This window comes from Heptranchias perlo, chromosome 28 (genome assembly GCF_035084215.1).
Source record: "Heptranchias perlo isolate sHepPer1 chromosome 28, sHepPer1.hap1, whole genome shotgun sequence".
Lineage (NCBI taxonomy): Eukaryota > Metazoa > Chordata > Chondrichthyes > Hexanchiformes > Hexanchidae > Heptranchias > Heptranchias perlo.
In genome coordinates, this window is record NC_090352.1 from 12,353,659 (window position 1) to 12,425,747 (window position 72,089).

Below are 72,089 nucleotides of genomic sequence, written 5' to 3' on the forward strand. Positions count from 1 at the left end.
ATCTATACCATCACACTCGATCTGTTACACCACACTCGATCTATAACACCACACTCGATCTATAACACCACACTCGATCTATAACACCACACTCGATCTATACCATCACACTCGATCTATACCATCACACTCGATCTATAACACCACACTCGATCTGTAACACCACACTCGATCTATACCACCACACTCGATCTATAACACCACACTCGATCTATAACACCACACTCGATCTATACCATCACACTCGATCATTAACACCACACTCAATCTATAACACCACACTCGATCTATACCATCACACTCGATCTATAACACCACACTCGATCTGTTACACCACACTCGATCTATAACACCACACTCGATCTATAACACCACACTCGATCTATAACACCACACTCGATCTATAACACCACACTCGATCTGTTACACCGCACTCGATCTATACCATCACACTCGATCTATAACACCACACTCGATCTATAACACCACACTCGATCTATAACACCACACTCGATCTATAACACCACACTCGATCTGTTACACCACACTCGATCTATACCATCACACTCGATCTATAACACCACACTCGATCTATAACACCACACTCGATCTGTTACACCACACTCGATCTATAACACCACACTCGATCTATACCATCACACTCGATCATTAACACCACACTCGATCTATAACACCACACTCGATCTATACCATCACACTCGATCTATAACACCACACTCGATCATTAACACCACACTCGATCTATAACACCACACTCGATCTATACCATCACACTCGATCTATAACACCACACTCGATCATTAACATCACACTCGATCATTAACACCACACTCGATCTATAACACCACACTCGATCTATAACATCACACTCGATCTATACCACCACACTCGATCTATACCATCACACTCGATCTGTACCATCACACTCGATCTATAACATCACACTCGATCTATAACACCACACTCGATCTATAACACCACACTCAATCTATACCATCACATTCTATCTGTACCACAACACTCAGTGTATACCACCACACCCGATGTATTCCACACATCCGATGTATACCACCACACCCAATCTGCACCACCACACCCGGTCTGTACGTTTCCTCCACTTCATTTGACTACAGCGAACAGCACATTTTGTCTCAAAAGTGGAGCAAAATGGCCAGGAGTACATTAAGATATTGCGACAAACAAAGCTGCCTCCATTCAACCTGACGTATTGCAGTATCAACAGTGAACATGGAATAATCCACAATTTGGATCATCCTGCCTTTCCGTCATGAAGGTCAGAAGAAAACATAGATCAGATTGAAATGGAGGGTGTGAATTTAAACTTTAAAATCTTTTTTTCTGTTCATTTCTATTATGTTCTTGCATTTTTTCTTTGAATGGTGAATGCTGATGATATCATCAGGGGTTACTGAGAGTCTATCGAAGGTACTGAGGCAGTCTGTAAAGCAACTGTGCACTGTGTCTCTCCATAAATTTCCCATCCTTAACTAAGTTACCCCCTCCATCTCCTATCTTTCACTGTGATTCCCCCCCTATCTGTACTCTTTCACCGTCTTCATCCATCTCCTATCCTGTGATTCTCACTCCATCTCCCATCATTCACTGTGTCTCTTCATCCATCTCCCATCCATCACAGTGCCTCTTCCTTGCTCTCTGATCCTTCACCGTCTCTCTTCCAATCCTTCAGTGAGCAGAGGAAATTTTCCCCCATTGTGTCAAGCCATCGGATGGGTATTGGCATCATAAAGAATCTTCTCTCAGCCATCTTCTGTTAATTTACCATTGATTACATGACCACCATCACTGATTACAGTGTAAAATTAAAATAATTGCAGTCTTCAGGGAAGGGAGCTGTCACTTAAAGAAAATCTGACAATGTGATCAGTTTATTTGTGTAATGAATAACGAGCAGTGCTCATGCTGAGCCCTAGAAGGCACTGTGCTGTTGTGCACTTCTGACCTCAAGTTCAAAGGTTATGGTGTTTTAATAGTTTTTAAATCTAAGTGGTTTCTCCCTACATAAAACATTATGTTGCAGATTCTAGGGTTTTTTTGGTACTCAGACTAAACTGTTCTATTTTTCATTTAAGAAAAAACTTCCCAAATAGACTGCCCAATAGAAATGCAGCAGATGGTCACATGTAGGAGGTGGAGAGTCATGAGAGAGATTGAAGGTGAGATATGTGTTTTTGCAGGAAAAACATCTGTTCAAATATGATATTTTACCTTTGCCAGTTTCAATTAATATTTAAACATTTTTATTGCAGTTTATGCTGTGAAGTAAGCTCTCAATTATGGTTCTGTGATTTATTAGAATGTTAATAGAAGTTTGCAGTATGGGAGGAGGTCACTTGGCCATTGTGTTTGCATTGGCCCTTTAGAGCAACTCATGAATGTGTGATAAGTGAGCTGTGGTCAGTTCCCCTGTGTGTTGAGAAGGTGCTCTTGATACAGGACTGGCCAATTCTTGGGGGAGAGAAACCAGTGCATGCTGGGAATGTTCCAGAAGTCTCTTTTGAAACTGAAATCACTTTAAAGCTATGCAGACCTTGGTGTAGTTTTGTGACTGGAGCTCTTGCTCATTAATTGCGGACAAAAAACTTGTAGTGCTCTTCCTCTCATTGAGCACATGACTTTCATCACACAATCATGTCATGGCATGAAGACTTTGGGGGCAGGTGGGTGGAGGGGTAGGGTGAGGTAGGGAGGTGGGGGAATGTAGTTTGTTTGCTTGATGATTCCTGCTCTACAGCATTGCCTCAAACTGGATAAAATTATTCACCAAAATGCTAAGAGATCAAGAGTAATGACACAGTTAGGTTCAGAGATGGTTGGAGCTATACTGTCATTGAGTCATACTGACTAAAGGTCTGGCTTGTAGGATTCTGGCATCATTTATAATCATAAGAAATAAGAGCAGGAGTAGGCCGTATGGCCCCTTGAGCCTGCTCTTCCATTCAATAGGATCAAGGCTGATCTTTGACCTCAACTCCACTTTCCTGCCCAATCCCCATGTCCCTTGATTCCTTTAGAGTCCAAAAATCTATCTATCTATCTTAGCCTTGAACATACTCACCGGCTGAGTATCCACAGCCCCCTGGGATAGAGAATTCCAAATATTCACCACCCTCTAAGTGAAGAGATTTCTCCCCATCTCAGTCTTGAATGACTGACCCCTTACCTTGCAATTATGCCCCCTAGTTCTAGACTCTCCTGCCAGGGAAAACATCCTCTCAGCATCTATCCTGTCAAGCCCTCTTAGAATCTTACATGTTTCCATGAGATTACCTCTCATTCTTCTAAACTCCAGAAAGTATCGGCCCATTTTACTCGATCTCTCCTCATAAGACAACTCTCTCATCCCAGGAATCAATCCAGTGAATCTTTGTTGCACCTCCTCCTAAGGCAAGTATATCTTTCCTTTGATAAGGAGACCAAAACTGTACGCAGTATTCCAGGTGTGGTCTCACCAAAGTCCTATATAATTGTACTCCAACCCCCTTGCAATAAAGGCCAACATGCCATTTGCCTTCCTAATTGCTTGCTGTACCTGCATGTTAACTTTGTGTTTCATGTACAAGGGCACCCACATTCCTCTGAACACCAACATTTAATAGTTTCTCACCATTTTAAAAAGTATTCAATTTTTCTATTCTTCCTACCAAAGTGAATAACCTCACATTTCCCCACATTATACTCCATCTGCCACCTTCTTGTCCACTCACGTAACCTGTCTATATCCCTTTGCAGACTCTGTGTCCTCCTCATAGCTTACTTTTCCACTTTGTGTCGTCAACAAACTTGGATACGTTACACTTGGTCCCTTCATCTAAGTCATTAATATAGATTGTAAATAGCTGAGGCCCAAGCACTGATCCCTGCGGCACCCCACTAGTTACAACCTGCCAAACTGAAAATGTCCCGTTTATTCCTACTCTCTGTTTTCTGTCTGTTAACTAATCCTCAATCCATGCCAATATATTACCCCCCAACCCCATGAGCCTTAATCTTGTGTAACAATCTCTCATGTGGCACCTTATCGAATGCCTTTTGAAAATCCAAATATATTACATCCACTGTTTCTCCCTTATTTACCCTGCTAGTTGCACCCTCAAAAAACTCTAATAAATTTGTCAAACATAGTTTCCTTTCATAAAACCACGTTGACTCTGTCTAATCATATTATGATTTTCTATGTGCCCTGTTACTACGTCCTTAATAATAGATTCCAGCATTTTCCCTAGTACCAATGTCAGGCTAACTGACCTATAGTTCCCTGTTTTCTCTCTCCCTCCTTTCTTGAATAGAGGTGTTATATTTGCTACCTTCCAATCCACTGGGACAGTTCTAGAATCTAGGGAATTTTGGAAGATCAAAGCCAATGCATCCACTATTTCTTCAGCTACCTCTTTTAGAACCCTAGGATGTAGGCCATCAGGTCCAGGGGATTTGTTGGCTTTTAGTCCCATTAAATTTTCTAATACTCTTTTCTTTAATCTTAATCACTTTAAGTTCCTCTCTTTCGTGAGACCCTTGGTTCCCCACTATTTTGTATGCTTTTTGTGTCTTCTACTGTGAAGACAGATATAAAATATTTGTTTAACGTCTCTGCCATTTCCTTATCACCCATTGTAATTTCTCCTGTCTCTGCTTCTAAGGGACCCATGTTTACTTTCGCTAATCTCTTCCTTTTTATTTACTTGTAGAAGCTCTCACAATCTGTTTTTATATTTCTTGCTAGTTTAATCTCATATTCAATTTTCTCCCTCTTTATCAATTTTTTGGTTATCCTTCACTGATTTCTAAAACCCTCTCAACCCTCAGGCTTATTATTTTTGGCAACATTGTAAGTCCTTTTTAATCTAATACTATCCTTAACTTCTCTTGAAGTGAAAGCAATGAGGTCAAAACAGCACTTTAGTGTGATCAATAAATAGGAACCCACCTCAGTGGTATGTTTTCAAATACCTTCCAGAATCAGACAGGCATATCTGTTGAGATTCAGGAGGAACTGGGTGATACAGGGATTAACACTGTCTTTCCGTACTCGAGCCTGGACTGACTGGCCACAGCTCCTCTCTCTGCTGGTTAAGATTTGAAGTGAAATATATCTGACTCCGTCTCCCCTAGTTCCTACTAGGCCGAGACCCACATCAGAAAACTGCTCACAGTTCAGTGCAAATTATCAGTCTGACTCGGTGTGAGAGACAAGAATGGCAGACCGCATCAGCAGGGCATGCTCTTCTGTGCTGGGGTTAAGGTACTTTGGTAGTGGCACGATAGGGGGAGCTTTAACTGATGTCTAACCTATGTTGTGCCTGACCTGGGCGTGCTTGATGCTGACAGTGGGTGCAAAAAGTGGGAAAATATACATTTAATATAAATCTGCTGAATTTTGTTTTTAAGGTGAGAGATTTTAATCTTTCCTTTAGTGGACACGAGCATTCAAACTGTTTATGAACATTACTTGCCAAACTGAAAGCACATTAATGTCAGCTTGGCTTTTAGTGACAGCACTCTCTCTAATGAATCACAAGGTTGTGAGTTCAAGCCTCACTCCATGATTTGAGCACATAGTCTAAGTGTAGTACAGTGGGAGGTGCCATCTTTTGGCTGAGATGTTAAACCAAGGCCCTCTCTCTGTCTGTCTGTGTACAGGTGGATGTAAAAAATCCCACCCCACTATCTGAAGAAGAGTAGGGAGTTCTGGTCATTTATCACATTTGCCTGTGCGTTTGTTTACATAACACTTCAAAAATACTTTACTGATCATGAAATGCTTTTGGATGTTTTGTGGATATGAAAGGCAGTATATAAATTCTCTTTCCTCCAAAATATATGTGGAGAACCTAAGTTCATGAGCTGAATATGTAGTTTGGAGTTAGAAGGTGCAGACCCAAAATACAACTCCATCTGACTTCTCAACCCCCTCACCCCCCACCCCCAGGGCTATGATCATATAGGTGAAATCCCTGTGGGACAGGGGCCAATCTGAAAAGGTAATACAAAACTCGCTTTGGAGTTTGGAAAACACCAAACCATGTGGAGCCCTTCCTGTAGGCCCAGTCCAGTGTGCACACTAATTGCCTCAGTAAGGAAAGAAATAACTTGTATTTCTAAAGTACCTTTCATGACCTCAGGACGTCTGTAATATAAGAAACGTGGCAGCCAATTTGCGCACAGCAAGGTCCCACAAACAGCATGAGAAAGTGACTAGATAATCTACTTTCTTTTAGTGTTTAGATGTTAGTTGAGGGATAAATATTGGCCAGGGCCCTGCTCTTCAAATAGTGCCATGGGATCTTTTACACACACCTGAGAGGGCCGACGGGACCTCGATTTTAATGTCTTATCTGAAAGACAGCACCTCTGACAGTGCAGCACTACCTCAATACTGCACTGAAATGCCAGCCTAGATTATGTGCTGAAGTCTCTGGAGTGAGACTTGAACCACAACCTTCTGACTCAACCTATGCTGGAAGATGCATGTATGTGGACATTCGGTGAGGAGAGGATCAGACTTGACTGTGGTGATCTCTAGAGCTGAATAGTCTGCCATTGCTAATTGTCTAGGCTTGGGTGATGTACCAAAGGGCCTCCAGTGCCCATGATATTGTCCCCTGACAAGAATCAGCAGTGTAGGGGGGGAAAGTACAGATTTGAAGATTGCAAACCCTCAATCTATCTTCTATAAAAGGGATAAAGATATTGAATTTTTGGTCTCTGGCTGAAAGCTGAGCAGTGTGGAGAATATCAGAGGCCAAGAGGAATCATTTATATCTTTCCCCACTGGCTCTCAGCTAACATCATATGATATAAATAGTGTAAGAATTTCAGTGCACTGTAACTGTGGGCTGCCTGATGTGTACACAGTCTGTGTTTGTGGTCTGAGATCAGGAGCTGTGATCGAGCCACTTTAAACCTCTTCGATCCAACATGGGAAACTGCCACTGATAAGATAATTGTGAGTGAGTCCTCCATAGGGATGGGAATATTCCATCCTCAAATGGTTGATATCTATGTCAATCCCCAATAATCGGTGCGAGGAATGAACCAGGAAGGGGGGGGGGAGAAGGAAGTGTGCGAGGTTAAACTGGGGGGCGGGGGGGTCAGAGATGTACCTGAACATCTTGGGGAATTGAAGGAACGACAGTGCCTCTATGAACTGAACAATTAAGAAATTAGCATTTAGAGATGAGAGTCAGGAGTAGTAAATTCGAAACCTACACACAACAGGAGATGGTTCTAATCGTTATTGTACTTAATTACACCGACTTTGTATGAAAACCGTACAGGAGATAATTTAGGGTCTTGATGAAAGGCCACGTTCGTGAGGTAATGTATATAATAGGTTGCATTATACCATTAGCAGTAATTGGGGTGATTTTGCCCAGTTGGATCCCACCCACGAGTTAACCTGTTTTCTGGGAGAGCAACGTGAGAGAGGATGAGGCAATTCTGAAAGGAGAGCAAGCCATGTAGTGGCATTTCTAAAAACACTGTGTCCAGTACAAATAACGAAGGCTCTACGTTACCATCCCCTAGTTATGCTATTGTTTAACTAGGTATTGGGCAGTAAAAGCACACTCGGTAATAGGAAGGGCGAGGTCAGCTTACAGGAGTGATCGGAGAAAATCTAAGGGATTATCTAGTGTAGGTCAGTGAAATTTGTTACATGATGTTTAGCAGCCAACATGACGTTGTGCGTAACCTAATCTACTGTTCAGCTGCTGCTTATAGGGAAGTGGTCCAAATAAGCTTATTCTGGGGTCAATTGCTGAGGGAGGTTTCTGTAGATTGGCAACTGTTTGTAAAACCCCTGCTCCTGTCCTTGCAGAGAGGCCAGTCAGATAACCCAGCAGGACTTGGCTGGCTTCTTTCTCTTTGTGATCCTTAAAGTGGGAAGTCTGAAGCGTCATAGATGCAGGGCCATATAGTGACTAAAGCCTTGTTCTATAGGCTTCTGTTACATACAAATGAGTCAGTGCAATCATCCACCTCTGCTAAACCTTCTACTGCATACACAATTGCATTTTCACTTGGAAAACATGACACCCAAATGACAGTAATATTACGTGATCAAATATCATACAGTCAGTGCTGCAATATGTCAGAGCACAGACTGGGTCACATGGAGACGGCTCTTCAGCCCACTTGATCTTATCCATTCAGAATACTAACCCTACCAATTTCCCAATGCAGCATCTAGCATCGCAAGATGGCACCAGTGGTAGCACCATGGGGTGTTACGATAGCCCCTTGATCCTGCCCCCCATCGACAGTGGGGGGGGGGGGCAATCAGAGGGCAGGATCTACCGCACAAGAATGGAGGGAAATCAGGGCAATCCTTGCTCACATTTTTCAGTGGCCAATTAGAAAGCAGGATCGGTTGAGGCTGAGGAGCGGCTCATCTGCTCTGTTGATCTGTGGAATGATGCATGACCAAGAGGAGGGGGGTGGGGTCCTCATGTACCTGGTTTTAGTTCGCCACGACCAAGAGGAGGGGGGTGGGGTCCTCATGTACCTGGTTTTAGTTCGCCACGACCAAGAGGAGGGGAGCGGGGATTTAGAGATTCCTTAAGACACAAACTGATTTTTAAGATTTCTTTTTAATCCGCTCATAGTCCTGTGTCCTGGAAGGTGTTCACTATTGAGGTTAAGTGTTTCAAAAACAGAATAGAAAACGATAAAAGTGCAACTGCTGGAAATCTGAAATAAAACAGAAAATGCTGAAAATAGACAGGTTCCAAAAGAGGTTAATGTTTCTTGTGTTCTGATTAGAGTTGCCAACTTTGGTTAGACGTATTCCTAGAGATTTCATCACCTGACGCCCCGTCTCCAACTGCCCCGCCCAAACGGCCTTGTTTCCCACCTCCAATATTTTTATAACTTTCAATTTTCTTCGAACGCTTTATTAAAATTGTACTTTTTTAAAAGTCCCTATGATTTTATTTCCTGGGTTGCCTGCCATAGTGTCCAGGAGATTAATCTTCAATTCCTGAAGGGTTGGCAATCCTAGTTCCGATGATGTGTCCCCATGTGAAATGCTGACCTGTTGTGTCTCTCCAGATACTGATAAACCTGCTGTGTATTGACAGTATTTTCTGGGGTTTTTTGCATCAGAATCACTCCTAACCCAGCTCCTTTCTGGGTCGGACTTGGGGCTGATCGCATTAACTAACACAGCAAAAAATACCTAATGGGAAGAATATTCAGGGTTCATGGAAGGTGAGCAAAACAGTCACCAACAGTACTTTCTGTGAACATTAAAATGGTTCCATTCCCGCTCGCTGGGCTGGTGACTAATATCACCTAATTAGGAGAAACAGTTGCTAATGTGCATTTCAAAAGGAGATTGGAGCTAATCAAATTTTCTTGGTTGATGAGAAAGAATATCGTAATCCTACAGGAAATAAATGCTGATCCGTTCATTGTTCAGCACAAGCAAATGATGCCAAGTAATATCACTTAATTAGGAGGCATTGTCAATCTAGAAGCTTCTTTACTGCACTTCAATGAGAGGTTTCCAGCTAATCTCCCATATTGATTGAAATGCAAATACAGGTTATTGGAAAAGGTCATTTTTGGAAGGATTCCCTGAGAAAGTCTTCACTGCAGAATTCTGCCATTGTCTGTTTCATGAAGAGCAATTGGCTGTTACAAGTCAGAGCAGAGGTAATCAAGATTGTCTCTGGGGTTAGTATAATAGTGCTCGTTTATAAATACTGCACTCCTAGAATTTGCTGTCTATTGACACGGGAGCAACTTGGGTTCTGATGGTTTCAAAAATCATAGCTGTAATGAAATTAAGTGTGTGTGTGATGACCGTCTTAGAAAATGTAACATTATTCCACTCTCCTGCCAGCCACAATACCATACATAATCTCAGGTCATGTACAGGACAGAATCGTAATGAGCTCAGTGACAATCTCAAAAGCAAAACACTGTGGATGCTAGAAATCTGAAATAAAAACATGAAATGCTGGAAAAGATCAGCAAGTGAGGCAGCATCGGTGGAGGGAGAAACAGTTAACGTTCCAGTTCTAACTCAAGGTCTTCGACCTGAAACGTTAACTCTGTTTCTTTCTCCACAGATGCTGCCTCACTTGCTGAGCTTTTCCAGCATTTTCTGAGTTTATTTCAGTGACAATCTCCCTCTGCATTACCTGATAATGTATCTCTAACACTAGTGAAAACCTGTCTCTTGCATTACCTGGTTATGTATCTAGCCCCAGTATAGACCAGCCCCTTGCATCACCTGATAATGTGCATCTAGCCCGGTGACTATCTGTCTCCTATATTGCCTCACAACAAACCTTTCTCCACCTGAGTGACATCCAATCCCACAGGCTCTTTAAATGAGGTGAAGTTGGTAGCAGGAGCAGGGATTTTTTTTTTCACGGCCAAGTTCCAATACTGGGTCTGGGGTGTGGCACTGCCCTGTAGCAATAGTCCCTCTATTTTGTAGAAGTGGCCTGTGATTATATTTCTTCTAAACTGAGAATCTCGCCCACAGAATCGATTTTAAAGAGACACTCACACCATCTTGTCCCCATTAAAGAGGAAGTCACACCACACCACAAAATAACTGATAAACTTGTAGATCCTTTGTTTTCTTGTGACTTTTGTGTTCCTTGAGTAAGGGATATCAGTGCTGGGCATGAAACCCTTTCCAATTTGGGTGCCAAGTGTCAGCATCAAGTACTCCCAGGTCAAGTGGAGCATGATTAGATGCCACACCCCAGACCAAGTATTGGAACTTGGCCGTGAAAAAAAAAATCCCTGCTCCTGAGTAAAATTCTTCTACACCACCTTAGAAGAGTGCTGCTAACTGCACCACTAATATTTTTCCATTTCCCGTTGCCTTGAATGGGATTGTCTATGGATAGAGACTGCCCGGTTTCACATGGGACCTTTACAGGCAGCAGCCAGAAGAGATTTTAACCCTTCACTCTGGGCTGGATTTAAACTGAGGCCCCACAGGTGAACCCATATTCAAAATAGACCATTACAGACTGTGTGTACAGATGACATCACTGGGATACTGGTGTAGAACAGTTACTCAATGTGACTGGGAAGTGAAGCTGAATTAACACTTGCAATTCTTGCTGCAGATCCATTAGTCTCACAGACAAGATAATTATGGATGAGAGAGGCCATTCCACCCATCTTTGTTCATCCTTCCAAAATGACGCTTAAGCCCCCCTCACCCGCATTGCAGCATCCAGTTGCTTCTTAAATGATTCCAGGGTTTTTCATCTCCACCACTCTGTCCTGGAGTCTATTCCATGTGTGAAGATAAACTTCTTTCTTTTATCAGTTTAAATTTACCTTTTACCAGTTTGAACCTGTGTTCCCCTAGTTCTACTCCTTCAGTTTAAAGTAATATTCTGAGTTAACTTTTTCTATGCCCATAGCAATCTTTTATACCTCTGTACGATCACCTCTCAGGCACCTCCTTTTCAAGCCCAAGTTTCTCAAGTCTTTCTTCATAACTCAGACCCTGACACCAGGGCTCAGTCTCGTGGCTCTTCTCTGCACTGCCTCCAGTCGTTGAATGTCTCCCTTGTGTCTGACTGACCAGAACTGGATTCAGTACTCAAGGTGTGGTCTGACCACATCACTATACAATTTGCTCGTAATTTCCACAGCCTTCCTAGTTTAGCATCATCTACAAATTTGACCGGTTTGCGTTGAATTTCTGAATCCAAGTCACTGATATAAATTAGAAACAGTAGTGGTCCCGACATCAATCCCAGGGCATCGTGTTCAGTACTCTTCCCCTCCCCCACCCGACATAACTCCTCTAACAGGGGCCTGTTGCTTTCTACCTTTCAGCCAATTTCTTATCCATACTTGTTTTACCTTGAATCCTCTTAACTAATAGTCTTTTGTGTGGAACTTTGTCAAATGCCTTCCAGAAGTCTATTTACAATACATCATGGAGCTCACCACAGTTTACTTGGGATGTCAGTTGAAGGAGGCTGGTCAAGCAGGATATTCCTTCTTCTGAATCCATGTTGATTGTAGTTTAGTAATTTATTATTGTACCAATGTTTTACTATTCATTTTGGTGAAGCTGATCCTCCCTGCAGGATTTGTAGAGGTCATTTTCTTTATTTGACTTATGATTTGTTTAGGGCCTTGCTTGTTTGGACTGAGCTATCTGGTTTTATGTATGTATTTGTATTTATCCTGCATGCCCCATTATGCCTTAATGGTGTTTCATTTGTTCTGCACTAAAGTTGAACAACTTCCTCAATCAATTTGCTTGAGTTCCTTGGTTTTATTGAAAGTGGCCCTTTTTAAGTTAGATATCCAGCTCCTGGTCTTCGGTGTTTTTGAATCCCATCGCATGTAGATCTTAATTGTTATGTGGTTGCTGTCCTGCCAAAGGTGCCACAACTCCCATCTTCTGTATGCTGTCCAGCAGTATTAATACCAGGTCGAGATGGACACTGCATCTTGTAGCTTCTCTGATGCACTGTTGGGATCACTAGTATCCCAGCTTTGACACCACATCACTTGGCTTTTCCCAGTTTATATTAGGTTGATTGAAGTTGCCCATTAAAATAACTTTCCTGTCCTCACATACCTTTCCTATCTCTTCATAGATTGGACACTCCTCCTTGTAATGAATTGCATACCATGATGTTGGCTTGGATTTTTTTCGTACTAGAGATATTTAACCAGAATAGTTCATTGTGTAGCTTTTATCTCACATAGAGAACAACTTCATTTGCCTCTCAGATGTCCCTGATATATATGGCTGCTCTACCTCCTTTTCATCCACTCTTTTCTGAACACTATACCACTGCAGTTATATTCAATCCTTTTCTCTGGAGTTAGGAACATGCGAACATAAGAACAGGAGTAGGCCATTCAGCCCTCGAGCTTTCTCCGCCATTCAATTAGATCATTGCTGATCTGTACCTCAACTCCATTTACCTGCCTTTGACCTATATGCCTTGATACCCGTACCTAACAAAATATATCGACCTCAGTCTTGAGAGCTCCAATTGTCCTAGCATCCATGGTCTTTTGGGGGAGGAGTTCCAGATTTCTGCTACCCTTTGTGTGAGTTAGCCATGTTTCTGATATCTATTGCTGATTATTTAACTTCTTGGCACAATAAGCCTGGTTACCTTGTTTTAGCCAGTGCCCCAATTTTATATCACCAGCACTTATTGTTCAAGTATCAAAAAAAGAATATTTCCAAACCTAATATTAGGCTTTTAATTTGTAAAATGATACAGATAGAGAAACCCCTTTTTCAAAGGCTAATGTCCAATTCCATGCTGGTTCAGTAGGCAGTTGCACGTACTGTGGTACTGAGCCACATGACCAGGCAGGTCTCCAGTTCAACCCCTAGTCTATGCTGAATTAGTTGGGGTGTTATAATTAGCCTCTGTGCCCCTGGGTCAGGAAGGGGAAACTGCTCCTCATCACAATCGGAACTGCTGCTGGAAAGTGTGTGTGGACATTGGGAAAGGACAGGATCAGGTCCAGCTGTGAAAAAGCCTCTCCCCTTCCCCCCCCCCCCCCCCCCGGGCCCAATCCTCAGTCAAACTCACTGACTGGTGACACTAGGGTGGCAAAGAATGGCCGGTTGGCTGGGGTGCCAGAGGGTGACTGTCACCTGTAGCGCCATAGACCAGGAGAACAGAGACAATTATAGTGGAAGCAGAGATAAAAATTCCTTTGTCTGGTATTGTATCTGCATACCTATATCGATCAAACGTCTGGGTGAGAATTGATCACACTGCAACCTGTTTAATCTGACATATCTCCTCAGTCTCACCTTTTGGGAACAGATTATTAATACATTCAGAAACTTAGATTCTGTGACTCCGAGTCATTAACGAGTGATCAATGAGGCTGGGTCTGGAACACAAGGTCTCTGTGGACTACTGGCAGAGACTGGCGATGAATAACTAAGCTGTTTTGAAGCGAGGCTTTTTTGAACGGAAATTGATTGCCATTGAAAATGAATGGGGCGAAAATTCATAGCCGCTACCTTTATTGTTGTTCAGTGAGTTGCCGATATTAAATGTTATTGCCAGTCTCTTGACGTCTCCTGCAGTGCTGCTCTGACACTGTTTGCTGGGAGTTGCACAAGAGTGGCCAGTCGATAACTTTCCCTTAAGCTGTTTGATATTGGCAGGATGCCAGGAGACTGGCAGTGGTGACCCATGATCTATGCCAACCAGTCTCCCAATTTTTGTTTGTAGTGTGTCACTGTTCCTATTGGGCCAGTTGAAGAGCCAATACGACATGTTTTGTGATGCCAAAGGGCAGCTCTGAGGACTTGTGAAAAGTCGAGGACCAGTCATTCTCAGGTGTGTAGTCCACTCCTGTACATTGATAGTCTACAGTCGGCAGCAGGTGCACTGCTTTCTTGCCCTCGTTGGCGCACTTAACAGTGTGCAAACACGCTTAGGGTTCCCCTCTTTTCTCGAGTCCTAAGCTGGACCAAGATGGGGAGCAGCTGTGACATCCACCTTTCAAAACCTTAACCCGTAAGGCCACATCGCAAGGCACAAATCCTCTGCGATAGTCGTCGTGAAGTTAACTCTTTCCTAGGCTTACTGTTTCATTACACATAGGACAAGTGGAAATCCTACGCCAATATCTGCTCATTGCCTGGTCAGATATCTCTCCAACCTGCTTAAGTTGATGCTAGTCGCTGTTCCTGGTCTTAAGGTCCCTGAATACTGCTGGTGAATAGTGCAGTACAGCAGTGGCAGTGATTGCATACTCACCTGTCCTCCCACTCCTTGGCTAACTCAGTGCAGTGAAGGAACTCTTCCCTCCCTGTTGCTTTTCCTCCCTGCCACAGACAACCAGGAGCCCCGAACAACTCTTAAAACTGAGATTCAGTGATGGATCTTCTAGTCCAGTGCTTTTCAATTGGCTAGAATCCCCAGTACTCTCATGCTTAAAGTCAGGAATGCTCCAACACCCTGCACCTTGGAGTGAAAGGAAGTGGGTCTGGGCACATGATTTCTCACATGGTGAGCTTGCAGTTTGCCACCCTAGGCAGATGCCGTGTAGGCCCACGTTACAGCCCTTTCACCTCCGCTATGGTTACTGGGAAGCTGTACCTCCTAATAGTATTCTATTGCTTTCATTGGACAGTGAGGAGGAAAGGGGACAGCACTGAATTACAGCTGGCCATGGAGGTACAGAAACACACTAACAACAGTGCTGCAGGTGACTATGCGATGGGCTGTACATGGCCTCGAGGTTGTGTAATGAGGAGTGCTGTGCTGGAAGACGGGGAATTCAGTGCAGCAACTACAAGGCTGCTCAGTAGAAATAGATTTTGTCCAAAGAACCAGAAAAGTAACAATTTACCTCTGGGACAAACTGAAGTCATCTCTTAAAAGCTCACTGTGCCCCCTTGGGAAGAGTTTTGGCCAATAACCTCTCATATTCATTTACTTTCCAATGAAAGTTTAATGCACAAAAAGCAATAAGATGAAGAACACATCCAGTGTCATTACCTGACAGATCAGAAAGTGCTTTGTAATTTAGCTTTTAGATGAAGATTACTGCTACAAAAATGCCCTAAAGTAAAACATTAAAAGGTCGCTTTCAGTAAGAAATGAACCACTAAGCATCAGTAATGTAGGAACCTATATCAACAGACCCTGGGCCAGATTAGATTTTGATATTGAAATGCATTTAAATGCAGTGTATTACCATCTGTACCGTTTTACACTTGGATATGTTGGAGCAAGAGTGAGATAGGAATTCATAAATGGAAAGCAACTGCAGGCAGAAATTACATCAGGGCTTAAGAGTAGAGGTAATGCTATCAAAATGGCAGGCTTTGTGGTACTGAGCTTTTGTTAGTAGAGATGGGAATTTGATTTGAAGAGGATATAAGCTTTGTTTTACTGTATTTTATCCAAACTCGGGCAATTTTTTACTTCTGTTTTGTATATTCCTGGTTTCCCTGTAATCAAATATTTCACAGCTCAGAGATTCAGGCCTAGTGCTGTCAGGCAAAGCCTCGTAGCAGTTTGATAGATGCTGATACCACATACCCGAGATCCAGACTGGAGCAAGGGTAATGATATGCTCCAGCTGTCTTTTTTAATTTAGTTTGGTGCCAAATATTAATTGAAAGAAATAAAAATGACTGAGAAATACAGAATGGGGAAACAATAAAAAACAAAGTGGAGATTTTCTAAGCCGGGAGATCAGAGATATGTACGGTAATACAGGCCCTGAAAGGAGCAGTTTGAGCAGTGAGCCCACTTCTCCTGTTGTGACCATATATAAATTGCATTGTCCTGACCCGAAGATTGGACCTTGAGGTGATCTGATTGAAGTTTTCAGGATTATGAAGAGAATCGCCACAGTTGATTAAGGCAAACTGTTCACTGTGGTGAAGGGTTCGAATACTAGAGGATCCAAGTTAGAAATTAAAAGTAAGAAATGGAAGTGTTATCTTCTCACCCAAAAGATAATTGAGTTGTGGAATGAGTTACCAGGAAGGCTATATGGCCTTAAATGGGCTTGAGGCAATTGGATGTGTTTCTGGAGAGAGAAGGGATTGAGGGAAATAGTGAGAAGGGCAGTAGTTGGGATTGATCTATGAATGCTGGGCAGGCTTGTTACATCTAATTTTCTGTTCCAGAAGTTCGAGTTTTCTCAACTTATTTAATTTCCTGTGAGCAGTGAATAATTAAAGGGACAGTGTCCAAGAACTTGAAACACTGACTGTTGTCTCTGATCCCCTCATTCCAAATCCAAGAGTGAAATGAACCACAGTTTACCTTACTGTACCTGACTAGTCATACTCCAGAGATACCATTGACATCGTTCCACGAGGACTAGGGCCAAACATAAGTGAATTTAGATTCAGGTATGAATTCCAACATACATGTCAAATGCAACACTGCCAATTTAGTGGCAATTAATGTTCGAATTCTGCGCAATTTCTCCAGCAGACTTTCATCCACTGGAAGCTTCATACCGAGTGCCCAAACCCTTTCCATATAGGACTTATACAGCAGCAGGAGAAAGACCTTCGTCGTTCTGTCTGGGTTTTCGGAATGTACGGACCACCTCAAGATCCAATGGACCACCTGGTAATTTAATTGTTTCAAAAGGTCCGGCTAGCCAGCCAGCTACTTAACTTATAAATGTAGCTGGCATTTGGTCCCTGACCAGAGTTCTGTGAAGTCAGCAGTATAATTTGGGTCTGCTGTAAGCAGGTACCAATCTCAGACCATTGCCTGTAAGATCGCTGCACCCTGCTTTCCAGATTGAGCTTTGAATGGGGCTTGAAATAATGATTTTTTTCTCCTTTTGAAATGGTGTTTGGAGCTTTGCAGCGGGTAACTGCACCGTATGGTGTGTTTCTGGCCTGTTCCCGGTCTCTGCTCAGCTAACTGATTGCTCTGGGGCACTAGTATTGATTTCAATGCTAGTGTCAGCTGTGGCTTAGTGGGTAGCACTCTCGCCTTTGAGTCAGAAGGTTGTGGGTTCAATTCCCACTCCAGCGACTTGAGCACAAAATCTAGAGTGACACTCCAGTGCACTACTGAGGGAGTGCTGCACTGTCGGAGGTGCCGTCTTCCTGATGAGATGTTAACCAAGGCCCTGTCTGCCTTCCCATAAAAGATCCCAGGGCACTATTTCAAAAAGAGCAGGGGAGTTCTCCCTGGTGTCCTGGTCAATATTTATCCCTCAACTTTTTTTGAAAAAAATGCAGATTATCTGATCATTATCACATTACTGTTTGTGGGACCTCGCTGTGCACAAATTGGCTGCTGCGTTTCCTACATTACAACAGTGACTGCATTTCAAAAGTAATTCATTGGCTGTAAAGTGCTTTGGAACATCCTGAAGGCACTATACAAATGCAAGTCTGTCTTTCTTTCAATACCCCAGGGCTAAAGAAGGAAAAAATTGGTAAGTGTTCCTGATCCTTATCATCCAGTGACTCCTGTTCAGAGGGTGCACATGTATGGATGTTGGGTGAGAACAGGCTTGGGCTGCACTGTGATGCCTCCGTGGTTAAATACCCAACCCACACTGTATGATGCACATGGAGCATGGCCACTGTGGCAACATACCACATGGTAGCCAGTATGCCAGCGTGAGTCAGCACTTTCCGGAGAGGTGGGTGATTATTGAGGGATGAGGGTAGTGGAGGAGTGTTTTATTACAGGAGAGCCTTAGATGTGTTTTGGTCGAATGCTGACCGTAAATCTGACTCTGAATATTGTAGGTATACGGCACTTTTAAGCGATGTTTAATGTCTTTTTGATTTCAGAGTCCCTTCTACTACATGTCCCAGAGAATGAAAGATGTGACTGGAGATGGCGGTGTGTTAAAGGAGGTTCTCAGGCCTGGGTCGGGCTGTGTTATCCCTCCTACTGCATCGGTATCAGGTACGGTCAGCCAACGGGTGTCCAGAACAGATGCCAGTTTCAAGAAAGGGGCGGTCACATCATAGAATCAAGCAGCACAGAAGGAGGCCATTTGGCCCATTGTGCCTGTGCCGGCTCTTTGAAAGAGCTATCCAATTAGACCCACTCCCCTGCTCTTTCCCCATAGCCCTGTAAATTTTCCCTCTTCAAGTATTTATCCAATTCCCTTTTGAAAGTTATTATTGAATCTGCTTCCACCTCCTTTTTCAGGCAGTGCATTTCAGATCACAACTCACTGCGTTTTAAAAAAAAATTCTCAGCTCCCCCCTGGTTCTTTTGCCAATTACCTTAAATCTGTGACCTCTCGTTACTAATCCTCCTGCCAGTGGATACAGTTTCTTCGTATTTACTCTATCAAAACCCCTCATTGTAATGCCCCATACCTCTCCAGCACGTGGAGAGTTTCTACACAGAAACCAGGGCAAGGTCTAAAACACTTGCGGCCGTTGCCTTTTAATCCATTTCATCTACAAATTCCTAGTTCGGTCTCCCAATTCCCAGAGGAAACCCTGAGGTCAGTCAGTCTGGGGGAGTCGGAGGCTGGGAGGTACTTGCACAGCACTTGGGTTAGAGCGAGCCAGTGACGAGGAATGGTGCAGGGAGCCGCTGACCAGGGGCGGAAATTCGGATAAGGGGATCTTTATCATTACAAGTACAAATATGTTAGGTAAACTCTACCCTCACTGCAAGGGTCTCCCATTGGCGTTCTTCACACAGTTGCATTGTTTCCTTTTTTTTTCTGCCCAGTGATTGTCTTGTTACAGCTCCCATACTTACACACATGAGTGTTCTTCTTTTATCTTTTTAGCTGTCATCCTTCCCCCACCTCCGCCCTGCCATTTGGAAACTATAACTAAACTGCGTGGGCTGACCCAGGCAATTTTTTTCTCCAACAGGAGGCAGTCTCTAAGGTCGGCCCTATCAGGCCAGTCTAGACTGTAATGGGACTGTTTGAAGTAGCAGCTCCTTGGTAATGCAGGCAAGAAAACTGGAATCCTGCAAGAGGCAGTTGGAAGCTGAGATGGGGGATTGTAGGTGTCTACGGTGGAATGAGCTGGATGGGTCAAATGGCCTCTCTGAACCCGTGCTTCGTCAGCCTTGAGCTAAAGTGTGATGCATGTCTGCAGCTTTGGAGGAGCAGTAGCTTAGCATTGGGCGGATTTCTCATGAGCTGTGCAGACTTGCACAAGTTCAACTCTCTGTAGGTCAGGTTTCACACTAGCCAGAGACCATGTGGTTCAGTTGATAACAGCAATGAGCTGTGCAGACCAGAAAGTCCCAGATTCGAGTCCAGCAGGTGCTGCACTGGCTGATCTCCATGGGGTCTGTAGTTGCCCTCAGTGCCTCTTAGGAGAGGAAGGAAGAAAAAGATGTCCCATTGCTGCGATGGGTGCGTGTAGCAGGATCTGGGCTGTCTGGTATGAACGCGTGAAGTGGGAAATAGCAGGGTTACGTCTCATTTCATACAGTTAGGTTGTGCTGAGGGGGGATGGGACTGGAGGATGTCAATGAGACCAGGAAAGTCCCGGTTCGATCCTTGGGTTGAATTAGTTGATCTCTGCTGGGGCAGCACTCCAGTTTGCCTCAGTGTCCCAAAGGTAAGGAGGAAAAAAATTTGTCAACGTTCTGTCCTGATCATTATCCATCAGTTCTCCCTGAAGTTGCAGGGATCTGGGTGCCTGTACTATCGCTGCTTCACGTCCCTCTGGAGTGACTTTCATGGGCTTTGCCTGGCGGGAGATTTCCCTTCACAGTCCTGCCCGGGGAGAGGGCAGGGTGGCGGGGGCTCGCAGTGGCTCTCTGTTCATTGCTTTGTCTGGAGCGGGGTGGGGGGGGGGTCTCCATCCACGGCCCTGCCGAGTGGTCGATCTCCTGTCTGCAACGGAATCTTTCTCCCATCTCATCCCCTTACGGTACGTTGTGCTGGGAATCACCGGCCCACGACCCATCTCCCCTGATGGTGTTTTCAGCAGAATGCTGCTTCAGACTAGCCCTGGGCAGTGTGTTACCGACACTGGGTTAATGTAATGTGTGGCTCAACCCTTAGAATCCTCGGGCTCCTTTCTGAAGTCAGGTTTGTAGTTAAGCTTTGTTTTTCTGATTTTCTTTCTTGCAGTTCATTACAGTGCCTATAGCGAATATACAGACAAACCTTTTGACGCCAACGTGCAGAGAGGTGTGCCAAAGTTCCTGAAACTCGGTCGAGGTGAGTATGGACTGCTCTGGTAGCTGTGTAAACGTGCGGATTGAGGACCCTTGCTAAGCCCACTGGGAGTGGCTGGACACAGCCTTGCACATGATGGTTCAGTACACTTCTTTCCCCTGAAGCTTTAGTACATGTACTACATGGGATGGGGGTGGGGGGAGGGGGAAAGAGAGAAGGGAGAGAGAGAGAGAGAGAGAGAGAGAGAGAGATGCTGCCCCTACTCCCCTTCACCTGGGACTCCTGGCAGACTTGCTGCCACACCTGTCTCTGCACCTTGCCTTGCCTGAGTTGGATTCCGTGTTACTGCATCGCCTCCTCTTGCTGTCCAGTGAGCGGAAGCAACAGAATACTGTTAGGAGGCAGGGCTATCCAAGAATTCGTACAGCAAGTGAAAGGACCCGATTAAAACTATAAAATGCTGCACTGCATGGACTAGTGAAGGTGACATGGTGCAGTCTCACATCCCGTAGTTGTGTGAGGGGGGGGGACTTGCAGGCACAGACTCGCGCGTGGGGTATCGCAGCCGCAGACCTGCACCCTGTTGTTCAGTGGTGCAGGCTGTTAGAACATTCCTGTACGTGGACCTCGAGTAAAGATGCTGCTGAGAATTGTGGTCCTGGACAAAAAGTTAGCGATGAATGGGATTTAAGGACTCTGCATCCTCTGACAGGTGCAGGCCTCACACACTCAACAAATAGTGCATTCTGTCAGTGATTGGAACGGTTATGGCTTGTGTCTCAATAGTGTAAACGGTGCCTTGTGATTCCAGTTACCTGAGTTAACCTGGGAGACCAGTTATAGGAAGCTGCCTCCATTTCTCTAGCTTCGTGTAGCTGCACTGTAATTGTAACCCATGTGAAGTGTGATTTTTCTAAAGGTCTGTTAGATGGTCCCACCTGCTCTTCACTCTCACTAAAATCAAAGCAGAAGCTGGACTCTGCTCCATAGAGTTCTGAGCAAGGACACATGCAGGGCTTTCATTCCCCTGGCCAGAGAGCAACTCAAAACCGCTTGGGGTCGTTGTGAGGAGCATTGATTTCAATTTGGACTCTCTGCCACTCTACTTATAACTGCAAAAATCTGTTGCCTTTCCTGTCCTGTTTTTCCCCCCCATATCCCCTCACGGAATGACCCGACCACACAGCCTCTGTTAATAGGTAGTGAGCTTGTATTGAAAAGCCTGGTGTTTTGTGATGGGGAGCCCAGTTCCACACTGCTGTTTGTCACCAAGTCTGTTCACTGCCGCTAACCCACAGCACACAGGTGCCATCTAGAGTCAGAGCCCGAGTATTTCAGCACTTGTTGGGATTTCATAATTTGAGTACATAACGATGCTGCCTTCAAGAAGAAGTGTTTTGTGTGCCTGACACTGCAGGTTCCTGGGAGAAAAGATTGGAGAAAATGTCTGGGATGATGAGGCAAGCCCGGCTATCCATAGCCTAATGATGGTCCAGAAATGAAAGAGATCTTCTTTATGCAAATGACCAGTAGTGCAATGGGTTAGACACTGGCCTAGATTGGTGAAATGAAGGAGAATTCTATTTGAACTTTATACAGAGGACCAGTACACTGGTCTAGACTGGTGAAATGAAAGAGCTCTGTGCTGGTCATTGTGTGAAATGAAGTTACGGAGCCTATTCCCAAGATAGCACTAAATTGGCAGCCCCCTCTAGAGAAATGTTACACTGGTATAGTACTCTGTGCTGTACCTGACCTGGGCCTGTTTGATAGGGCAGTGTTGAGGGAACTTTACTCTGTATCTAACCTCTGCTGTATCTGACCTGGGAGTGTTTGAAGGGACAGTGTAGAGGGAGCTTTAGTCAGTATCTGACCTGGGAGCATTTGATTTTGGTACCTGAAATGAATAGCGTTCCACTTTCCATCAATAATATCCCTGACCCTAATTAACACAAAAAAAACAGGGCTCCTTCACACAGAAGGAAGCTTGACGGAAGCTTCACCAATCTGGCACACTTTGACACCCAATCTCCACTCCTGCTGTGAGTGCTGGAAATGTGAGATTTGAGGTGGTGTTTCGGTTGTTGTCATGGCAACAGATTAGAGCTATAGTAACTGGTGCTGAGTGGAAAGATGACGTGTCATTACGGGCAAGTTACGGGCAAGTTATAGGTGCTGACTTCTGTCTGCAAAATGGGTGAGCAGTGCGGGCAAAGATGCCACCTGGAGAAAGTTTGGGATATTGCTGAATCTCCTGGCGATAGCAGAGGGGTGCTTGCACTTGGCCATTATCTATATGGAAAGTGGTGTCCCACATGGACTAGTGAATATGATGTGGCTGAAAAGGCCTTGCAGCTCACCTCTTGCACCCACTCTCTCTCTGCAAGGTTTCTCTGTACGATGGAGTTGTGTTCTGCTAAGTCCTTGTGCCCTGCTGTGTTTCAGATATTACACTGCTCGGTATGGAATTTGCAATGCTGACGATGAGAAAGGGCGAGTTCTCCCGGTTTCTTTTCAAGCCGCAGTATGCGTACGGACAAATGGGCTGTCCCCCTCGGATCCCAGCAAACGCCACAGTAATGTTTGAAATAGAGATTCTGCATTTTCTGGACACCTTGGAGTCTGATGAATACTTCAGTCGGTCGCAGGTAGGCAGGCCTCAGTTGGCCGATCACAGAATAGGTACTACTCAAGCCGTTTTACTTTGTACGGGTCTTGTTAATAGAATGGACACCTTGTTGCTGGGTCAGGGGTATTTGAATTGCAGCCCATGGGCTGTATGTGGCACTGTAGAGCTAGCAATCTGGCTTTTGGAGCCCAGGCAACTCAGTCCTATTTGTGCTTAAATTTCTTGTTCACTGGTTTGTCCTGTTTGAATTATTTGGGCCTGGAGATTTGGGAAGGGCTGATCTTAGCACTGCTGCCTCATTGGTGGATAAAGCCTAAATCAGAACATCATGAGGCCTGACCAGCCTGATAATTGCTCTTTAATTCCAGGGTCAGTGGGAAGATGAAAAGATTCGGGAATGAGAAAAGAACATACATCCTATTGAAGCACGTCCCTCTACAATGTGATGGCAGTTCACTGTATTTTGAATAATCCCAATATTTCTGTGTTTATTACCTTGGTTGGTACACAATTCCAAGAAGTTTTTCTTGATCTCTTTTTAAATTTGCTTTTCACTCCTTTTTGTTCATGTCTTCTTAGAATCATAGAATTTCATAACACAGAAGGAGGCCATTCAGCCCATCACTGTTGCATCGACTTCTGCAAGATCTGTACACTTAGCCCCTATCCATATCCCTTTCAGCTTTTGCTTATCCTACTTTCCTGGTTCAACTTGAAGTAGTAATCTGGGTTTAAATCTGTACCATTTTTAATAGTTTATATACTTCAACGAGCCCCCACTTAACCACAGTCTCTCTGCACTGTTCAAACTTCTCTAATCTTTCCTCCTAGCTCACTTCCAATACACGTGAGATCGGTCTTGTCCCTTTTCTCTGTACCCTCTCCAGTGTTTGTATATCTTCTTTGTGATGTTTTAACTAAAACTTTACACACTAAGTGTGGGCTGCCTAGTGCATTGTAAAGCCTTAGCATAACTTCTGTAGACTTGTACTGTTCTAGCTCCATATCCCTGTGTTCTGTCAAGTGATATACTAAAGAATGGGTTTTGAAATTGAATTTGTTGACTGATTAACATGTTATTTCTGTTGCTATATATTAATGAGGTGTGCATTAATGATTTTGGAATGAAAGCACTGTTTTCCCTTGGGTTGCTGACGCTGTTTTTCTAGAATTAGAACAAGGAGTTTCCCTGTACAGAGAAATTTCAAAGAACTGTGGTGATGGGATTGAGGTTTCGAGGGTTAGGGCCTTTGGGACGAGGGTAGACTGGTGCTATCTGGGTTCATCAATCAGGAAACACTGGTTCGTGGTTTAATGAATGTTACAGATTTCATGTGTGTGATTTATAGAGAGAGAAGATTGGAATGAAATCATTGAAGCACTATAACCGTCTTTAACCTGATTAAAACACTAAAACCAATTCAGGTGGCAAGTGTAATTCTACTCATTGTGCCAAAACACCTCTCTGGAATATTTCAGTGAGCACATTGCAGAAAGTGTTGGACAGTATTGGAGCTCAGGTGGGCGTTCCTGGCACTGCAGCACTGTGCTGTACTGAAGACACACAACTGAGGGAGATGGGGGTTAACTTGGGTTATGTTCCATGGAGATGGGTTGGTTAAGGGTGTTTTGATTGAAGTGTTTAAATAATAGAGAATTGGCAGCGTAACTCTTTCTCTCTCAAAGGGGACAGAACATTAAGTGAGAACTAAGCCAGTTTAAAAACAAGTCCAGAAAAAAAATCTTCCCATGGTTGTGGGCCATGAATACAGATTGAATTGAGATGTTTAAAAGCGAGAGATGGGTACTTGGGAAAGTGAGAGTATTAAAGGTTATGGAGAAAGGCATGAAATTGGGATTTAAAAATATACAGCTACCACGGCCAACAAATTGGCAGAGCAGGTTCCACGTACCAAACAGCCCACTCCAGTTCCTATCCAGGCATCCCTGCTGAAAAGTGTGTGTACATCAGGTGACGATGGCTTCAGGCTCATTTGTGATGTCCCCTTTTCCTGTCGAGGCTCACGTGAAGACTGGCCATTTGGGTAAAATGCTGGAGGATGCCTGGCACTCGCAGAACTGTAGCCCAGTGAGGCAGGGGCGGGGGGGGAATATTGGGAAGGGGAAGGGCTGCAAGCTTGGTGCACCGGACGGTCTTGAGAAATCCCGTGGAGAAAGGGCAGGCCGTCAGAGGAAGACGAGAGCACAGTACCATCACTGCGTTGCTGCAAGAGTAATGACCCAACTGTACTACACTCCTAGAGAAGGTGAGACATCCCTACTACCTCTACCCAGCTTTCCCACCCTCAACCAGAGCCAGGAAACCCTCTTCCCCTCCCTGATTCTGAAACATCTAACCATATCCTATTGTGTACACCTCTGACCCTGACTCACCATTAGAGTACGCTCAATAAATGCTGCGGAAGGAAAACGCACAACACCTGCAGAAATTTGCAACCCCAAACTTTTCTGTATGGGCAAACACTAGTATGCACTGAGGTGAACCTGCTGCAAATACTGGGACACTCAGGAGCCCACTGTAAATACTGGCACGCAGTCTGTGGAACTGCCTGTAAATACTCATCGATCTACCCAAAGGTGAGCAGTGCTATAATTACAAACTCTTTTTACAGCCACAGAAATATGCTGTGTGAATAAAGACAGAAAATATATAGAAATCTGATGACTTCTGCCATTCCAAGTATGAAAACCCATGTTGTGAATCGGGATGAAATTCTGCTTTGTTTTTAAAAATGGAAAATATGTTTGTGCTCGGGCTTGGGCGTGGTGAAGGGGCCCGATGGCTGCTGGCTCTTGGTTTGATGCCGTTTTTGTTTCCTCCATTCTAGGAGGAGCAGATTATTTATCCGTTGGAGAAGCTGCTGAAAGTGGTCAGTACGGAGCGGGAGTTCGGGAACTATTTCTTCCGACGGCAACAGTACGAGGATGCAAAGGACCAGTACAAGAAGGTATCAACCAGGCAGGGCTGAGTGAAGGAGAGAGGCTGCTTACTGACTCCGCGGGTCTAATGTCAACATACGAACGTTAAGATATAGAAGCAGGCGTAGGCCATACTGCCCCTCGAGCCTGCTCCGCCATTCAATCAGATCATGGCTGATCTTTGACCTCAACTCCACTTTCCCGTACCGATCCCCATATCCCTTGATTCCCCTAAAGTCCAAAAATCTATCCATCTCATCCTTGAATATACGCAATAACTCAGCATCCACAGCCCTCTGGGGTAGAGAATTCCAAAGATTCACAACCCTCTGAGTGAAGAAATTCCTCTTCATCTCAGTCTTAAATGGTCGACCCCTTATCCTGAGAATGACCCCTCGTTCTAGACTCGCCAGCCAGGGGAAACAACCTCTCCGCATCTACCCTGTCAAGCCCCCTCAGAATCTTTTATGTTTCAATGTGAGAAACACAGGAGAGAAGTAGGAGGGGTGCTGCTGAGTTAGCTGGGCAGCAGTTAGGGGGCCTCTGGCTTTGGTTGGGGGGGTGGGGGTGGAGGGGGGAGGGAAGAGATATTGCCCAGTGTTCCTGCTCCTGATTACGCATCCTGTGGGTGTCGTAAAAGGGCAGAATCGGACTTGACTGCAGTGCCTCTGGTGACTCTCCCTGCCTAGATTCACACCTGAAGAATGGCCACTCGGGGCAGGCAGCAGCTGGACCTGTGGAGATGTTACCCCAGAAATCGTCAATGCTGCTGGGAGCAGAAAATTGGCAATAAAAAAAGTGAAGACTTAAAAATTTCCAAAGGCGACGTCACAATGAGTCTTCAATTCAACACAGAGGGGCAGGAGCATGCAGGGTGGGGTATTAGGAATTCTGGTTCCTATATATAGACTGGTGGGTTTGAGTTTTCAGTCTGGAAAGCTTATTTCGACCAGTGGCAGAGATTGAGTCAGGCTGTCTGCAGAGTACTGTTGGCCAGTCCTTCCAGCACCAGGGTCTTCAGGGAAGAGAGATGGAATTTTGGTTCAACCATGGGCAAGTGTCGCAGTTTTCAGGTTTTTACATTACATGTTCTCTTGGGTCAACTGTCACGCTATGCATCCCCTGCAGATCCTGAGTGCACTTTTTCCTGTACAATTTCTGGACAAATGGTCGTATGAGCCAGAGATTGTAACACAGAATCCTTACTCCGTATACAGGCTGCTGAAAGGCAACAGGTGACTCCTCCTGAATTCCCCTCTTTACAGACGGTGGATTGGATGAACATGTAGCAAATTGAGACGTAGGCTTCAAACCAAGAAATGTTTTAATTTACAAGATAGACAAATAGACAGACAGTTTCACAGTATGAGCTGCTTCTTTCGTCCTTGATTTATAAACCAATAAATATACAACTTGCTTTCTCTCTAATCATGGGCTTGAAAACAGAAGACCACTAACTCTTCCTGGCTAAGCTGGTTCAGATTTTTAAAGGGTAGGCAGCATTTTGGCTGCTGGCTGTGAATTTCTTACATATTCTAACTCTTCTTTCCCACCTCTGACAATAAACTGCTACCAGAAATCTGTGAGAGGAAGTCTCTTCTCCATCCATCTATCAATCTGCAGGATCCAGCCAATCAAGGGACCTGCCCTCTTTTCAAAGGATTCAAATAGCTGTCAATCAAAGCCACTGCCTCCAGGATGAGGGCCTAGTCTTTGATGTATAACCAGGGGCCTTAAGGAGTATACCTGGTTGATACACCAAGCTGTGCAAATTCAGTATAAAGACTTAAGCAGCACGGTGTCTTAATGGTACAATGTAGGCCATCACTGCCAATATAATAAGGTGTTTGGGGTTGTACTTGATGGTCCACAATTAACCAGTTACCATCTCAGACCCTGATTGTGTGGCCTGAAACAACCTTGCACCTCGGAAGATCTAGTAGATACGTGGGATGGTTCCCCTGGGTTTCTGTTTAAAAATAATACTGTGTGTAGCCTTGGGAGTTACATCTTGAATCTAGCAATACAAGCGTACAAGGTAAACAATTCAACACAGGCAAAAATCCATTTTACCACAAGAAGTCCTTCTGCTTCTTGGTCAGACTGCTGGTGATCATCTGCGGGCAAGGGAAGGAAAAGGACAGTAAATAGAGCGGAGTGTGTTCTTCCCACTTCCTCCTCCTCCTCCCTCCAAAGTCCTTCCTGTTGATTGCTGTAGAGTGACGTTAGCAGTGGCCTCGAGCCCAAGAGAGGAGGAGACAGTAAGGCTAAAAGAGTTAACTTAAAAAGATCTATCTATTCAATTTGGATAAGGAGCACCATATTCCTCCTCCAGTATCAATAGCCCTCCGTATTGAGGTTCCCAGGATACTTGCAGGCAGTATCTTGTGTGAACATCTTTGGATATCATCCACCTCTGTTCAGCTTTGTTACAAATCTGTTCACAGCTTATTAAAGCCATTGGTTGCCCCTGTTTAATAGTACTCCTTCTGTGCTCCCGTCTTGTTACCTGTTGTCTTCTCCCCTTTTGTCCCACATGAAACATTAATCTGTCTATTCTTTTTAGATGCTGGCTGACCTATCTGTTTCTGGGGGTTTCTGCTGTTCCTTGTATTAATGCTGTAATCTTCAATCTTAGCTGGCAGTTGGCCTTAAGATGTAAACATTGCTTGAGTACTGAGATTTAAATGTTCTAACTTGCCCGCTATTTCATCAAGTCCCCAAGAACCGTATTATTGCTGCTATCACATGCTGACTGAGTGTGAATCCCAACCAAGCCTCTCTACAGCATGTTTTCAGAAAGCATTGGTATGAGCAGAGGGATACCAGCTTTTCTGGTCACACTCCCTACAGGAGTCCTCATGATCCTGCCGTTGGTTATAAAATCACATGTAACACACACCTGAATTTCCGATATGTGCTCTCATTGGGTGAGGCTTCACAGTGGGAATGCGAAGTTGGAAAATTATCTTGTGTAATCCCAAGCATTCCAATTGAATTGCTGCCATGTAACTTGAGCTGAATGGATCTGTCTCTCATTTTGCCTGCCTCTCCCTCTCTCTCTCTCTCTCTCTCCTCTCTTTTTGCCTGCCTCTGTCTGTCTGTTTCTCTCTCTTTGCCTGCCTCTCCCTCTCTCGCGCTCTCTCTTTGTCTGTCTGTCTGTCTGTCTGTCTCTCTCTCTCTCTGCCACTTTTTTTTCTGTTTCATAAAAATATAATTGTGATTATGTTTGTCAAGGGTTCCTCTATAGTGTTGCATCCATTGGAAACTGGATGAAAATTGCTGGAACTAATTTGATAATCTCCTAGTCTTCATTCCATGTTGTTTTCCCTGCTACGTTCAGCAGGTCTAATCCCAGAGAGGACAGCACAGTGTTGAGTTGGTGCCCTGTACAGTGTAGTCATTCTCAGTATTTTCCCTCAGGCTCTGTCGGTGTTTTCTCATCGCCACCCAGCTGATGAGGAGCAGAAGCAGAAAATTCACTCCGCCAAGCTGTTGCTGTTCCTGAACCTGTCAATAGTCAGTCTGAAGCTGAATGCACCAGGCAGAGCACTGGTTTATGGGGAGAGAGCTCTACAGATTGAGAACAAGAGCCCCAAAGCACTGTTCAGGTGTGGCCAGGTGAGTGGATCTACACACTTATAAATCCACATGGCTTCCTGTACAGTAAGCTGCCACTTTATTTGTGTGAATTCTGTGCTCAAGGTGAAGGACCTTCATGCTGAGGAACAGAACACTTTCCATTTCTGGCACCCAGGTCAGCATTAAGCATTGATCCCACTTCAGTGCATCAGTGTCCTTTTTGAAGATAGGACACTAGAATTGTACACGTTCAACAGTCAGTCATGGACGTGCTAGAGTGTGTGATGACTATGGTTGCCCAGGGAGATTGTGATTGCCATGGGAGATGTCCTTTATTTTTAAGCTTGGTTGAAAATATTGGGGGAAGTGAAAAGGTTTCCACTGGACTCCAGAAAGGGCTGATGGTCCTTGTATACTTAAAGGATTTTTTTTTTGTTGACCCAGGTGATCAGCAACCTGGGCCACTTGGAAAAGACTCAGCAAAACTTATAGGGAGCCCTGGGTTTGACCTTTAAGAGTCCAGCCTGATAGTCATGATACCTACCAAGATCTACCTCAACAGGGAAACACTCTACTTCAATGACTGTATTTTGGCCTACGGGATTCGAAGAATGGAGACCATTTTAGATTGAAGTTTTGCAAGTTAAATGACCAGATATATTCAAGTCTTCGATTTGATTCAGAGTTTCAGCTCCCCAGTGACTCCGTTGATAAATGCACCATCTAGCGCAGCACCGATCAGGGACGCCCCAGAGTCCGTCCTCTGCTGGTGCTGAGTTAGCTGGGGCTTTACATTTTGCCTTGGGAGAAATCAACTAAATTTCCTGCTCCTGATTCAGTGATCCCTGCTGGGGAGAATGCATAGTAACATCGGAATTGCTAGATGAAAAAAGATCACAGTGCATATTTCGCCTTCTATTATCCAGGTAGTCGCATGATACAATGGAGTTGTTGACTAATCATGGCAATCAATCTCTATCAATTAGTCTACAAGCAGACCCAGAAATGAGGTGAGGAAAACCTCAGTGGTGGAAAGCTTTGGGCACCATAAGTCCAAAGTCACATGTTCCTCCCGAGCAAGTATGGATGTCAAGATTGAAAGAAAAAAAAATGTCAAGATTGAGTTGAGCTGCGATGCCTCCAGCGATTGAATAGTTGCTGTCTAGGCTCACGTTAAGAATGGCCGCTTGGGTGAGGTACGTGTGGGACTGTAGAGCAGCAACAATCGGCACCTTCGGGAGAACGCTGAGAGAATATAAGGAAAGTTTCTTAATTCAGGAGTGTGATTGTCTTGTGAATTTGTTTCCCAAATGGCTTCTCCTCACTTGCTGTGAGAAAATTGCAGAATGGGTGGCCTATTCTGAGGACAGTGGGTGTAGTCCTTCTCGCGGTTAACCAAGCTTCCTTTGTGGTGCCACCCTTTGCCAGGCCTGCTTGCTGATGCTGGAATATGACAAAGCCAAGGATTTCCTGATGAGGGCGCAGAAACTGGAGCCATTCAACCCCGACATCAACCGTTTGCTGGTGAAGCTGGACAGGTGAGCAGAGTCTGACTTCTGAAACAGGTGGGTTGTGCAGGTGGTAACGCATGATGACAGTGCTCACCTGCTGGGGGGTTATGAGATTGCTGCTGAGACTGGGGAGGGGTAGACCTGCTGAGATTGGCGGGGGGGAGGTGGGGAGGGGTAGACCTGCTGAGATTGGCGGTGGGGAGGGGGGGAGGGGTAGACCCGCTGAGATTGGCGGGGGGAGGGGGGGAGGGGTAGACCCGCTGAGATTGGCGGGGGGAGGGGTAGACCCGCTGAGATTGGCGGGGGGGAGGTGGGGAGGAGTAGACCTGCTGAGATTGGCGGGGGGGAGGTGGGGAGGGGTAGACCCGCTGAGATTGGCGGGGGGAGGGGGGGAGGGGTAGACCCGCTGAGATTGGCGGGGGGAGGGGTAGACCCGCTGAGATTGGCGGGGGGAGGGGTAGACCTGCTGAGATTGGCGGGGGGGAGGTGGGCAGGGGTAGACCTGCTGAGATTGGCGGGAGGGCGGGAGGATGGGGGCAGAATGCCATCAATATCTCCAGTGCAATATTTCAGGGTACATTCAGACAGTTATTTCAACATTAAAATGAACACACAACAAAGATTTTTAAAATGTGAATGCCGGAATTGTGATAATTAAAAACAGAACATGCATAAAGTACACAGCAGGCCCGCCAGTATTTGGTAAAGAGAAAACGCTTTGGACTGAAACCTTTTGGGAATTTCAGTCTTCTGTGCTTTGGAAGTTGATGTGCAGGAACAGCCAGCAGCTGATAAACTGGCAGGACCCTGGGGAATGCTAACCCCTCTACAGTCTAATATCAACACAGTGAGCACAGGTCAGTGATGGGGGTATTAAATCAGAGCGTCCGGAGAGTGATGTGCAGTTTATCCTTGCAGTACTCTGATTCTGGCACTCGGTGGTGCTGGTGGGCTTTGCCTTGAGGGACAGTAATAGTGTAGAAGGCACATGCTATGTACAGCGTTCCATTCACACTACCGCTTTAAAAACCTGCTCGAGAAACCTAAATGGTCGAGCACTGCATGGAGCGTCATTGTGCTGTGACATGGGTTGATTGGACATGGGTATGATTCTGTGATTTTTACAACATGTTCTGGACCTTTTACTGCTGCATTCGGAGAGTAGAGAGGCTGGGGAAACCATGGGGTGTATCACCCCACTCGCATGTGTCACCAGGCGTCTGGTGAGGATGGCATTGGTTTTAAGAAAAAAACCAAGGGAACGGGTCTAAGAATTGTTCGTTTGGGAGGGGCGGGAGTCTAAAGGGAGGGAGAATTTTCTGTAAGTGATATCCTGAAGTGTGGAATTTCTAGCTGGTCAGTTCTATTTATTCGGTTTCCTTTTTGCCTAGCTGCTATCGAGAGTGGACCCTGAAAGAGAAGGAAATGTGTAGCAGGATGTTTGCTGCCTGGGAACCTGCAGCAGTGAAGGACTAAGGTGAGTCGCTGGTGACTTGCTTTCCTCATAGACCTTGAGAAGTTGCTTAGAGCAGGCACTGTGGTTTATTTTAGTGAGGCATAAAGGGGCTTTTAAAACGCTGCTGATGGGAGGGGTTATTTTGCCAGTTTTCTCCCCCATAAGCACTGAGTCTTGCAATTTTACAGCAATTAGCCGCTTTTCCCAAGTGATCTTTGGGATACAATCTGAGGAATTCGAGACATGATGTGGTAAGTGTAACAGGCTCCTGAAGGAGGAACAGGTGACTTTGGACCTATGGTTCTCAAAACTCTCCACCACTGGGGTTTTCCTCGCATCATATCTGGGTCTGTTGTAGACTAATTGATGAGATTTATTGCAATGATTAGTCAGCAACTCATTAGCATTGTATCATTTGACTACCAGAGTAGATCATTGAAGTGTCATGAACAGGTGCAGAAAATAATCAAGAAGGCTAATGGAATGCTGGCCTTTATATCTAGAGTACTAGAGTACAAGGGGGCAGAAGTTATGCTGCAGCTATACAAAACCCTGGTTAGACCGCACCTGGAGTACTGTGAGCAGTTCTGGGCACCGCACCTTCGGAAGGACATATTGGCTTTGGAGGGAGTGCAGCGTAGGTTTACTAGAATGATACCTGGACTTCAAGGGTTAAGTTACGAGGAGAGATTACACAAATTGGGGTTGTATTCTCTGGAGTTTCGAAGGTTAAGGGGTGATCTGATCGAAGTTTATAAGATATTAAGGGGAACAGATAGGGTGGATAGAGAGAAACTATTTCCGCTGGTTGGGGATTCTAGGAGTAGGGGGCACAGTCTAAAAATTAGAGCCAGATCTTTCAGGAGTGAGATTAGAAAACATTTCTACACACAAAGTGGTAGAAGTTTGGAACTCTCTTCCGCAAACGGCAATTGATACTAGCTCAATTGCTAAATTTAAATCTGAGATAGATAGCTTTTTGGCAACCAAAGGTATTAAGGGATATGGGCCAAAGGCAGGTATATGGAGTTAAATCACAGATCAGCCATGATCTTATCAAATGGCGGAGCAGGCACGAGGGGCTGAATGGCCTACTCATGTTCCTATATTCCTAGTAGAAGGTGAACTCGATGGACCTTGGTCTTCTTTCGTCTCGCAATTCCTGTGCCTATCTTAGATATTGGGTGTTAGCAGGCAATTTGACAATAGGGGCTTCACAGCATGACGCCCACACGTGACTTGCTGGATAGCGATTAGCGCAGCAGTCCTGGCTGTTACACTCTTTCACCCCCGCCCCCCCACAACCCAGGGTGCTGGCACCAGTCATTGCCCCCTAATGCCAAACCAGCGAAGATCAGCAAACTCGTCTGTGGTGCCAGTTAATGGATGTCTGATCTGATTGGAGGTGCCTGAGCCTGTGTACAGCACTGTAACCGTGTGCGCGGAGGAAAGTCAAACCTTTATACTGGCTAATTTTGTGATCCATCGAATGAGGAGAGGCAATATGAACTAAATGGTACGATTTTTAAAGGGGGTGCAGGACCAGAGAGACCAGGGGATGTATGTACACAAATCTTTGATGATGCCAGGACAGGCTGAGAAGGCTGTTTTTTTAAAAAGAAGCAAATCGTTAATAGAGGCATTGAGTTCAAAAACAAGGAAGTTATGCTAAACCTTTATAAAACATTAGTTAGGCCTCAGCTGGAGTACTGTGTTCAATTCTGGGCACCACACTTTGGGAAGGATGTCAAGGCCTTAGAGAGGGTGCAGAGGAGATTTACTAGAATGGTACTGGGGATGAGGGACTTCAGTTATGTGGAGAGATTGGAGAAGCTGGGATTGTCCTCCTTAGAGCAGAGAAGGTTAAGGGGAGATTTGATAGAGGTGTTCAAAATCATGAATGGTTCTGATAAAGTAAATAAGGAGAAACTGTTTCCAGTGGCAGAAGGGTCGGTAACCAGAGGACACAGATTTAAGGTGATCAGTAAAAGAACCAGAGGCGAAATTAGGAAAATTTTAGGCAGAGTTGTTATGATCTGGAATGTACTGGTGGAAAGGGCGGTGGGAGCAGATTCAATAGTAACTTTCAAAAGGGAACTGGATAAATACTTGAAGGGGACAAATTTACAGGGCTATGGGGAAAGAGCAGGTGAGTGGGACTAATTGGATAACTCTTTCAAAGAGCCAGCACAGACACAATGGGCCGAAAGGCCTCATTCAGTGCTATAACATACTATGAAGTGAGGAATATTGGTGTCGAGCATTGTCCAGTCAAGAAATGCTCCCTCTACTGTGACCAACGATGTTCCACAACTCCTCAGAGAAGCACCCCCTAGTAAACTAGTGTGAGGGTCCCATTTCACTCAGTGACCGTTCCACATGTGAATGCTACCTGATGGCACCCTCTGTTTGTACTGTGCCCGTGAGGTTGACTACATAAGTGTACCATTAGGCACTGGATGACTGTTCTATTTCCCTTCAATTTTGCAACCTTGGTGTCCGACCCCATAATCCTCTCCATCACCAAGACCGCCTATTTCCACCTCCGTCACCGTACCTGCCTCAGCTCATCTGTTGCTGAAACCCTCATCCATGCCTTTGTTAACTCCAGACTTGACTATTCCAATGCTGTCCTGGCCGGCCTCCCACCTTGCACAGTCCGTAAACTTGAGCTCATCCAAAACTCTGCTGCCTGTATCCTAACTCGCACCAAGTCCCATTCACCTATCACCCCTATGCTCACTGACCTACATTGGCTCCCAGTCCAGCAATGCCTCGGTTTTAAAATTCTCATCTCCCTCCATGGCCTCACCCCTCCCTATCTCTGTAACCTCCTCCAGCCCTACAACCCTCTGATCTCTGCGCTCCTCCAATTCTTGCCTCTTGTGCATCCCCGATTTTAATCGCACCACCACTGGCAGCCGTGCCTTCAGCTGCCTAGGCCCTAAGCTCTGGAATTCCCTCCCTAAACCTCTCCACCTCTCTACCCCTCTCTCCCTTGAAGACCTCCTTAAAACCTTTGACCAAGCTTTTGGTCACCTGTCCTAATATCTCCTTATGTGGCTCGGTGTCAAATTTTGTTTGACAACACTCCTGTGAAGCGCCTTGGGATGGTTTACTATGTTAGAGGTGCTATATAAATGCACGTTGTTTGTTTAGTGGGGGTCTCGCTGTGGCAGTTTCTTTGGGGTTTGGGGAGTAATCTGCACGCTCACCGCTCTGCTCCCGATCATGCAATCTACCCCACTCATTTAATCTGCCAAGGGAAAAAGAACATAAGAAATAGGAGCAGGAGTAGGCCAATCGGCCCCTCGAACCTGCTCCGCCATTTAATAAGATCATGGCTGATCTGATCCTAACCTCAAATCTAAATTCATGTCCAATTTCCTGCCTGCTCCCCAAAAGTTCGATATAAATACTCCATGAACTCCAAGAGTAATTAAGTACAAATCCAGAATGTACCTCCACTGTTCAACCCTGTCTCATTGCCCTTCACATGGAACGTTTTCTTTGCCCCCTCCCTAGTCTTACAGAGACCATCTTGTCCCATGGTGCATTTGATTCCGTCTTAGCCCGTTGCAATAATATGAATCCCATTCTGAATCAAATCTTTACCCAACTCTCTGTTTGAAGCCATTAATTCACTGCTTTAATTAGTCTGCAGTCTGTTCCTCACATCCACTGCTCAGTGGGGGGGTGGGGAGAGAGAGAGGGAGGTTTTTATAACGTCTTGTCTCACTTGAGGCTCATTTAGCTTTAAATCTGTCCTCAAGTTCTGCATTCACAGCAGGAGACCCAGAACAGGCCCCTGCCGAACTCTGCTAGTCACTGCCCCCCAGACACAGCTCTTTCCATTTATCACCACCTTCCGCTTCCTATTCCAGGTCCATTTTCAATCCAGCAGCTTAATTTGCCAATAATTCCACGAGCCCTAGTTCATCTTTAACAGTCAGATATATGCAGCCTTATAGTGTGTCACCGAGTGGCACTGATTGACGTCGATGGCAGCCCAGCAGAAATCTGTGAGGACCCCCGGACACCCATTGCTTGTCCCCCACTCTCCTGGCACCAACCACTAGCACTGCATCAGCTGTGTCACGTGAGAGTCCTCTCACCAGCACTGCATGTTTGTGCTGGCCTGCTCTGATGGATTCAACAAACCCAGTTTTTGTGTAAAGTGATAGTTTTGGATAGAATGCAGAGAGTGTTTCTGCCACTGACTACGTTGCAAGCTGTCTCTGGGGCTTTACACTAATCACCAGATCACCTATTGTGAATTTTCTATTACTTACAGGAGAGAGTAAGACAAATAACTGCACTGTGTATCCTTCTTCATTCAGGCTGAAGAGGATGATTAGCAGCCAAGATACATGTTGAGGTCATTTGGGGAAAGTAAAAGGGTTAGTTAAACCACAGGACTGTGTGTCTCCGCTTATCTGCCAGTGTCTCTTTTTTTAAAAAATCTTTTAAATGTTTTTTTTAGGTTGTCAGCTGTGGCTCAGTGGTAGCACTCTTGCCTCTGAGTCAGAAGGTCATGGGTTCAAGTCCTACTCCGGAGACTTGAGCACATTGTACTGCACTGAAGTGTCCGCCTAGACTGAGGGAGTGCTGCACTGTCAGGGGTGCCGTCTTTCAAATGAGACGTTAAACCCAAGTCCCATCTTCCCTCTCAGGTGGATGTAAAAGATCCCAAGGCACTATTTATTTGAAGAAGACCGGTGTTCTGACTAATATTTATCCTTCAGCCATTTTTAAAAAAAAAGATTATCTGTTCGATTACCTCGTTGCTGTTTGTGGGACCTTGCTGTGTGCTAATTGGCTGCCGTGTTTCTCTATATTACAATAGTCACTGCACTTCAAAAGTACTTCATTGGCTGTAAAGCACTTTAGGACATCCAGAGGTTGTGAAAGGCGCCATATTAATGCAAGTCTTTTGTTCTTTGTTATTTGTTCTCTGGATGTGGACGATGCTGTCATGACCTTGTCTAGTTGTCCTTGAACTGCTGCAGTCCTTGGCTCCCACAATGGTTTTAGTTAGGGAATTCCAGGATATTAACCCAGCGATGATGAAGGAACGGCGGTATGTGTCCAAGTCAGGATGGTGTGTGACTTGGAGGGCAACTTGGAAGTGATGGTGTTCCCACAACACTGCTATTGTCTTTCTAGGTGGTAGAAGTCACGGGAGAGAGATACTGTTGAAGTAACCTTGGTCAGTTGTTTTAATGCGTGCTGTGATCGTACATACTGCAGGCACAGTGCGCCGGGGGTGGATATTGAGTCCAGTGGGGGGGAGGCACCGATGAAGCGAACTGCTGTGTCCTGGATCGGGTCGAGCTTCATGAGCGTTGTCGTGGCTGCAGATCCAGGCAAGTGGTGAGTATTCAACACACTCCTGACTTGAGCCTTGTAGATGGTGGAGAGTGTTTGAGAGATCAGGAGATGAGCAACTGGTTGCAGAGTACCCAGCCTCTGCCTTGATCTTGTAGCCATGGTGTTGATATAGTTGGTCCAGTTCAGCGAATGTTACCTGCCACTTGCCAGTCCAAGCCTGGATGTTATGTCAGCCTACAGCAGGAGCTGGATGGGCTGCTTCATTATCCTGTGACTGGAGCTGAACGCTGGGATGGTCAGCGAACAGCCCCACTCCTGACATGAGAGAGAAGGTCATTGATGAAACTGCTGAAGATGGTTGGGCCGTGGATGCTTCCTCCTTCCCAGCTCCTGTAAAAGGAAGAAAAATGGTTTTCTTTCACCCTCCCCTTTGAGGTGTAGTACTGGGCAGTGCCCTAAGTTTATTCCCTAGGCTAGTTGGGAGATGGAGATATTCCGCCAGGTTCCAGCTCCAGATTGACAGCTGCTGCAAAGATTATTGGATGGCAATTGAATTGATCTTGTCTGTGTTACCATCAATGATGGACACTCATTGCCTAGGTCTGCACATGAGGAGTGGCCACTGGAGCAAGGTACCAAGGAACTGCCAGTGCTATGGAAGTGTAACCCTCCAAGAGGGGAGTGGAGCAAGGAGACCTTACACCTAGGATTTATCCTGCAGTTAGGTGTAACGCCACTGATATATTTTTGGGACAGTTCCACCCTTGCTCTGGATGTTCCAGCTTCTATATTTAGTTACTCTTGTAGTTGAATCCCATCTCCCTGTGACTGAGAGTATCTTCCTTAGCCTTGATACCTAGGTAAACCTTTGGTAATGAGCCTAGGATAATGAACAGAAAAGCCTTCTGATGAGTATTTCAGCTACTGGAATTAAGCTGTGCCTCTCAGGACTCGTGTACATTCTTTGATAAGCAGTTAACAGCATCAGGTAGGTTTAAACTAACAAGCATTATGGAACAAATGTTGAATAAGTGAATAAATAACAACAATATAATACATATAAAGTTACATTAATTCCTTGAAAGAAAAACAATCCTAATAATAAATTACTATTCTTTTTAAGTTAACATTTTATCTACACTGATTCTTTTCTTGTATTTCTTTCCACTGCAGAAGCTGAACTAACCTGGCTTAACTCTTGAAAGTTGCAAGCAGATTCTCTGTATCCGGGCAGGTGTATATTCCCGCAACAGTTGTGGATTTGAATAACTGACAGCTGGATTCAAACGTAACTGGCTGTCATACACATAACTGATCAATTCGCACAATGTGTGTTTGTTTGGATGAGGTTTGGTGCCTTCCCTCGGGCACCACAGCTCGAAAACCAGCTTGAACCGTCCTTGTAACATTTGTATCGATTTAGGCTGAGACATGGAACTTAACAGCAGCTGGCTTTTAAACTTGTATATTATGACTGGATTTAAAGAGGCAGCCACCAAAGCCAAAACTAGACAAAAAAACTTCATTTTTTTATGATGTCCAAATCAGAGAAACGACTCCCAAGGTGTCAATTGAGTGAACCTCTGATCAAAGGGGTTTGGGCAACCTGTGGCTGCCATAGACTTAAATCTTCTGTGGCGATCCACTAGATCCAGGGATGAAACAGATCCACGTGATCCGGGCAGAATGGTAATGTGTGGTGTGTTGGAAAATGTTATTACTGCCACCAAGGGTTGTTAATCCCTTTCAGTAATATTCCACATGGTTCGGACACGAGTGTGTTTGTAACAGCAAGCTTTATTACAGACCCAAGAACAATGTTCCAATACAGTTATATCAAGCAACAGGCGAAAAACAAATTGGGCCATAGTGCAAAATAAAACTAAGATGACTAGCAATCTTAAAAAGACAAGTCTAAAGGCATTGTGTCTTAATGCGCGAAGCATTTGCAATAAGTTAGATGAATTAACAGTGCAGATAGATATTAACGGTTATGATATAGTTGCGATTACGGAGACATGGCTGCAGGGTGACCAAGGATGGGAACTGAACATTCAGGGGTATTCAATATTTAAGAAGGACAGGCAAAAAGGGAAAGGAGGTGGGGTAGCGTTGTTTGTAAAGGAGGAAATCAATGCAATAGTGATATTGGCTCGGAAAATCACGATGTGGAATCTGTATGGGTGGAGCCAAGAAATACCAAGGGGCAGAAAACGTTGGTGGGGATTGTCTATAGGCCCCCAAACAGTAGTGGAGATGTAGGGGAGGGCATTAAACAGGAAATTAGAGACGCATGCAAGAAGGGTATAACTATAATCATGGGTGACTTTAATCTACATATAGATTGGTCAAATCAAATTAGCAATAATATTGTGGGGCAGGAATTCCTGGAGTGTGTACGTGATGGATTTCTAGACCAATACGTTGAGGAACCATCTAGAGAACAGGTGATCCTAGACTGGGTATTGTGCAATGAGAAAGGATTAATTAACAATCTGGTTGTGCGGGGTCCCTTAGGGAAGAGCGACCATAACATGATAGAATTCCTCATTAAGATGGAGCGTGAAGTAGTTGAATCCGAAACTAGGGTCCTGAATCTAAACAAAGGAAATTGCGAAAGTATGAGGTGCGAGTTGGCTAGGATAGATTGGGGAACTTTACTAAAAGGGATGACAGTGGATAAGCAATGGCTAATATTTAAAAAACGTGTGCAGGAATTACAACAATTATTCATTCCTGCCTGGCGCAAAAATAAAACAGGAAAGTTGGCTCAACCGTGGTTACAAAAGAAATTAGGGATAGTATTAGATCCAAAGAGGAGACATATAAAATTGCCAGAAAAAGCAGCAAGCCTGAGGATTGGGAGCAGTTTAGAATTCAGCAAAGGAGGACAAAGAGATTGATTAAGAGGGGGAAAATAGAATATGAGAGTAAACTAGCAGGGAACATAAAAACTGACTGTAAAAGCTTCAATAAATATGTCAAGAGGAAAAGATTAGTGAAGACAAATGTAGGTCCCTTACAGTCAGAAATGGGGGAAATTATAATGGGGAACAAAGAAATGGCAGAACAATTAAACACATACTTTGGTTCTGTCTTCACAAAGGAGGACACAAATAACCTCCCAGAAATGTTAGGGAACCAGGGGCCTAGTGAGAGGGAGGAACTGAAGGAAACCAGTATTAGTTAAAAAAAAATAGTGCTAGGGAAATTAATGGGGCTAAAGGCTGATAAATCCCCAGGGCCTGATAATCTACATTATTAAAGTACTAAAGGAAGTGGCCCTGGAAATAGTGGATGCATTGGTGGTCATTTTCCAAAATTCTATAGACTCTGGAACAGTTTCAACAGATTGAAGGGTGCCAAATGTAACCCCACTATTTAAAAAAGGAGGGAGAGAAAAAATAGGGAATTACAGACCAGTTAGCTTAACATCAGTAGTGGGGAGAATGCTAGAGTCTGTTATAAAAGATGTGATAACAGAATACTTGGAGGGCATTAATAGGATTGGACAAAGTCAGCATGGGTTTATGAAAGGGAAATCATGCTTAACAAATTTACTGGAGTTTTTTGAGGATGTAACTAATAGAATAGATAGAGGAGAACCAGTGGATGTGGTGCATTTGGATTTTCAGAAGGCTTTTGATAAGGTCCCACACGAGGTTAGTGTGCAAAATTAAAGCACATGGGATTGGGGGGAATATACTGGCATGGATTGAGAATTGGTTGACAGACAGGAAACAGAGAGTAGGAATAAACGGGTCTTTTTCCGGGTGGCAGGCAGTGACTAGTGGGGTACCGCAGGGATCAGTGCTTGGGCCCCAGCTATTCACAATATATATCGATGATTTGGATGAGGAAACTAAATGTAACATTTCCAAGTTTGCAGACGACTTAAAGCTGGGGTGGAATGTGAGCTGTGAGGAGGATGCAAAGAGGCTCCAATGTGATTTAGACAAGTTGGGTGAGTGGACAAGAACATGGCAGATGCAGTATAACGTGGATAAATGTGAGGTTATCCACTTTGGTTGTAGAAACAGAAAGGCAGATTATTATTTGAATGGTGATAGATTGGGAAAAGGGGAGGTGCAACGCGACCTGGGTGACCTTGTACACCAGTCGCATTCAATTGCAGCAAGCAGTTAGGAAGGCGAATGGTATGTTGGCTGCCATTGTAAGAGGATTTGAGTACAGGAGCAGGGATGTCTTACTGCAGTTATACAGGGCCTTGGTGAGACCACATCTGGAGTATTGTTTGCAGTTTTGGTCTCCTTATCTGAGGAAGGATGTCCTTGCCATGGAGGGAGCGCAACGAAGGTTTACCAGACTGATTCCTGGGATGGCAGGACTGACTTATGAGGAGAGATTGGGTCGACTAGGCCTATATTCACTAGAGTTTAGAAGAATGAGAGGTGATCTCATCGAAACATATAAAATTCTAACAGGACTAGACAGACTAGATGCAGGGAGGATGTTCCCGATGGCTGGGGAGTCCAGAACCAGGGGTCACAGTCTCAGGATACGGGGTATGCCATTTAGAACTGAGATGAGGAGAAATTTCTTCACTCAGGATGGTGAACCTGTGGAATTCTCTACCACAGAAGGCAGTGGAGGCCAAGTTATTAGATGTATTCAAGAAGGAGATAGATATATTTCTTAATGCTAAAGGGATCAAGGGATATGGGGAAAAAGCTGGAACAGGGTACTGAGTTAGACGATCAGCCATGATCATTTTGAATGGCGGAGCAGGCCCGAAGGGCCGAATGGCCTACTCTTGCTCCTATTTTCTATGTTTTCTATGTACAGCCTGGTTTTTCCCGTGGACTTCAAGCTTGTCCTGAGAGCTCTAAAATTGGGGTCCCACGTGTCCTGTTTTTTATATTATTCGGCTGTTATGTTCTGCTGATATCAGTTCTATGGTGTTAGACTGTTTCAGTAGTCTTTCAATGATCCAAGTAATTTCAATTGTTCTTGGTAGTCACATCCCTTATCTAGCTGCAGACTTCCTCATGACACAGAAAACTTATTCCTACATGGTGGCTGGATGGAGATCCTCCACTTATCTCCCAAACTCTTGTCTACAAAGGCAAATCGTGTCTGACTAACCTGATTGAGTTCTTTCATGAAGTATCAGAGAGGGTTAATGAAGAGTGCAGTAGATGTTGTATATATGGACTTTCAAAAGGCATTTGATAAAGTACCACATAACAGACTTATTTGGAAAATAGAAGCACATGGGATTAAAGGGACGGTGGTAACTTGGGTACGTAATTGACTAAGGGATGGGAGGCAGCGAGTAGTGGTGAATTGATGTTTTTCTGACTAGAGAAGATGCAGGGGGGTCCTCCCAGGGATCGGTATTAGGACCATTGCTTTTCTTGTATATAAATTACCTGGACTTGGTTATAGGGTGTACAGTTTCAAAGTTTAAGGATAATACAAAACTTGGCAACGTAGTAACTAGTGAGGATAATGGACTTCAGGAGGACGTAGACAGACTGGTGAAATGGGAAGACACATGGTGGATGCAATTTAATGTGGATAAGTGTGAAGTGCTGCACTTTGGGAGAACAACATGGAGAGGCAGTATAATCTAAATGGTACTATTTTGAGGGGGATGCAAGAGCAGAGAGACCTGGGGGTACATATTCAAAATCTTTGAAGATGGCAGGGCAAGTTGATAAGGAGGTTAAGAAAGCGTATGGGATACTTGGCTTTGTAAATAGAGGCATTGAACACCAAAACAAGGAAGCCATGCTAAACCTTTACAGATCACTGTTTCGGCCTCAGCTGGAGTATTGTGTACAATTCTGGGCACCATGTTTTAGGAAGGATGTCAAAGCCTTGGAGAGGGTACAGATGCAGTTTACCAAGATGATACCAGGGATGGGAGACTGGAGAAGCTGGGATTGAGTAGATTAGAGTAGAGTAGAGTGAGATATTCAAAATAATTAGGGGTTTTGATAGAACAATAGGGAGAAACTATTTCCTCTGGCAAGTGGCTTGGTATCCAGAGGTCATAAATTTAAAATAATTGGCAAAAGAACTAAAGGGGAAATTAGATTTTTTTTTTCACACAGAGGGTTGTTAAGATCTGGAACGCACGACCTGAAAGGGTAGAGGAAGCAGATTCCATAGGAACTTTCAAAAGACAATTGGACATGTACTTGAAGAGGACTAATTTGTAGGGTTATGGGGGAAAAGCTGGGGAGTGAGACTAAATTGGACAGTTCTGTCAAAGAGCCAGCACAGTCAAGATGGGCGAAATGGCCTCCTCCTGTGCTGTAAGTTGCATTTGACCTATTTTCAATCTAGCACCTTGTAGGCTTGCAAAGAAATTAGCTTTCCTTATGGAGATGCCTAGCAACCGATTTAGTCTCTAACTCCATGTATCCTGCTGGGACTGATCCGTTGGGTTATCCCGCTGGGTGAACAGCACCTTGGGCACAGGATGATCAACAGTAGCCCTATGCTGGCAATCAGCCGGGCTTTGAGCTAGTAGGATAGAGGAACTGTAGGAAGCCCACAACGTGAGTCAAGAGCCTCCCGCCCCCCACCCGTCTTTCCTTTGGGAAGGATTCTCTCTTCTTTCTGGCCGAGATTGGGTGCAGGCATAGGGGCTGTGATGGTGAGCCCCATACTTTGCGGTGCACTGACACAACATACACTGCACAGTTGTGACACCTGGAGGGAGTTCCCTTGTACAGATGTTGTTTAGAACATCTGTTTGCTGTTAGCATGCGGGAGGGACAGGGTAATGGAAAGGAAGCTGCATGTATAAAGAACTTAAAGGGAACTGAGCAAACTAATCTGAAGCTTGATGAGGTGGTTAGTGAAATACTAGGGTTCGGTTATTTTAAAAATTCATACAGCAAGTGACTTTGGTAAGTTTCATCAAAATATAATTTGAATCAATCAAATTACTGTAAAAATGGGAAACCTGAGCCTGAAAATACAGTTTCTGACAGAGAAGGAAATGTGGGGTGGAATTCTTCATCAGACTGGACTGTTCGGCTGAGGGACACCCTTGTATTGGACAGACTAGGATAATGCAGAAGATGCCCAAGGAAATGGGCAAACAGGTAGAGGTCAAGAGTTCAAATATTACACTAACTACCCTCACACAGAGCAGCTTTTTAAAAATTCATTCATGGGATGTGGGCGATGCTGGCAAGGCTGGCATTTATTGCCCATCCCTAGTTACCCTGAGGTGGTGGTGGGGCACTTTCTTGAACCCTTGCAGTCCGTGTGGTGAAGGTGCTCCCACAGTGCTGTTGGGTAGGGAGTTCCAGGGTTTTGACCCATCGACAATGAGGGAACGGCAATGTACGTCCCAAGTCAGGATGCTTTGTGACTTGGAGGGGAACATGGGGGTGATGGGTTCAGAAGGGCTCTCGCATGGTTCAAGGGCCAGGAGCTCCAGTCTGCTGTGGTCGGAAACGTCAAGCTTCTGTTTCCTTAAACAACTCCCTCAAGGACCTAATGGGTAACCACTGCCTGGTGTAGCTCTGAGCCATACAGACCAGAAGGTCCTAAGTTCAGTTCCCAGTCTGTGTTGAGCTAACTGATCTCAGCTGGGACAGCAACATGGATGCCATAGTTGGCTTTGGCACCCTTGAGCTGGGGATGGTAAAAGTCAACTCGGGCTCCTGCTCCTGCTTGCCATCCATTTTTCCTTGCTGGAAAATGCATGTATGTGGAGAGCAGTTGAAGACGGGGTCAGCCTATGTTGTGGTGCCCCTCCATGGCAAAGCAACTTGCTGACTTGTGAATGGACACTCGGGGTGAGGTATTGGAGGACTACCAGTGTCCATGGAACTGTACCTAGCGCAAGTCAGCACCTTGAGGAGGGTGAAGAAAAACGTCATAAGAAATGAATTCCTAGACGTTGAGTGCCTGATCTCGGAGCAAAGGTCAAGTGCCTCCTTAGAGAGGCAAAGTTTTAAGGAATCGGTCTGAGCTGCTGTTGCACGCCTCCTAGAGGCCAGTTACGGAATAGCTTGAGTGGACAGTTGTCTTTTTGTCCTTTCAGCAGAGGATGGAGCAAGGAAACGAAAAGAGAAGATAGAGAAACCTCATTCCAGTAGTGACTGGATGATTTTTAACCCTGTACGCAATGCAGACAAGCTCACCTTGCTGTAGCGCTCTTAGTTTACTATCCTACACCTGAACATGTCTACGACACAATGTCAACTTTCAGGCCTTGATTAGCTGAAAAACCAGGCAGGCAGATGCCAAATTTTTCAATGTGGGCCCCATCTACAAAACTGACAACAGGAGGCAGAAGGAATGAGGCGAGTAAACTTGGATTTGGTGTGGGCTGAAGTCACACTCGAGAACCTTGGCGCATGAAACGAGGCAGAACGGAGGGAGTGATGGAGGGTCTGAGGGATTGTCAGAGGTGCCGTCCTTCAGATGTAACTGATGTCCCACCTGCTTGTTCCTGTGGTTCATGCCTTTTGTTACCTCTAGACTTGACTTTTCCAATGCTGTCCTGGTCGGCCTCCATAAACTTGAGCTCATCCAAAACTCTGCTGCCCATATCCCAACTCGCACCAAGTCCCGTTCACCCATCCCCCCCACCGCCGTGCTCGCTGACCTACATTGGCTGCTGGTCTGGCATCGCCTCATTTTTAAAATTCTCATCCTTGGTTTCAGATCTCTCTGGGGCCTCGCCAGTAACCTCCTCCAGCCCTACAACCCTCCAAGATCTCTGCACTCCTCCAATTCTTGCCTCTTGTGCCGATTTTAATCTATCCACCATTGGCGAACGTGCCTTCAGCTACCTAGACCCCAAGATCTGGAATTCCCTCCTTAAACCTCTCCGCCTCTCTATCTCCTCCTTTAAGACTCTCCTTAAAACCTACCTCTTTGACCAAGCTTTTGGTCACCTGTCCTAATGGGCTCGATGTTACCAGGGCTGCGGGTTCGCGGCGGGGGGGCTATTCGCGCCCGGCGAAATCAGTCTGCCCCCCGCGTGATCGCAGCCTAATTGGATCCACTTACCTGGTCGTCCGGGTTCCCCACTGCTGATCTGCGCATTGGGCGGACTGCGCATGCGCAGTAAGATCTGTCAGCTGGAGGAGCTCTATTTAAAGGGGCAGTCCTCCACTGACTGCTGCAACAAATAGCAAAAATTACAGCATTGAGCAGCCCAGGGGGAAGGCTGCTCCCAGTTTAATGATGCCTCACTCCAGGTATCATTACATGGGGTGAGGAGGAGGGGGAGGACAGAGATCTTCCCCCCCGCCCCCCCCCCCCCCCCCCGGCTGGCGGGAGGAAGCGGCCTGCCTCTGCCACCAGGAAGGCCTGGCTCGAGGTGGCAGAGGAGGTCACCTGCACCACCAACATATCGCCCACCTGCATACAGTGCAGGAGGCGCTGCAATGACCTAAGTAGGTCAGCCAAAGTGAGTACACTTACTCATTCCCCTACACTCCGTCTGCCACATCAACGCCCCCACCCCACATCTCCTTCTGCACTGCCAACACTACTCTGTCACATCACCCCTCATACCCACTCAAACCTCATCCTCATCTTACCTGCACTTACTCACCTCGCCAGTACTCATCCCACCACTACCACTCAACCCAATCCTCATACAATCTCATGGCTCTATCTCATACTCACCCTCTCATGCATCTGTTTCATAGTCAGCCTCACTCAACCTGCCACTACCTGTGCTGCAGCCACAGGGCATGCATCACATATGTGCAGTAGGAAGCGTAAGGCAAACGTGTCGTGTGCATGAAGGGGATGCACAAGGGTGTTTGAGGGTTTGTCATGGTTTTTACTTATTTTGAATTTCTGACCAACTCACATTACATATTATATTGTCACCACTACTGCCACGTCTTTGGGAATCTTGTCTGGTTTGTGCAATAATGCCCTTTCCTGAGGATCACAATGAAGACCCACAACTGATGCCATCCATTGTGTCACTGCAGAGTGGGTGTAGGTGTATTTGCAGGGCTCTTTTGTGCAGACGACTGAGAGACGTCGGCGATGTCCTCGGTTGCACCCTGGAAGGATGCGGAGGAGAAGTTGTTGAGGGCAGTGGTGACTTTGACAGCGACAGGTAAGAAGATGGTGCTCGGGCCAGCCGGGAGCAGCTCGGCATGAAGGAGGCTGCAGATGTCCACGACTACATGTCGAGTGACTCTGAGCCTCCGTGTGCACTGCTGCTCGGAGAGGTCCAGGAAGCTGAGCCTCGGTCTGTGGACCCTGTGGCGAGGGTAGTGCCCCCTGCGACGCATCTCTCTCTGCGGTTGCCCTCCCTCCTGCTGTGCAGGTGGATGTGTCACAGCACTGTGTTGTGGAGCTCCACGTGTCAGAGGTGGACGGCGTGGTCAGCGAGGCTGGTGATGCTGTTCGCCCTCCGAGACGGTCATGACTGCAGCTACGGCAGCCCCCATCCAGAAGATGTACATCTGAGGGGGTCCGCAAGGTAGGTACATGTGTCTGGACACCGGGGTAAGTGTGCAAGTTGGTGAATTTTCTTGTTAGGAGGAGGGTGGTGGAGGCCAAACTTTGTCCCAAGTGACAGAGTGGCCTCCTGCAATGAGTGAGGGTCTCCCCCCACCACCGTCAAATGGACCTTTGCAGCTGCCACAGGCTGACAGCTGCAACACGTCCATTTCAACCGGGAGTGTTTTCCCCAGTATGGGAAACAGTCCCAGTTGTCTCTAAAATCCCACCCCTCCTCACATATTCCCTTAATCAGGTCTGTTAATGACCTGAAATAGCAATGTAAATAGTCTTAAGTGGCACCCCGCTGGCTTTAATTGCCTGCGGGACTCCCACATGCGGGGGCTGCGCGCGCACGTCGGCGCGTCTGTGGGGAACCCGGAAGTGGGCGGGTTGGAGGCGGGCTCCAAAGCCACTCCGGGATTCCCCAATTTTTGGAGCCCCCCCCCAAGCCAGGAACACACCCGATAGCGGGTGCTAAAATGAAGCCCCATATCTCCTTATGTGGCTCGGTGTCAAATTTTGGTTGTTAACGCTCCGGTGAAATGCCTTGGAATGTTTTGCTATGTTAAAGTCGCTATATAAATGCAAGTTGCTGTTGTTATTGTTCAAGTGGAGTTTAAAAATCCCATGTTGCGGCTTAATAGAGGGACAGGGAATTCTCCTTGTGCCCTGGCCAACATTCCTGCCTCAGCCAGCACCACCAAAATCAGCTTAACTGGCCATTCATAATATTGTTGTTTTAAAGGATCCTGCTGTGCTCAAAATTGCTTTGTTTGCCAACATTACAACAATGACTAAACTGAAAGACAATTCATTGGATGCGAAGTGCTTTGGGATGTTCTGAGAGATGTGATAAAATTCCATAGGGTCTTATTTCAGGGAGGAAGGTATGTCAGTAAGATAGCAAATAAACAGTAAAGCATAAATAGAATTAGAAAAGAAAGTGGGGAAGAGATATGAATGAGCAGAAGCAGTTTAAAACTGTTGTGCAATAATGAGGCTGCTCCTGATAGTTGAGTAGCTTTATAGTGTGGCAGGGCTTGTACAGGCGGTGGTGTGAATTGTATTCCCTCGATCTGTCAGCATTCCCAAATTGGCATGTCTGTTATACCATCGGGGCGTGTGTGAATTTTGTTTGGGATTCTTCGATCAGGATATCGCTTGCTTACTGCAGTGGAGACTGGAGTGAGTGATCTCCACTGTGGACGCTGTAACCTGGGTGCTGTCACATTGGTCTCGAAACTGGAGAGCCTCTGATCTTCCCACATCAAAGGGGAGAAAAACGAATCGCCAAGAAATTCTGACCCTATTTGGTTTAAGCAGCAGTTTATCACTCCATAAAGTTGAGTCCTGAAGCAGATTCTGTTTCATGGCGAAATATCCTAGAAATCTGTCTTGCAGTTGACACGGTTTGAAAGCTTACAGCTGGAACCTGATGTCTGACACTGTGGCTGGCTGACTGGTGGCTTTTATAGGGCCATTGTAAGTGATAGATGACCAATTACGTTTCCATGCAAGTGAGTAGACACCTGCAATCCATCCACTGTGATCGAGCTTGAAGTATTTTCTCAGCCGAACTACAAATTTTGCAACATTTGGCAAGCATCTGAAAACTGTTGAGTGTTGGGATTAGTACAGATCAGTCAGGGGTTGTAGCCTTTGATTAGCTAAAGTGTGGAGCTGAAGGGGGTATGTTTTTTTTTTCACTGTGGTAATACACTGATATAGATTGGATGTTGGGATGTTTCACTGCCTGATCGAGGGTAAGTAGAACCTTCAAACCTACTTTGTTAAATCCATTTTACTTTCTATACTGGGTTGCTTGTTATGATTTAATTATGTGTTGGTGCTTTGGAACCTGCTGGTGCTGCAGATAACACTGCCCTGGCCTGGGTACATCTTGTTCCTGGTTCTCATTAGTAGGTGTTCAAACCTGCATCCATGTCCGTTTGAACATTTATTTTATTCAAAGTTCTGACCATATGGTTGAATTGATGTAATTTAAGTTCTGTCCTGACTGTAGCCATTCTATCTCCATGTTGGGTAGCCACAGATGAACCACACCCCTCCACCTGGGTCCAATTTCAAACCCATTTTAAAATCTGCTGTTGATTTTATCCAGGCTTGGGTCTAGTTGCCTAGAGAGATGGGAGGCATCCTGAAAACCTGGGTGAGATCTGCCACAAACCCAGAAACCAGGCCTTGGGCACTTATACTTTTATGGGGCCAAGTACAATACACTCACCATCTACAGAATCTTACAGAGATAAGCACTGATGAAGGAGGCCATTCAGCGCAACCAGCTCATCCTTCCATTGTAACTTAGTCTCTTCATCACTGCATCTAATTGCCTCTTGAATGATTCCAGAGTTTCTACCTCCATCCAGAGCCCATTACAGGCATTGAGCACTCGGTGACATCCTGAACTTGCCTTTTCCCAGTTTCTACCTATGCCCCCTTGTTTAAGTCATGGCTTAACATGAAATAATGCTCAGGATTAACCTTTTCTATTGTACCTAATATCTTGTGTATGTCTCTCATTTGTCTCCATTCAGGGTTAGAGTGTCTAAGTTTTTCTAGCCTTTCTTTATAACTCAGTCCTCTGACACTAGGGATCAGCCTTGTGGCCCTTCACTTCCAGGGATTGAATGTCTAATCACGATACTCAAGATGTGGAGATGCCGGTGATGGACTGGGGTTGACAATTGTAAACAATTTTACAACACCAAGTTATAGTCCAGCAATTTTATTTTAAATAAAATTGCTGGACTATAACTTGGTGTTGTAAAATTGTTTACGATACTCAAGGTATGGCCTGATCACCGCACAGCCTCAGTACGATGAGTTCGAACTGCAAGGGTAGATTTTACAAATGGAAAGTCGTGGTGCAAGCGTGTGTGCGAATTCCTGATGTGCACTCCCGATACAATTCACATTAGTAAAATTTACCTTGTACTCCACTGACTTTGCCGTAAAGCTCAATATTCAGTTTGCTTTAACTGCTGCTCTGCTATGACTGGACATGGTTGGTGCTGAGTCCACTATCACTCAGATTTCTTTCAGCCTCACCCCCAGCTAATTTGACACCTTTTCATTGTGTAAGCATGTCCCTTCGTTTTTATTTCCAATGTGTAACACCTTGCATTTATCACTATATAATTCATCTGCCATAGTCCTCCCCACTTGCACATTTTGTCACGGTCCTTCTGTAATTCAGAGACTTGATCTGTTTCTCCCCTCCCTTGCTAATTGCAGCTCATTCAAAATATCAAAGCTGTGCAAACTCCCCTCACCCTTTCGCCAAGCTCCTCATATCCCATTCATTTGAGTTCAAGCTTCTCACCCTTGCTTTCAAATCTGTCCATGGCCATGTTCTGCCCTATCTTAGTGATCGTCTCCTATCTTGAGTCGTTACAAGTGCCCTCAGCCACTCTAATACCAGGCTTCCTTCGCTCCACCACTGTTGACCACTTGTTCAGCTTGTTCCCTCTGAAACTCCCTACCCAGTTCCCTCTACATTGCCACCTCCTTCCTGCTTTCAAAAACCTCCTTGAGTGCTTCTCTTTGTGCATGCCACGCTGAGGCTGTCTGCTTGCCCTTGACTGTGCCTCTCAATACCATCCAAGTCTCTCCTCTTACTCAAGCATCCACTGATTGACATGTCTCCCTGCACAGGCAGCACTATAGATATACAAAGTTGTATTTGTTTCAGTTGTTTGTCGTCTCTGAAGTTGATCAACTTAATTACGTATTTATATCCAGGTTACTTATCTAGATCAAACCGGAGGGGCTGCAACATTGGTCTCTGGGGCACTTCATTTTGTCCATCACCCCAGTTTGACATCATTCCCCTAACTAGTGTCTGCTGCTTCCCCCGTCTCAGCCAATTCCTTATCCACTTCCAAGTTTCACCTTCCCTGCCTTAAGCTTGTGCCCACAAGTTCTTCGTATAATAGTTGGTAGCACTCTTGTCTGAGACAGAAGGTTTTTAGGTTCATGTTTCTCTCAAGGACTTAAGCACATAATATAAGCTGACAACCTGATGCAGTACAGAGGAAGTGCTACATCGTCTTTCAGTTAAACTGAGACCCCTGTCTGCCTGTTTAGGTGGATGTAAAAGATCCTATGACATTAATCAAAAAGCAGGGAGATCTCCCAATGTCCTGGCCATCATTCCTCCCTCGATGTTCAATATAAACAGATTACGTGCTCATTTACATCATTACTGTGTGTAGGATTTGGCTGCTGTGTTCACCTACATAACAGTAAATGCATTTCAAAGTAATTCATTGGACGTGAAACACTATGGGATGCCCTGAGGATGTGATCTACCTCAGGAGCCTGGCCTACTAGTACCATGAAAGGAGGAGGTCCTCTTAGTGTAGACAGTCCTCCGCTGTGAACAGGATCTTATTGTGAGAGAAAGCAATGGGATAGAAGGAAGGTGTTGGTTGTGGGTTATGGGGGGTAATTTTAACCTAACCAGCCTGGTGGGAAACTGACAGGATCAGGTCGGCCACCCGTTTTATACCCTGTCCGACTTTATTCTTCACTGAAGTCAATGGAGAGTTAAAACGGGCGGCTGACCCCCATCTCGTCAGTCTCCCGGCGGGCAAGTTAGGTTAAAATGACCCCCAAGGTATATTGAATTATATTTGAGACTGATTTTATATTGAAGTTGCTGATATATTTGCCCTTTTCTTGGTAGGACTCTTCCAACAAAGATCTGGTGGGCGATCCAGTGGAGGAATGGGATCTGTTTGCTACGAGATGACAGTAAATATATACTCTACAAATGTTTAAAATGGAACATGCATTTCAATACGTTAAAATATTTCACAAAGCTGAAGTTAATTGTTTTCTAGACAACTCTCATGTTTCAGGTAGTACCTCTCTTCTGTTTGCTGAGAGCTGGCTGCCACCATGTATGAGAGTCAATTACTAACTGTAGGTGCTGACACCAGATTCTCCACATGCACTCACTCCATTTTTTTTTAGAAACTGTTGAGAGATTAACGGTTCATTACAAAATAGTAAAATTAAAGGTAAAGTTATTTTGGTAAAAATTGTAGCAGTGAATGGTATTGAACATTCGTAACTGGTAACATGGCACCTTTAATATAATTTGATTTTTAAAAGTTTAATGGTGAACACCTTTTAGATTTGAGGAGTGTGTGTTGTATACTTTCTGTTGGTACAGTGGGGTTATTTCCCACCCTGGTAGAGAGCCACTGGTCTCACAGTGGAGGAGTGAATCAACCTAAACTGGCAGTCACTTCCCTGTGTATATTCCATTGCCGAGAGCTTTGTTTAATTTTCATTTAAATAAATGGTTTGGTTAATTAAACCTGTCTGGCCATTGCAAAGCTTCAATTAAATGGGTAAAATATGCACAGCTTGGAGTCTGTTTATAATGGGCCGTCCCTGTGAACTGGCTCTTGTAATAACGAGAATGGATCTCATTGATTGGCCTTGCTCTTAACCAGCAAGCCCTTTAATTTTCCACCTTTTTATTATATTTTATAACCATATATAACTACAATATTTGCTCTGTTTATTCTCCATTTTATATAAGCAGAGTCAACATTAAAAGGAAAGTTTAGGCCTGGTCTGGAGCTTCTCCTGCTTGGGAGTACCTCCTAACTATAATAACTACCGATCATTCCAATGCCCTATATGTGTGGTATCTTGCCATTTTAAAATTTCCTCTTGTCTAAGTCCGTTGCCCTGGCTCTGTTTTTGTAACTGGAAGAAGCCTCTGTCCTGGACAGTTCTGTTTTCTGCCCGTGGACTTCAATTATTTTGTAGGTATATTTTAACTTCCATCTTGTTGAAAAACATCTCAGTTCAAAAGTGTCTCAATTCCTAGAATCCTTTCCTTGAACCCTCACTGCTGCTCCAGTCCATTGGGTCACAGCTTTGGCCAAATAAGCTGAATGCCAAGTTTGTAAGAAGCTGGAAAGAAAATGGATCCAACAATGGCTCCTAGAATTAATTGGGTCCTAAAATGGTGGAATTACATGGAGCCGATCCCACTCCTCGGGGCACCTGCACAGAATGTGTTGCTCTGTCTAACACTGGGCGAGCAGTGTACCGAGTGTCAAGGCAATCCTTCTAGCCTGCAACACCGCACTCTTCAGAGTTACGTTCAGCTAAAGTCACTGTCAAAATTGTTTACTGGGCACAGCGGTAATTTTGGTGCCGGCTAAATGACTAATAATGATTGTTATAGCGATTGAAACCATCAATTTCCTGAGCACTTGGGTTTTTCCCTCCCATTAGAGAGTCAATAGATCCAGCACTGGGTGAGTTGACATGTGAACAGAGTGGAATTCTCAGCCCTCTTGATTACCTTCCACACTGTCAGCTCTGGACTAGCTCTTTTTTGGGCAACAGCTTATTTAGGGTCCAAGTCTAAGCAACCCCCTAAAAACTTCAAAGGCACCATTAAACTATGTGGGCCTTTCTGGTATGCCCTTTAAAAGGAGCGTCTAGGCCGGCAAGCTCCAGACCAGCTCCTAGTTGGCAAGGAAACTGCTGACCTTCTGGAATAAGACAGGTTGACCCTGAGGAATAAGCACCGCTGCCAGGCAGGTCAGTGGGGCTTCAGAAGGAAAGCCTCCTATATCATAATGGAGAAGGGGGTTAGCAATTGGTAGCTTTCCCCATCTCAGCCACCTGTCTGCCATGTGTTCTGTGAACAGTTGTATTTATTTAGTGCCTTCAATGTTGAAAGAAAACCACAAGGAACATCAGAGCAGGAAAGGACACTGAGTAATAGGGGTCTGGAAAGTTGGATGGTGTGAATATCTTGAGTCAGACTTCAGTGATGCCTTCTATGGTTGAACAGCTGACCAACACTCACTGCCCAGGCTCGCACATTGAGAATGACCAGCTGAGTAAGGTGCCATTGGGGGTGGGGGGGTCTTCTGGAGGCTGGGGAGCCGACCGTACCATCAGGAGAGGAGGAGGCGGGAAAAACGAAACTGTTTTGGGACTGAAGGGGTTAGAGGCAGAAAAGACATTGAGTTCTCACAGGACTTTCTTCAAGTGTATAACATAAAAGGTATTAAATAGAAGTCAGTGGAATTTGTGTAAGAGACTTCAATAAATCAGTTGTGAAATAAAATGCCTTCCTTCTGCCAGACCTGTAAGCTCCTTTCTGCTGTATTTACTGAAATATATTTAGACAGGATATCCCAGTTAAGCTGGAAATCTCAGTTGCTGAGAGTTCTTGTAGAGGGGGTAACACAAAGAGACAACACTACTACAGGCATGGGTACACTGCAAATCAAACTGCCTATTGTGACATTTCTAAAGATTTAGGTCATCAGCTGTACTACTTGTTTCATAATTAACCTTCTTATTTAATTTTTATAATGCCTTTTGCTAACCTCTGCTTATCAAGGATTCCACTTCAGAGATCCAGTGTCAGCATCTAGCACTCGGGCAGGTACAGTACAGTTTAGATGCAGAGTAAAGCTCCTGCTACTCTGCCTCCAACCTCGGGCCTCAGCCCCAACCCCAAGAGACCATGTTCATTGTCCTGTTCAGTCTCCCACACCAGCCATTTGTGGCTCTCTGAGCAAGCTTGTGAATTGGTGCAGTGGGCCCATACCCACTAGAAACTGGATGGAGACTGCCCGGTCGGTGTTCAATTGTTATTGAACAGTTGAGATGCTGGGCATTAGTTAAATGAAGGAAGCTTTCGACAGCTGGCCTTTACTCTTAGCATGTCCACTTCCTCTGTTCCTACCTTTAGCTGGATGGTAGCAGTGTAACATTTTTCTGGTTGGAATGACTGATGCTGTTTGTTACCTGGAAGTTCTATCCTCTCCTCCACACTAATTTAACCACATTCAACCCATACTCCTTCAAGACCCTCCTTAAAAATCTACCACTTTGGCAAGGCTTTTAGTGACCACACTTAATATCTCCTTTGGCTCGGTGTCAGTTTTTGTCTGATTACACTTCTCTGAAGCACCTTGGATGTTTTTCTACATTTAACAGTGCCATATAAATGCAAGTTGTTTTTGTTGCTGAAGCTCATTTAAGATAGGACCTTTCTAGCTAGAAGTGAGCTAGCGCAAGTGGGTGTCAGCGACGGAGAGAGAAATAGAGCAAGGTACACACAGACTCAGGCCACAGTGTTTGATTCACCTGCCAGCTGAACAACCATGTGCATTTATATAGCGCCTGTAATGTAGGAAAATGTCCCAAGACTTTTCACAGAGGCACAAGAAAAACAAATAGACAATGAGCCAAAGGTGCAATCAGGAGGTGAAAGTGGTGGGCTTTAAATATGGTCTTAAAGGAAAAGATTAAGGTGGAGAAAGGGAGGGTGATGTATAAGGAGGGAATTCCACAGAATGGGACATAGGTGACTGAAAGCACAGCCGTCAATGATGGGGCGAAGGAGGGGACACACAAGAGGTTGGAGTGTAGAGAAACAGGAGAGTTCAGGGAGGTGGTTGTAGCACTGGAGGAGGTTGCAGGGATAGGAAGCGGTGAGATCATAAATAGATCTAAACACAAGGATGTGAATTATAATTTGAGGCGTTGGGGGACCGGGAGCCAGTGCAGGTCAAGAATCATATGGGTGATAAATCACCGGGACTTGGTGTGGGACAGAATATGGGCAACAGAGATTTGGATGAACTGAAGTTTCTGACGGAGGGGTGGCCAGTCAGGAGAGTATTGGAATAGTCGGGTCTGGTGGTAACAAATGGCATGGATGAGGGGTTCAGCAGCAGATGGACTGAGATAGGGGTGGAGGTAGACGGTCCTTGTGATGGAGAGGATATGCAGTGCCTGTAATGTAGGGATCACACTTACAAGTTATGCATGGACAGAACTAGGTTGGACGTTTGGCAATTCTTTTCCCAGAGAATAGTGGATCATGTACAACCACTGATTGGATGTACATGATCGTGAGCTGGACCTGTTTCTATCTGGGACAGAGAGAACCTTGCACAAGAGCTAGGTACCCTGTAATATAAATCAGGGTCACTGTGAACTCCTGGACTAGTTTTGATCACCTAAAGGGGTCAGTGAGGAATTTTCCTCATGTTCAAATCCCTCCATGGCTTCGCCCCTCCCTATCTCTAACCTCCTCCAGCCCTAAAACCCTCCGAGATCACTGTGTTGCTCCAACTCTGGCCTCTTGTGCAGCCCCAGTTTAAAAATCTGGTATTTTGCCTCTTCCCGGCGATTACATCGCTCTGGGTGAGTAGTCAGTATCTGTATCATGAATCACCGCTGTATGTGACAGGAAAAGACCCACTGGTCCATCCAGCCTGTCTGTCTTTTTTGTATGAGAGGTGGTGGAGAGATAAAGCTGAGTGTCATCAAGGTACATGTGGAAGCTGACCTCATGTTTGCAGATGATGTTGTGATGGGGCAGCGTGTAGATGAGGATGAGGACGAGGCCAAGGACAGATCCTTGGGGGACCTCAGAGGTGATAGTGTGGAGATGGCAAAAGAAGTCATTGGTAGAGATGCTATGGCTGCTATCAGATAGGTAAGGGTGGAACAAAGTGAGAATGAGCTGGGTAGTGGAGTTGAGGTATTGGGGGAAGCATTGGTCGACCGTGTCAGAGGCTGCAGACAGGTCAAGGAGGATAAGGCACAATGATCACTGAGGATGCCATTGGTGACTTTGGGACGGTTTTGTTTTGGTGCTATGGGGGCGCAGAAACTTGATTGGCGGGTTTCATACAGGGACAGATGGACACAGATCTGAGAGGTGACTACGCGTTCAAAGACTTTGGTACTACGGGTGCTACCTGCTATGGTGCTGAGCCATGCAGATCAGAAGACCACAAATCCCTGGGCTGTGCTGAATTAATTGATCTCAGCCCATTTGGGGCTGTACATACTATTCTCCTCAGCATCCCAGGGTAAGGAGGGGAGAAAGTCAAACAGGGTTCCTTCTCATGATCGTTACTCAGTGACTCCTACAGAGAGGTTCTTGTGTGTGGATGTTAGATGGAGATAGGATCAACTATGATGCCCTACATGGTCAAATATCTTGTTGCTAATTCACTGACGAGGCTGTAATATAAAGAAATCGCTACATGGGTGGGGTAGCAAAGGGGACTGGTATTGAAGGAAATGTAACCCAGTATATCATTGCTCTCTGGAGGAGGAGGGAGGACTAAAACGTTGCTGATGAATGATGTAGGAATGAAACTGTGCTGTTGAAGACATGACGTTCAGGTCAGATTCATTGTTGGGGAAGAATTGGAGCAGCTTTTACTCTGCATTTGACACTGTGAAAACTGACCTGGGAGTATTGAGTGCCTGAAGTGAAGTGTTCCATTTCCCCAACACTTGACATCTCACCTCCACAAGGACAGAAATATGCCCCAAAGGAAAGTAATGACCCAGCTTGACCTTTTTAGGGAACTATAGAACATGGGTCGGGGAGAATTAAGTGAAGGGTGTGCTGTCTCTGTGGGTAAGTACACAATGCATCTGCAGCTGATCCATTCAGACCAGATAAGTTAGGAGCACAGTGCCCAGGTGCTGAGTTATCTTATCCCAACTGGGACAATCCAGTGCTAAAATTGAACTCTTATCATTGGATGGGGGAATGGAGAAAAAAAAAATCAGGCAGAGCGTACGGTGGGACCAGAGAGCTAGAAGAACCCAGGGGCGTTAAAGATTTTAAGCTGTTTGTTAAATGAGGAAAAATGGGTAAAATAAAGTGGATAAGTTAGATAAAAGAGTCAAATGGAAGTTTAAACAAAAGACAGAATAGGAGGGAAAGTACAGTTAAAATGTTTCAGATTTTTATGTAACGCTGCTTTGTGCTTATTTTATTAAAATCCCAATAATGTATTCTTGATGTTTGAGTGGATTTATTGCTGTAATATTGTTTATTCCAGTGGCACAGTATGTTTATTACTGTAACATTAGTGTTTATTTCAGTGTCATCGTGTATTATTGTAATATTAATGATTATTTCATTGTCACAGTATGTGAATTGAAAACAAACAGAACTAGTCAGCCCTGGGAGACTGGAATTTTCTTGAACCTGTCAACAATCTAAAGGTTAAGACTTTTTTTAAAAAAATGTGATAAGCTTCAAGTGCTACATTGATTGCAAAAAAAATATCATTTACTGACTGCTTTCCCATCTGTATATTTTGTGTGTCAGCTGTGGATCAGTTGATAACATTCTTGCCTTTGAGTCACAAGGTTGTTGGTTTAAGTCCCACTCCAGGGACTTGAGCACATAATCTAGACAGGCGCTTCATTGCAGCCCTAAGGGAGTGCTGCACTGTCTGAGGTGTCACCCTTTGAATGAGACATTACACTGAGGTGAGGTGAGAGTGAGTGCCCTTGACATCAAGGCAGCATTTGACCGAGTGTGGCACCAAGGAGCCCAAGTAAAATTGAAGTCAATGGGAATCGGGCAAAACTCTCCAGTGGCTGGAGTCATACCTAGCACAAAGGAAGATGGTAGTGGTTGTTGGAGGCCAATCATCTCGGCCCCAGGGCATTGCTGCAGGAGTTCCTCAGGGCAGTGTCCTAGGCCCAACCATCTTCAGCTGCTTCATCAATGACCTTCCCTCCATCGTAAGGTCAGAAATGTGGATGTTCGCTGATGATTGCACAGTGTTCAGTTCCATTTGCAACCCCTGAGATAATGAAGCAGTCCGTGCCCGCATGCAGCAAGACCTGGACAACATCCAGGCTTGGGCTGATAAGTGGCAAGTAACATTCATGCCATGCAATGACCATCTCCAACAAGAGAGAGTCTAACCACCTCCCTTTGACATTCAACTGCATTACCATCACCAAATCCCCCACCATCAACATCCTGGGGGTCACCATTGACCAGAAACTTAACTGGACCAGCCATATAAATACTGTGGCTACAAGAGCAGGTCAGAGGCTGGGTATTCTGCGGCGAGTGACTCACCTCCTGACTCCCCAAAGCCTTTCCACCATCTACAAGGCACAAGTCAGGAGTGTGATGGAATACTCTCCACTTGATTGGCTCCCTATCCACCACCCTAAACATTCACTCTCTTCACCACTGGCATACTGTGGCTGCAGTGTGTACCATCTACAAGATGCACTGCAGCAACTCGCCAAGGCTTCTTCGACAGCACCTCCCAAACCCTCTACCACCTAGAAGGACAAGAGCAGCAGGCACATGGGATCAACACCACCTGCACGTTCCCCTACAAGTCACACACCATTCCCACTTGGAAATATATCACTATTCCTTCATCGTCGCTGGGTTAAAATCCTGGCACTCCCTTCCTGTGGGAGAGCCTTCACCGCACGGACTGCAGCGGTTTAAGAAGGCGGCTCACCACCACCTTCTCAAGGGCCATTAGGGATGGGCAATCAATGCCGGCCTCGCCAGCAACGCCCACATCCTATGAACAAATATTTTAAAAATGTCCACCGGCGAGCGAAGGTAGAGGACATTGAACTTCTACACGATTGCTGGCTTCCCTAAAGTGCTTAGGGGCGATCGATGGAATATGTTTCATACTGAAGGTTCCCCTTCAGAACCACAAGCCTACATCAACAGAAAGGGCTTCAACTTTGATGGTCTGTGACGCCCGGCTGCACATCTTGCATGGGAAAGCGCAGCACACGAGAGCCTGTCATGATGCATTGATTGTGCATAACTCAGTCATCACACGCAGTGGAAGGATGGATCCTCGGTGATGAGGCCTACCCCCTGCTACCATGGCTAATAACACCTTTCTGCGTCCCATAGACCAAAGCTGAGGCCTACAACCAGGTACGTGCGTCCACCTGGCAGGTGTTTGAGAGGGTCGATGGGGTGCTGAAAATACGCTTCAGGTGCATTGACAGGTCTGGGGGTGTCCTTGAACATTCCCCAGAGAGGATAGTTGCCGTGTAACTGCATACTCTATATAAACTATGCCATGATGGAAGGTCTGGACATTCCAGGGGAGTCAATCAAAACAGAAGATCCTGGACTGCGGGAGCCGGAGCCAAGGGACGTGGTGTACCCGCAGGAGGCTTTGCTCCAAGAGGGCAGGGCGGTCAGAGTATAGCTCGTGGCCTAGGCTTTTACCCCATGAGTTTAAAATAAAACCTTAACTAGCTCCTAAGAAATATATTTTAATTACAAACACTGTTTTATGGCAATGTTAAACTCTTTAGAAATTTGAACAACTGTTTACAAAAGCAAACCTTTAATGAGCATTAATCACTGTTAGGTAACCGTTGGAAACCTGAGGTAAACATTAGCAAATATTACAACTTTATTTAAATTTGACAATGTTTACAAAAGACTTAACCTCCTTTTGAAGTTTTTACTTCACAGCAGTAACAGTTCAAACAGTAATCATCGAACAAACAGGACATGATGGTGATGGTCGCAATTCTCCACTCAGGCAGCTTCCCCCCCACCCCCTTCCCAACAAAGGAGGTGGCAGGGGGACAGGAATTAAATTCCCCCCGACTCCCTGGAGGCACCACGTTTTAAGCCTGCGATTAGACGAGACCTTTCCCCCTGGCAGCCTTCTCCTGTGAATCAGTCACCTGTGAGAAGGGAAAAATTTGAGACAATGGGGACTCTCTACTGAGCAATTTAAATGATTGAATTAAAAATATTTGATAGAGAACTGTGTGCTACTTACCTTGCATTTTCCCCCTCCCCTCACGCTGAAGGAAATTCCCCCCCCTCCAAACTTTTATAGTTCTCCACCCTAACACCTTAAGGCCCCAATGCTTATGTACCAATTACCAATAACCCACGCTGGCGATCAGGCATAGGCTAATGAGATTGCCAGAAAACTTCATATCGGGAGTGGGCATAATTCTGGGTCCAACCCGGCAGGAAATTCCAGGCCCTTGTGTGCTATTTGGAAAAGGGCGTGGAGTCCTCCCTCGACCAACTCTGCCAAAAGAAGGCTGATCGTTCTGTTAATGTAATTGCTGTTCGCAGGTTGATGCTTGTGGGATCTTGCTGTGTTTAAAATGACTACCACATGTAACAGTCTGTGTAACAGTGACTGCAATGCAAAGTAATTCATTGTATGTGATAGATTTTGAGAGATGTGGTAATGCACCATATAAATTAAAGATCATTAATAATTGATTGGCACAGTGGGCTCCCAATTGCCTTTGGGCAGAGGAGGGAGGAGGAAGCAGTTTCCGGAGGAGCTGGAGAACACAGACTCTGTCGATGACCAGCCAGAGTCGCACTCCTCCATCGTTTCCTGGGTGAGCACCTTCCCTCCCACCTTCTGGCCATCCCTAAGCCGAGTCGGAGTCACCCGGCACTCCTCAACCACCACCGGCCACGCCCGCCTCCTGACCGCACAAGAGGGCTGGGACACAGGAGCTGAGGAGTCAGTCTCACCTTTCCTCTATCACGTTCAGGTTGCCCTTTGCAAAGTTGAAAGCCTTTTTCCTAGTGCCCTTTTCCTGTGAATCAATCATGCACTATATAAATGCAAAGATTATTTTTAATAAATGTTTGCCATTGGGGGCTCTCAATTACTGTTAATCCTCACTATAGCAGTGGTGTCTGTGGCTGAGCTGTGCAGCTTTATCTGATGAATGAAGATTACAGAACTGAAAGATGAATGAATTGCTTTTATCTTCTGCCCAAACTGCTATTGTGACAGCAGGAGGATTGGGAACAGTAACAAAAGGTATAAATTTTCATTAATCTGTAATCTAATGGCAGTGATGATGTGAGAAGATTTGAGTTTGTCTTGGTTTGAGTACATCCAGTGCTGTTTTTAGTGCTTGGCTTCACTTGCTGCCAAGATATTTCTGGGTATAAGAAAGGCTGTAATCAGAGCACTGCTTCACGTTTGGTATTTCTCAATGTAAATTGATGACTTTGTTGGGTTTCTTCAGATCCAATGAATAAACTTGGTATTATTCACAACTGTGACACTGACAAGCATACAACAAGTGGCAGCACATTGATACCCCAGCCTGCAGTGGGAGGGGAGAATAGTGACTGGTTCAGTAACTACCTTCCTGTGTCCTCATTGTGTTGGAACCAAGACTCATTGCACGTCCGCTCCTTAAGCTCACTCTTTACCTCGAAATTTCCTCAATCTTCTCTTCATCTCAAGATGTTCTTAATCTTACCTTCACCTCAAAATTTCCTCCATCTTCCCTTCCTTCAACAATCTATTCATCTTTAAAGCTGAAGGCCAGTGTCTATTTCTTCATCAATGCTGTCTGCTTATTGACACTTTTTTCAAGCTTGGTGCTGTCCTGCACTATGGTCTTGGCTCTTTCACCTCGATTTCTCCGTAACACTCATCCAGCCTGGTGGGGTTCATACTCTGCTATTCCTGAGAAATAAAACCCAATGTTGAAATTGTACAGTGCAACACAACTTCAGCTCGAGTGCAATGATTCCATTTTGGAAGCATTCAGCCCTTCGCTATCTGCCATGACACTATAAAAAATGACGCGCTCAAAGCAGAGCTGTCTGGAGGAGCCCTAAAAATGGGGATTTCAATAAAAAGGGATTTAAAACCAGCTTGTGCAGCCCAGTGCAAAAGTACCGTAGGCCGTGCGTAAGTACCTCAGCGATCATAATAAGCCTTTGCCAATCCAACTGTGTTAGAGGGGCTTGTCACTATTGTGGACCAGAAAGGGTTAGTGGTTAAGGGTGTAGCTGATTCAATTGTTATTTTAGTTCTGTGGCATGTAAGCAGTAGCATTGGCTTGTGTGTTGGAATACCGTGTTCAGTTCTGGGCACCGCACCTCAGGAAGGATATATTGACCTTGGAGGGGGTACAGGGCAACTTCACCAGAATGATACCGAAAAGGGTTAAATTATGAGGACAGTTTGCATAGACTAGGCTTGTATTCCCTTGAGTATAGAAGATTAAGGGGTGATTTAATTGAGGTGTTTTAGATGATTAAAGGGTTGATAGAGAAAAACTATTTCCTCTGGTGGGAGAGTCCAGAACAAGGGGGCATAACCTTAAAATTAGAGCTAGGCCATTCAGGAGTGATGTCAGGAAGCACTTCCTCACACAAAAGGTAGTGGAAATCCAAAGTACTTCCAAAGTAACTCATTGTACGTGAGGCATTTTGGGACATTTCTGAGATGTGATAAGGTGCTTTATAAATGCAAGTTTGTTCTTTCTATCCTGAGTTGAATGGCTCAGTGCTGGACTGCACTTACACACTGAGCTGGTGCAGCTAAGAGATGGACCAGTAGGAGTGAAGTTGTGCTTATTAAATTGCCTGCTTCTCTCCTGTGTTTGCTGTAACTGTTTTATATATTTGTCCGCTGGCTTGGTCAGAATCCCATACATGGGTTTGAAGGGGTGGAGCAGGATCTTGGGTGCTGCTCCCTTCTTATCGGTCCCCGTTTTATGGGGACGTTACCGAGAGTGATTGTACTGTGTGGGTCTCCCAAAAGAAGGCCTAATGGCCTGGTATTTCCCCAGTCCTAATCTGAGTCTGTACTTTAGGAACATAGGAATTGCTACATTAAAAAAGACCAGGGTCCATCTAGTTCCCCTTCTACCATCCTGGTAGTCTCGTTAGACAACGATAATGGAGTTGCTGACTGATCGTAGCAATCAATCTCTATCAATTAGTCTATAACGGACCCAGAAATGACATGAGGAAAACCCCAGTGATGGAGAGCTTTGGAAACCATAGGTCCAAAGTCACCTTTTTCCTCCCAAGCATGTTACACTTACCACATATTATATCTGAAATTCCTCGTATCCCAAAATGTTTACCTGCTCCAATTGGCATGCATCCCACGAGCTCTTAATCCATGTGCTTGTTATGGGACCAGTTGCACACTCAGTATAAATCCATTTGTCTGAAATGTATCATTGTGGGCAATAGGTCATCGTTCTCCCCCTAGCTGAGGGAGCTGCGTGCAAGGCACTGCAGATACTGAGTGAGATGTAAAAAATCGCAGGAACACCCAAGCTGTTTACCCTGGTGTTGTTTTGAACCTTCACGTCGTTCTAAGTTTATTTTCAGCACTTACAGTATTGTGTTTTCATTAGCTGCCTTTAATTTTTGACGGCCTTTGTGCGTTAGCCAAAAAATGCTTGATCAACACGCTGGCTGCGACCTGCACACCCTCGAACTGCTTTCTCACATCAAAGACAGCACAAATACCAGGCAGTCCAGGGCACTCTTAACGGCCCTGAATAAAATACACAGGATGTCTAACTTGTGCCACAATTTTGTAAAATATGTTTTGTGTATACAGTATATACTTTAAACGCAGCCCCTCGCTCCATGGCAAGCAAGAACAGATGCTTTATGCAGGAGAATGATATTAATAGGTAACTTTCGTATGAATTATCATTAATTCACCACACAGAAGGAGGCCATTGGGCCCATCGTACCTGTGCTGATGCTGGTGCTGGTTCTTCAACTTAATGTTCTAAGTCCCTGAACACCCCTCCCCTCTGGTCTCCAGCACTGCATGAGGTTCTTCAGCAATCGGAGTAAAGGTCTCTTCTGCTGGTATCAAAGCATAGCATGGTGCCCCACCAGAAAAGCTTGGGGATTGTTGACGAGTGCCAGGAGATATGTGAGAAAGCAGGAATGAGCTCAAGGCAACTCCAAGTGAGTAAGTGCTGCTGGCGTCAGGACAGTCTGGTGCTGCACTGCTCTATGTGGGTCCTGGCCAATCACAACCACAGTTCATGAGTCGTTTGGGGGGTTGGGTTACTATCTATACGTTGAAGCCTGAAATTGACAGTAAAAAATGGTTTAGAGTAGGAGATGGTGCAATGAGGATGCAGAGAGGAGGAAAAGCATGTGAGGCGGTGAATTTGGCGTTTAGGAGAAGGAAGAGAGGACAATTCAAAGGAGCAATGACCATGGTAATTGAGATAAAGTGAAGGATTATGACGGAGAGCGATTGGAGGTTAGAGGAGAGCGAGGGGCCTTATTTTTAAATCAATTCCCGTACTGGCATTTATTTCAGCTCACAGGGTTAATGAGCTTCACACAGTTGTAGACCAATCATGTTTAGTTTGGCAAATGAGGCAGTCATAAGGCTGAGACCTAACCTTATGCGAAAATGGTTTTTGTGTTTCATTTATCTCAGGAAATTGCAGTGCTGAAATTTGCTGTGCTTAGTCCCTTCAATGGAGGGATCATTTTATTCAGATTCGCAAAATAATTACCAATTGAGGTAGTTCTATGGTAACAAAAGCTTAGAAAAACTCCAGCACTGAACAGTGTTAATATGAGATAACAGAGCAGCTTTCAGGAAAGCTTGTTTTAAAACCATGTGATTTTAAAACAGTTCAAATATATTAGAAAAATACACTAGATGGAAAAACAATCAAATAAAAATGGAATGTTTCAAGGACGTCTAGGAGAGGCTGCAAATTTAACATCTACAGTGAACATCAAAACTGAGACCTAACTGGCTAAAAATAGTTCTTTGGCAAAACAGAAGTGGTTTATAAAATTTAAAGGAGTAGAGAGGGGAAAGAGTGGAAAATAAGTCAAAATAATTTGCAAATTGCTAAAAAGCTAATTGTGGATAAGAGAAGTAGTGCCGTCTTTATAGGCTGTGAGTGACCATGAGCAATACCATCGCGTAAACACTTACGGGGTTAATCGCCGCAGGGGTTCGCCCGACTGTCGGCCGTAACTTCGGCGCAAGACCTGTGGGACGCCCAGAGAAAACGGCATAAACGTAATTACGGCAGACAAGCGGCAGAACACTTAGTAAAACTTAGTGCCTGTTCTGTTCTGTATGGCTCCGTTCTACACTGGACAAAGTACTTACAACTCCACCATCAGGGGCACTGCTCCCCCTTTTTGAAATAAGTTCTTGGCTAGTCCTGCCTCAGAGAATGGCATCCGTTTTGCTGCTTCTCAGCTGCCATTTTCTGCTGTTTTAAGTCCACGGTGATCTGATCAAGGTCGGTGATTCGGTTTCAGATGTTAAGCCGTTAAATTTATGTAATTTCAACACTTCAGATCGTTTAACTTACCGCATAACATGTGTTAACATACAGTTGATTAGACAATAGGGTTTTGTACTAACTGAACAGATTACCAGCCATTTACTTCAATAGCCGAACCAAAAATAAGGAGAGTGGTTGTGAGCAGCACTTATTGCTTTATTTTTATACCTTTTATTGCTGACGATTGGGAAGGAAATCATTTAGGGAATTAAGGAGGAGTGGAAATTAGCCGGGGCTCCTGCTCCTGATCACTGCTTTGATGACCCCCAAGCTGGAGAATGCGCCCGTTTGAATGTCAGATTAGGACAGGCTCGTGTTGGGTACAATGCCCTCTGTGGTAAAATGGCTTGCCAGCACTCGCTGCCGAGGTCCACATATGAATAATGGCCAGTCGGGCAAAGTAACAGAGACAACACGTACTTCAGCAAGAGTCAGTGCCGACTGGGGGTAGAGAAAGCAAAGTGTTTCTTCCAAAAATGTTATATATTGCCTTGAGGTTTGAGCCAGATACAAAATGGCTGATTAAATGGTCTGAGGCAGATCGTGCAAACAGGCCATTTCCAGGAATCTGCATTCAACGGAACCTCTGGTCCAAACATAACATTTCTTGGTACACTGGTCATGCGTTCACTGAGCACAAACTGTACCTATTTGGAAGATGTTATATAATGTGCAAAATTCATAAACAATGTCACAGACGAGTGCTAGATTCTAACTTCAGTTCACTGCAGAAGGCCTTTACTGGTTGAATGAGGGATCCATCAATGCACTGGAGCTTCTGTCTTCCTGTTGTGGGTGATGTCAACTATAACCATCATTTTCAGCTCGGAGAAATCCCACTTTCCTCGTGACACTTTGCAGCACGCAGAGGCTCCACTCCCTGGACACTCTCATCACCTACCCACTCCAGTCTCGAGGAACAAGCTTGTATTTAGATGGCATCTTATCACATCATCAGGGCAAACATGGCAGCGATCAGTTTGTACACAGCAAGATCCCAAACAGCAAATGAGATAAATAACCAGCAAATCTGTTTTTGTTTGAGGAAGGAATGTTAACTAGGACACCGGTAGAACTCCCTCCCCTTCTTCAAATAGTGCCATAAGGTCTTCTACGTCCACCTGAATAGGCAGGTTTAACATCTCGTTTGAAGGACGGCACCTCCGATGGTGCAACACTCCCTCAGTACTGCACTGAAGTGTCAGTCTGGATTGTATGCTTAAGTTTCTGGAGTGGGGCTTGAACCCATGACTTTCTGACAGGTGAGAGTGCTACCAACTGAGCCAAACTGGCAGCTTAAGCAAGAGTCAGGCCTGCAGGAGAGGAGGGGGAGAAAAGAAAAATTGATACTGGTCAGGGAGGGACAGAGGGACCTGTTCCTTCACTGAGCTCATCCTATTTCATCTTTTGTAAAGGTTCTTCTGTCAAACATAAGGGTTACCAGTCCTGGTACTGAAATACCTTTCTATATTTTGCACCCAATGTCAGCAGCAGGTACAGGACGGATTAAATACAGAGTAAAGCTTCTCTTATTCTCCCAGGTCAGGTACAGCACGGGTTAAATACAGAGTAAAGCTTCCCTTATTCTCCCAGGTCAGGTACAGCACGGGTTTGATACAGGTTTAAGGTTCCTCAGTGCTGTCCTATCAAGATCAGTACAACACTGGTTCAAAGCAGATTAAAGCTCCCTCTACACTGCCCCATTTAGCACTCCCATATAATATATTATAAGTTAAATTCAGTGTAAAACAGCTTTTACTCTACTCTGTCTAAGTGTCTTCATCCCAACCTCAAACAAGCACCCGTACTGTACCAGTGTAAATGTTTTCCATTTCCTGCACCAACTTTCCTTGTGGCCTCTTTGTGTGAAACTGCCAATTTAATGTCAATCATTGCTGAATTATGGCAGTTTTGTGCTATGAACATTCAGTCCGCAGGGACTGGATTGAGACTGCCATGAGCCCAGAGAGAGTGAAGTATTTTTAGATTCACACACAGGTCCTGGAGATGAAGGTCAGTATTTAATCCAGTGTACTATCCAGCCCTCTGCCAGACTCATCATCTCACTTATTTTATTTCCAATTTTGGCTCCTGAAGTTTCTGATTCTTTGGGGTGAGGGGGATCAGTTCCATGGGTGCCCAGCAAGCCACCATACTTCATCCCATTGGACATTCTTATTGACATTCACTGTGACCCTAGGCCGTGAATGTCAACAGATATTTGATCACAATGGGTGTCTTCACTGAGCCCAATCCTCTCCTCACATCTTCACATGCACTCCCAACAGGGGTTACTGTCCAACGATCAGAGCTGAGGTAGGTAGCAGACAGTTCCCAGCGTCCAATGCAACTCTCCTGCAGCAAGCTGCTAACACCTACAGGGAAGGAAAGGACAAAACTGGGGGAAGAGAAGCTTGTTGAGTGAAATAAAACCAAACCTCTATTTGCTTTGCGGTGCTGACTGACAGGAGGACCTAGCTGTATCAAACAGACATCTGCTAAGCGAAGGCATTTTATGCGTTTATTTACGTGTTCTTTGAGAGTGTTTTTGACAGCAGCTTGAACAGTTTGTTTTAATGGGATTTATTTCACCAGCAGTTTGAATTTGGTAAAAGTGAAAATGGCACCTTCCTCCTGGTAAAACCCCCAACACAAACTCTACCCACTCTACCAAACTGTCCCACACCTGGGCCACATTACCAACTGCAAACCTCTTTATTCTGCTGTGAGGGACGCTTGCCATAAAGCAAGCTTTGAACTCTGTCTATTTATTATACGACTGAACTAATATAAATAATGACGCTAAATACACCGTTTGATTCTGGATAGACCATCAAGAACGGGTCTGAGTGGCTGAGAAATGTGATTCTAAATCTGATAAACACACGATCCCAGTCAGTCTCAGAACCTTTCACTGTTTTACATCAAAACTGCTCCCGGGCAGATCCCAGAGTTACACACAGTAACTGGGGATGTGTTAAATACGAGGACAATGCAACTCTGCCCATCATCTAATGGCCATAATACACCTAATAGAAGGACACTACAAACCTACCGCCCCATATCATCACAGCAGGACTCGGGGACATAGTTACAAACCGGTAAAGGGCAAGTTCAGGACTGATATCAGGAAGCTTTTCATAACACAAAAATGTGAGTAACACCTGGAGTGATGTTGCAGGTGGGGGAGTGGAGGTGAAAACTGTGGACTCATTCAGCAGGAAGTTAGATGCTGTGATGCCGTGGACTGTATAATGTTGTGGAAGGAAGTGATCTCATCTGTGTTTATTTTTGTCATCTTTGTAATATAAGGACACTTTATTAAATTCTTTAAGTGTCCTTGTATTAGGTTCATTACAGAAATAGGGTTTCAGTGTCCTTATATTAAGTTCATTATAGCGGTTAGTAACTGGTATTATAAGATCACATAATGAAGCTAATATAAGTATGTTACAAGGTCAGGCATCGGACAGTTAGATGTAAAGTAAAGCTCCCTCTGCTCAGTCACCACAATGTGCCTTAATCCCAACCTCAGAAGAACGCTCCCTATCACAATTTCCATTGACCCCACCGATGAGAGTTGCCAGCTTTGTGCTGTTAATCATTCGGACTAGGAACTGGAGTGAGATTGCCAAGGCTCATTTTGTGTATGACCCTTGCAGACAAGGCAGAGGAAACTCGCCCGTCAGTCTGACCTGGTTTTGTCATCCTACCATAATACACCTCTAAACTACACAACTAAACACCTAAAACACAATTTAACATCATAAAATGTAATCTTTTATCTGTGTTTGTACTCCAATGTATTTTTACAATATTCCATTCTATCCTATTCTCAATTATAACTTTCATTTTACTGAATTTTACCTGTTCTATCTGGTCTAACCCTTTTTGTGATTTTGTTTCATTTTCGAATCTTTAACAGCCTCCCTTTCTCCACATTGCTGCTCCTGACCTTCATTTTAGAATTCAGAGCATCTGTTTGTAACCAAGGGCATTAACACAAGCTTTAAAGGACAGAAAGAATTGCTCAAGAAAATAACTTAAAAACTCCACATAAAAAGGAATTGAGGGAGCTGCAAGAAGCATCTTTGAAAGGAAATGTCCTTACAACAAAATTGTAAATGTGTGTTTCAAATTTCACTACGAGAAGCAAACAGATGAAATCATCCCCTTTTATTAACCTAACTCAGATGGCAAGGGAGAAGTTGAGTCTAGAAAAACAGATAACAAATCAGGCCAAAAATGGAACTGAACAACCCAAAAAAAATCACTGAGTGAAAAGCGATCAAGTTGATGATTGAGGAAGAGGCCACAAAGACTCAACAATGAGTGCGAAAAAGAGCACAGCTACTACTGAATGAGTGAGGAGGAGAGCAAATCACCAACTAATAGATGGGCAAAAGAGCACATCCAACAATCGAGGGGTGAGGAGGAGAACGCCAATACCAACTATTGTAAAGAGAAGAGCGCACCTATTAACTAATGAAGGAGGAAGAGAGTGCATGCACCAACTAATATGAGATGAGCACACTCACTAACCAATGAATGAGCAGCAGAGCATGCCCACTAA

The 72,089-nt window shown here is 44.9% G+C and overlaps 1 protein-coding gene across 1 annotated transcript; it reads left to right on the forward strand.

Moving 5' to 3' along the window:
• The first annotated feature begins 2,165 nt into the window (after positions 1–2,165).
• On the forward strand, positions 2,166–55,721 carry fkbp6 (FKBP prolyl isomerase 6). Its single transcript, XM_068008054.1, has 10 exons — positions 2,166–2,216; positions 17,004–17,144; positions 18,335–18,452; positions 20,608–20,697; positions 23,101–23,303; positions 26,134–26,253; positions 29,648–29,845; positions 31,235–31,344; positions 32,709–32,794; positions 53,283–55,721. The coding sequence occupies exons 2-9, from the start codon at positions 17,109–17,111 to the stop codon at positions 32,791–32,793; spliced, it is 960 nt and encodes a 319-aa protein (XP_067864155.1). The 5' UTR covers positions 2,166–2,216; positions 17,004–17,108; the 3' UTR covers position 32,794; positions 53,283–55,721.
• Positions 55,722–72,089: the final 16,368 nt, after the last annotated feature.

Excerpts from the sequence above, each read along its gene's own strand:
- fkbp6 (XM_068008054.1), top strand. The coding sequence starts at position 17,109 with ATGTACGGACCACCTCAAGATCCAATGGACCACCTG. Across the intron at positions 18,453-20,607 it reads TCCTACTGCATCGGTATCAG|TTCATTACAGTGCCTATAGC; the intron begins GTACGGTCAGCC and ends TCTTTCTTGCAG. Across the intron at positions 29,846-31,234 it reads CACTGTTCAGGTGTGGCCAG|GCCTGCTTGCTGATGCTGGA; the intron begins GTGAGTGGATCT and ends ACCCTTTGCCAG.